At 46.0% G+C, this 66,605-nt stretch overlaps 1 protein-coding gene across 12 annotated transcripts; it reads right to left on the reverse strand.

The window, feature by feature from the left end:
• Positions 1 to 10,578: 10,578 nt before the first annotated feature.
• Tnk2 (tyrosine kinase non receptor 2) lies at positions 10,579 to 57,434 on the reverse strand. 12 transcript variants are annotated; one of them, XM_046458134.2, is made up of 18 exons: positions 56,852 to 57,430; positions 35,968 to 36,093; positions 32,148 to 32,328; positions 30,955 to 31,025; positions 28,810 to 29,031; positions 27,162 to 27,314; positions 26,017 to 26,294; positions 24,278 to 24,404; positions 23,710 to 23,856; positions 23,513 to 23,607; positions 18,245 to 18,439; positions 15,979 to 16,070; positions 15,279 to 15,323; positions 13,822 to 14,562; positions 13,214 to 13,584; positions 13,025 to 13,120; positions 12,767 to 12,894; positions 10,579 to 11,411 (listed from the first exon to the last, which is right to left on the reverse strand). In XM_046458134.2, the coding sequence occupies exons 2-18, from the start codon at positions 36,049 to 36,051 to the stop codon at positions 11,405 to 11,407; spliced, it is 3,033 nt and encodes a 1,010-aa protein (XP_046314090.1). In that variant the 5' UTR covers positions 36,052 to 36,093; positions 56,852 to 57,430; the 3' UTR covers positions 10,579 to 11,404. The 12 variants fall into 12 exon arrangements, with proteins under 12 accessions (XP_046314090.1, XP_046314080.1, XP_046314084.1 ...); XM_046458124.2 differs by having other exon boundaries at positions 13,214 to 14,562; positions 56,852 to 57,429; XM_046458128.2 differs by lacking the exon at positions 13,025 to 13,120 and having other exon boundaries at positions 13,214 to 14,562; positions 56,852 to 57,432.
• Between the last annotated feature and the right edge of the window lie 9,171 nt (positions 57,435 to 66,605).

Consider the following 66,605-nt stretch of genomic DNA (forward strand, 5'->3'; position numbering starts at 1 on the left):
GAAGCACAAAAAGAAGTAGCCAGCTGGGTGTAGTGGCACATGCCTGTAATCCCAACAACTTGGAAGACTGAAGCAAGGGGATCATAAATTCAAGGCCAGCCTCAGCAATTCAGCAAGACTCAGTAACAAAATAAAAAGGGTGGGGATGTAGCTCAGTAGTAAAGTGCCCCTGGGTTCTATCCCTAGTCTGGGGGTGGGGAGAGAAGAGCCTGGGTTCTCACAATCCCTTTCAAAATCATGCCCCCAATGATTTCAGACCTCCCCCTCAAGCCTTCCTTTTAAAGATCCATAGCACCTCATGATAATACCATCCTGGGACCATTCATTTCTTAGATTATGCTGTTAGGGGGCTCCTTGTCCCTGTCTGCCTAATCAGAGCTCTTGACTCAGTCCGATATAAGCATTTCTGTGTGTGAACATTTTCCACCACTTGCTATGAGCCCTCAAAAGCCAAGTAGGTGCTCCAGAGGGCAGCTCACAAGTCGACAGGACCACTGTGACGTGAGCCACAGGGTGTGTTGGCTCTGGGCATGTGGAAGAGGCTGCCTGGGCTGAGAAGCTAGAAAGGCAGTGGGAAAGGTGGTATTTCCCAAGGTTGGAGACCATTAGGAGGATTCCAAGTCATTTCCAGACAATCTTGGAGGTCAGGTGTAATGGGGGAGGGTAAGAAGCACTTGCAAGACACTACTCCTCCAGGAACATGTTAAGGATGCCTGCAGACGGGGGAAAGCCAGGACAGAATGTGCTGGTTTATGTGGAGGGAGAGCCTGTCTCATGCTAAAACAGAAACCAGCTGGTGAAGGATGAGACTTCTGCTCAGTAGATGTAGAAAAGGGGCAATTGGGACAACAAATTTTAACATGGGCAAAGGACTTAAGCAGATGTTCTCTAAAGATATACAAATGGTCAACAACAACATGAAAACATGGTCAACATTAGTAATTGTTAGGCAATGTAAATCAAAGCCACATCATCAGAAAATAAGTGTTGACATGGATGTAGAGAAATTGGAGGCCTTCTGCAGTTGGTGGGAATGTAAACAGCTACAGCTACTATGGAAAACAATACAGAGGTTCTCAAAAATTAAAAATATCATCTGATCTAGCAATTCACTTCTGGGTATAAACCTAGGAGAACTGAAAGAAGTGACTTGATATTTCATAGCATGTTCACAGCAACCAAAGTGTAGAGGCAATCCAAATGTCCATAGATAAACAGATAAATACATGAGATAAACATTCAATGGGCCATTCAGTCTTCCAAGGAGGGAAATTCTGACACCTGCTATAACTTGGATGAATCATGAAGAAAAACTAAGTGAAGTCCATCAGTCAATCACAGGATAAATACTGTACGAGTCCACCACATGAAGTACTTAGGGTAGTTGCAAACCATAGGGACAAAGTAAAACGGTGATCACAATGGACTGGGGGGAATGAGGAGTTGTTTAATGGGTACAGAGTTTCAGTTTTTTGTAGATGGACATAATACCTTTATTTTATTTATTTATGTGGTGCTGAGGATCAAACCCAGTGCCCCATGAATGCAAAGCAAGCACTCTACCACTGAGCCACAACCCCAGCACCCAGAGTTTCTGTTTTATAAGATGAAAAGATTCTGGAGATGGATAGTGAAGATCATTGCACAATGATGTGAATGTACTTAACACTACTTACCCGAACACTTAAAAATGGTCAGAATGACAAATTTTGTTGTATATTTTGTCTGAATGTAAAACAAACTGTTAAAATTGTATTGCTTATTCAGGGGCTGCAGTTGTGGCTGAGTGGTGGAGACCTTGCCTAATGTGTGAGGCATTGGGTTCAATTTCTCTGCACCGCATTAAAAATAAATAAATAGATAGAGAGATAAAATAAAGGTATTGTGTCCATCCACAAATAAAAAAATTTTTTTAAAATGTGCTTATTCAAAGGTGGTAAGTAGGATGGGTATGCAGCCATCTGCAAGGATGGCCGGGAACACAAAGCTTCCTTTTAGAGGACCAGAAGCCAGGCAGGGCCACCAAAGACCTGCCAGTTCTTTGGGATTAGAGTGAGAGCTGCCCAGGTTCAATGCTTTTCATACATCATGGTGTCTGGGAACCCTGGCAATCTCAGTAGAATGCAGATTCCAGTCCAGCAGCAGGTCCAGGGCCCAGATCTGCATTTCCTAGACTCCCAGGTGCTGCTGATGCCATTGGGCCCTTTATGTGCCAGGCCATTGGAGAAGGTGTGAACAAGCAGAAGAGGCAGGGTCTCATGACAAGGCTGGTGAGGAAAGCACTGGAGGGATTTCCACATTCCCCTCAGAATTTGGTGCAGTCTACCTCACAAGGTCTCCTCACAGAGGAGATTCTGTCTACCTTGTGCCAAGGGCTTCAAGGGGGAAGCCATGTGTCCCTGGACAGTGCATGTTTTAATTTTGTGTTGTGGAAAGGTTTGTATAAGCACATGAGCAGAGTAGTACGAGCCCCACAGCCACCACCAGCTTCAATAGTTCTCAGCTCATGGCTAATGGAGACACTATTTGACCATCTAGACTATTCTCTTTATGGGTCACTTCATAAATATTTTAAAATATATCTCAGGCTGGGGATATGGTTCAGTTGGTAGAGTGTTTGCCTTGCATGCACAAGGCCCTGGGTTCGATCTCCAGCAACACACACACACACACACACACACAAATTAAAATATATCTCTAGAATGCAAGTCCTCTCTTTAGAAACATGTTTTACTTTGATAAAAGAATCAAATTTTTTGGCAAGCTTCTTAGCAATATTTTTTTTTATATAAAGTGAGAGGGAGAGAGAGATAGAGAATTTTAATGTTTATTTATTTTTTAGTTTTCGGCGGACACAACATCTTTGTTTGTATGTGGTGCTGAGGATGGAACCTGGGCCGCATGCATGCCAGGCGAGTGCGCTACCGCTTGAGCCACATCCCCAGCCCATGCAATATTTGTTAAAATAATGTTATAAATAAAAATGTTAACAAAATAATGTGTATGGATAAACAAGAGTTTATCCATAGAATAAAAACCATACAGTATTTAAACATCCTTTGAGAATATGACTTTAAAGATATGGGAGCTATTTGTAATATAACATGAAATTTTAAAAACCAGGTTACAAATAATACATGCCAGAGGACTTTATTTTTAAATTTGGTACCTTGAATTGAACCCAGGGGTACTTAACCATTGAGCCACATCCCCAGCCCTTTCTTATTTTTTATTTTTATCCAGTTGCTTAGGGCCTCACTAAGTTGCTGAGGCTGGCCTTGGAACTTGTGATCCTCCTGCCTCAGCATTCCAAACTGCTAGGATTGCAGGTGTGTGCCACCGCAACCAGCAAAGGACCTTATTTTTATAAAACCATAATATACACAACATATATGTACACACACAAAAGAAAAAAAAAAAAAACCCTGCAAGTAAATACATAGAAATTTCAAGTGGTTGTGGTTATTTAAATTTTTTCATTGAGTTTTTCTGAATGTTTCAATTTGACAATAAACATTATAACAATTGTAGAAACATTAAAAATATATATAGTTGGAAGCCAAGGTACCCAAATGGAGCTGTGTCAGGCCAGGACTTCCCTGGAAAGTGATTGCATATTCTCCCTTAACCCTCAGCATCCTATCATGTAGCCCTGAGGCCGCTGTCTTCTTTCCCAGGTTTAAGTGTGGCCTCTTTCAGAGCATCTCGATCCAGTCCCTTTTCCTGGTATTAGATCATAGCTGGTCCATGGTTTGGCTCCATGTTGGGCAAACCTGCCCCTCTCCTCCAAGCTTCCTTGGGCTGCATCCACCCCACATTTTTTTTTTTTTTGTAATAGAGATTGAACCCAGGGGTGCTTTTTTACCACTGAGCCACATCCCAACCTTTATTTTAAGAAAAGATTACCAAGTTGCTGAGGCTGGCCTCAAATGTGATCCTCCAGCCTTAGCATTGCAAGTTGCTGGGATTATAGGCATGCGCCACCACACCTGGGCTGCATCCCTTTAAGCACCCATGCCCCTGGGCAAGCAGCACTTGAACTTAATTGATTTACTGCGCAATGATTTTGCATAATCTTATCCCTCCTTCCACTCTGATATTTAGAGTGGGAATTTCAATGTCAGGTTTTACCAATAGGTGGCACTGCCTGACACAAAAGTGCTCTTACCCAGGGCTGCTTCTCAAGATTGATTTCAGGGATCACTTGAGTAACATTAACTGCTGGAGGAGAATGCTGACACCACATCACTACATAAGAGCATGGAGGGCAAAGTTACCATCTAATATTATTACTACATCACCACATAAGAATAGCCATTTCAATACCAAAAATGGAAGAAGGCAAAAAAATCTTAGTAAAGATGGTCATTAAAATGAAATACACTTAGTTTAAAGAAAAACTCAGTAGCAGGGCTCTTAAAACCTGACCCTAGACCATCAGTGGCCCTGGACTGGCCTTTAAGAACTGCTGCTCTCACCAAGGCTTCCAGAACTTGGAGGTCTTGTTTATAGTTGTATAATAACTTGCTTGAAACTAACACCTTTTTGTTCCCGGAGTACTGTGAGACATGTGCCACATATTTCCTCCACTTGCAGCTGGAGCAGTGGGCCACTTATAAGTAGATCCATCTTGCTTAAAGACTCAGATGTGATCACATCTCCCTCTGCTTATTCTCCTCTGCTGTCTCCCTTCATCTAAAAAGTCAAAAGAACTCAGCACTTGGGAAAACCAGATATCCATATGTAGAATGAAACTAGATCCCTCTCTCTCATCCTGCACAAAAGTCAACTAAAAATGGATCAAAGACCCAGCAATACAACCAGAAACTTTGCAACTGATAGAAGAAAACAGGACCAACACTCTAACCTATAGGCAACGACTTCCTCAATAGGACTTCTAAAGCTCAGGAAAAAATATCAAGAAAAGTGGGATGCACAGCAAGGAAAACAATTTAGAATGTAAAGAGAGAATCTACAGAATGGGGGAAAATCTTTGCTAGCTAGCTTTCTGGCAGAGAATTAATATCTAGAATATATAAAGAATTCAAAAAACTTAATTCCAAAAAACAAATAACCCAGTCAAAAAATGGGCAAGTAAACTAAACAGACACTTCTCAAGAGAAAAAATACAAATGACCAACAACTTATGAAAAAATGTTCTACATCTGAGATTTTACCTCACTTATTATATGGCAGCTATTAATAAAAAAAAAAAAACAATAAATGCTGGACACAGGAAAAAAAGGAACACTTTTGTATCGCTGGTGAGAATGTAAATTAGTACAACCACTACGGAATCAGTATGGAAATTCCTCAAAAGACTAGGCACGGAACTATCATATGATCCAGCTATACCAATCCTTGGTATTTATCCTAAAGAAGTCAGTATACACACGTTTACAGCAGCACAACTCACAATAGCAAAGTATGGAACCAGCCTAGGTGTCCATCAATGAATGAATGGATAAAGAAAATGTGGTATATATAAGCAATGGAGTTCTATTCAGCCATAAAAAAAAGGAAATTTTGTCATTTTCTGGTAAATGGATGGAACTAGAGAACATCATGCTAAGTGAAATAAGCCAAACTCAGAAAATCAAGGGATGTGTTTTCTCTCCTATGTGGAAGCTATAGAGAAAAATCAGGGGGAAAATGGAAGGAGGGATCTCATAAAAATAGAAGACCAGTAGAATAGAGGAAAGGGACTGGGGAAGGAAGAGGGGAGAGAAAGGGGAGGTACTGGGAAATGATACTGACCAACTTATACTGTTACATTGTGTGCATGTATAGATATGTAACAAAAATTCCCACTGTTATGTATAATCATAATGCAAAAATTAAAAAAAAAATACCTCAGCCATTTCACACCAGCATCTTCCTGATTCAAGCCTGCCTCACTCACCAGGATCTCAAGAGCTGCCTCCAACCCACCCCAAAACAAGAGAACAGTAGGCTCTGGGACAAGCCAGTTCATGACTCCAACCTTTCCAGCAGCCCATTGCAATGTTGTCACCCCCTCAACTTCTTAGCATCTTACCCATCAAGTCAGCACAAGGTTACCTTCTGGGGAGTAACTCCTCAGGAACAGAGTGATTGTACAGCACTCATCATCTTGCTATAATGATATCACGGTTCCCAAAAGACTGTCAATTCCTCCCCAGGGGTACAGACTGTCTATTTGGCTTGTGCCCCATCATCAGGGTTCGACACAAAGTGCCCAATAAATCCTGAGATGATTCCCCATGTTGGCAAAGCAGAGTCAGCTTTTTCAACATGCTCCCTTAAGATCTCAGTAAATCCCGGGGATGCTTGCAAGAGCAGCAGGCAGATTATAAAACAACCAGCAGGAAACCCTAGGGTTTAGGAAACTATGTATGACATAATCTCCTGATCCTGAAAAACCTCCAGATGCTGTGGAATCCCTACCCTTGAAAAAACAAAACAAAAAAAAACTCCTTTTTTTGTTTGTTTGATTGTAGTACTAAGATCAAACCCAGGACCTCGTACATGCCAGGCAAGAGCTCTGCCTCTGAGATACAGCCCCAGCTCTTTTATTTTGAGATAGTTTTGCTAAGGTGCCAGGCTGGCCTCAAACTTGTAGTCTTCCTACCTTAGCCTCTAACAGATTCTTAAACCCTCTTACAGTGTACAAAGGCTGCCATCATTTACAAAAAAACTGATGTTTAAGTGCAGTTAACAATGTTCCTGAACTAAGACAACTGTGTAGCAAAAGAATAAACCATTCAAGAATTTTTAAGGGAAAATGGGAAAAGTAGAACACAATTCTATGCACATGTGGTAGGTGTATGATACAAATAAGTTGCTAATTGGCAAAAACAGGAATATGAAAAATAAAATTTATAATGGTTATAGTTTAGTGGGCACATTATTATGGCCCATGCACTGGGCAAAAAGTCTACCTTTGTGACCTCCTTTAGTCCCCACAACCATCCTTTGAAGCAGGAATTGCTCTCCCTCAGTTTACAGGCCCTGAAAGGGTAACTGTTTTTTGTTTGTTGGTTGGTTGGTTTTTTAATTTGAGACAGGGTCTTGCAAAGTTGCCCAGGCTAGCCTTGAATTCCCAGTCCAGCCTCAGTCTCCCAGATGGCTGGGACAGGTGTGTAATCCACCAGTGTGTCTGGCTGGTTGAATATCTTTTATGTGATGAAACACAGCTGAAAATAGATGCCAGGTCTAATAGCAATACTCAAAGCTTACTGGCCACAACCCATCCTGAATGGCTTCCACTTTGATTTTAATAAACTGAAGCTCCCATCTTACTTTCTATGATTACCTCTTTTCTTAAAGTCCATGTAATACATTAAGCTCAAAGAACTAATGTCCTCAATGTAGCAATTCCCCCAAACACAAGAACTGATTAATAATCTCATTTTCTAAAAATGGGTCATGGAGAGGATGGTGAGGGGGAAAAAATGGGTCACGGATATTAACAGACAACTCACAAGAGAGAAAATACAAATGGCTCAACTTAAAGTGTGTTCACTCATAAAAGAAATGCAAATCAAAACTCTAAACACACCATTTTCTGCCAGTCAATCTGACAAAGATCAGAAAGTTCCCTAACATGTGAACAGCTCTCACACACTGCTGGTATGGCAACTGGCACTACATTCTCTACTGAGGACAATTTAGCAACATCCATCGTCAATGCACATGCTCTTTGACCCAGGAATTTCACCGCCGATAACTCCTCCTTCTGATTGACTTGCCAATGAAAGATAGCCCACATATGTGACTTATGTAGCAATAGCTGTAACTACAAAGAAATGAGAACAACCAAAATATCTCTTCATTAAGAAGAGCATGATTGGAGCTGAGGTTGTGGCTCAGTGGAAGAGCGCTCGCCTAGCAAATGAGAGGCAATGGGTTCGATCCTCAGCACCACATAAAAATAAATAAATAAATAAATAAAAATAAAGGTTTAAAAAAGAAGAGCATGATTATGGAACATTGAAGAAGACACAAGAAGTTGGAAAAATCTCCCATGTACATGAATAGGCAGAAATAATATTGTTAAAACGGCCATGCTACCAAAATATACAATGCAATCCTCATCAAAATACTGATGATATTCTTCACAAAACTAGAAAAAACAGCCTAAAATTCATTTGGAAGGATGAGAGACACAGAAAGCCAAAGCAATTCTAAGCCAAAAAAGCAATGCTGGAGGTATCATAATACCTGACTTCAAATTATACTAAAAGAGCTACAGTAACTAAAACTGCATGATACTGGCATAAAAACAGAAACACAAAATAGAAGTCACAGAGACAAACCCACATAGTCAAACCCACACCATTTCTGCCAATCAGTAACTTACTTATGTCACACAAATCTACAATCGTCTGATCCTTGACAAAAGTGCCAAAAACATACATTGGAGAAAAGACTGCCTTTTTAACAAATGATGCTGGGAAAACTGGTTATCCATACTTAGAAGGATGAGACTATCTTATCTCTCACCCTGCACAAAAATCAACTCAAAATGGATCAACAATCTAAGAATTAGGCCAGAAATTGCAACTCCTAGAAGAAAATATAAGGTATACACTCCAGCATACAAGCATAGGCAATGACTTTCTCAATAGGACCCCTAAAGCTCAGGAAATAATGCCAGGAGCTAATAAATAATATAAAGTCAAATTAAAAAGTTTTTGTAAAGCAAAGGAAACCATTAGGAATGTGAAGAGAGAACCAACACAATGAAGAAAATCTTCATTAGCTACTCTTCTGACAGAGGATTAATATAAAGAACTCGAGAAACTTAACACTAAAAAAAAAAGAATAACCCAATTAACAAATGGAAATCAGAACTATCCTGAGATTTCATCACTTCAATCAGAATGGCAGTCATCAAGAATACAAAAACAGGGCTGGAGTTGTGGCTTAGTGGTAGAGCTCTTGCTTAACACGTGTGAGGCACTGGGTTCGATCCTCAGTACCACATAAAAATAAATAAAGGCATGTGTCCATCTACAACTAAAAAAAAAAAAAAAAAAAAAAAGAATGCAAAGGCCAGGCGCGGTGGTGCATGCCTGTACTCCTAGCAGCTGGAGAGGCTATGGCAGGAGGATCACGAGTTCAAAGCCAGCCTCAGCAACTTGGCAAGGCCCTAAGCAACTCAGCAACACCCCGTCTCTAAAATAAAATATAAAAAGGGCTGGAGATGTGGCTCAGTGGTTAAGCACCCCTGGGTTCAATCCCTGATGCAAAACAACAACAACAACAACAACAAAAAAACACAATAGTAAATGCAGGAGAGGATGTGGAGAAAAAGGAATACTTTGACACTACTAATGAGACCTTAAAGTAGTACAACCACTATAGAATCAGCATGGAGGTTCCTCAAAGACGAGGCATGGAACCACCATATGACCCCCTAGCTATATCTCTTCTCAGTATCATCCTGAAAAATTGAAGTCTTCATACTACAGCAATACATGCAGACCTATGTTTGTAGCAGCACAATTCACAATAGCCAAATTATGGAACCAGTCTAGGTGTTCACCAACACATGAATGGATAATGAAAATACGGTATATATACAAAAGGGAGTTTTATTCAGCCATAAAGAAATCTGAAATTATGTCATTTGCAGGAAATGGATGGACTTGAAAATATTAAATAAGTCAAACTCGGAAGGTCAAAGGTAGTTTGTTATCTCTCACATATAGAAGCTAGAGAGGGAAAAGAAAAGAAAGGTGGTGATGAGGATCTCATGAAACAAAAAGAGATCAGTAGAGAAAATGGACAGCAGGGGGAGGTCAAGGGGAAATACTGGGGAATGATATTGGACAAAGTATATTGTGTGCGTGTATGAATATGTAACAATAAATCCCACCACTGTGCAACAATTTTTAAAAATTGAAAAAAAAAGAGCATGGTTAAAAAGATATGGTAACCCAGATAACCATATGGGGAAGCTCTTTGAATATTGCTATGAAGCTCTTCAAACTACTGTAAGTTTAAAAGAAACAAAGAATACACAAGAAATGGTTGATAAAGGCAGGCTCTGGGGAGGGAAGTGGGCATCTGGAGTGGGACGCTTCACTGTACATTCTTTAATACCTTCTCAATTTTGAACCATGTGAATACTTTATTAAGCCTTCCTTGTTACTAAGTCTTTTGGCTTAGCTCCAGTTAACTTGGTGGCTGTCCCCTCACCTGCAGCATATCCTGCATTAAAGTAATCCAGGGAGTATAAACACAGGCTGGGGATGGGGCTGTAGCTCAGTGGCAGAACGCTTACCTAGCATGTGTGAGGCACTAGGTTCAATCCTTAGGACTGCATTAAAAAAAAATAAAGGCATGCTGTTCATCTACAATTACCAAAACAAAAAATTTAAAACGCAAAAACAAACCAAAAAAAGCACAGGCTGTCTTCTGGGACAGCCCTGCTAAGGGTTAGGCTTGGGGTTTCCCTGGCCTGCATTTCCTCCCTCTGCCTACAGGTGGTGCTACAAGGCCTGAGCCCTGAACAGATGATAATGACTTGGGGAGCCTTGGGGCTTTCAAGCTGCTGACAAAGAAGCATAAAAACAGGCAAGCACAAGTAAATAACATAAAATAGAAACTAACTTTATTTCTCTGGAAGAAGCAGTATCGATAGCTGGGGCAGCAACTTTGGCCACAGAGGCTGGTGGGAAAATATGGATGGCACGGGGCGGGGCGTGGAATAGGATCAAACAGGAAGCACTGGTATTCCCCCAGGGCAGATGCTCCATTGGTCTCCTTACAACCCTGGGGCCTACGGCCCTGGTCCCTGCCAGAAGATGGTCTGGCACCCCTTCTCTGCTTCCTAAACAACCATGAGCTATATCCAGGCACAAGATTCTAAGACCAAACAAGCCTCATAACATGTCCACGGTGAGGCCACAAGTCACATTCTGTCTGGCACCCCCAACTGACTGCCAGGGGCTCTCTGGAAAAGGGCCCAGCCCTTAGAGTTTTCCAGGTGCTGACCCACCTTTCTGTAGGGTCAATATATCCTCCCTGCCCAGGACATGCCTGGTTTCCTCTCAGTCTTGTTCCCCTGGGCAGGGCCTGAGGACACACCCCTGTCACAGGCCCTGTCAAAAACTGGAGCTAGAGGCAAGTCACACATAGGGCCTGCTGAGGCAGCCCCCAGCTTGTTACAGGGCTCCTTCCCACCTCTTAGCTGGGACACTGAGGTCTAAACCAAAGTGTGCAGGGTCAGTGCTTGGTTGGGGAGATGGGCAAGGCAGGATTCTCAGCCTCCTGCTGCCTTGGCTTTACTCTGTCCACTGGGAGCAGCAGATAGCAGCAGTTCCTCCAGGTCTGGGTGGGAGTGTCTCCCTACCCTAGTCACATGGATAGGCTCAAGTGATTCCTTGAGAGCAGAATCTCAATCTCCAGACACCTCTCAGCGCCTAAAGAATGGGAAAGAATCAAAAAATCCCTCCATCAACATGGGTTAGATAAACAGGTGACGGAAACTCCAGTGTGGTTGAGCACTAGAGAGCCACAGGAAGAAACTGCCTCTAGGCACCAGGCAAATGAGTTGAAAACTGATTGTTCTAGGCAATAATTTTGGAACTTATAATCCTGGAATGTTTTTTCTTTAATAAACTATGAATAAATTAAGAGAATAGCATTATTGTGTATTGGTGTATCCAAGGACAACAGAGACAATAAATCCCAAATTTATCTGAATGCAGATTAGGAAGAATAATCCTGAGATGATATCTAACACTTAGTGATTCTCCTGCATATTCAGTATGACAGATCTACTTCTTGTACCTTTCTAATTGCTTCTGATTAAAAACTACAGATGAGGAAATCAAGGACTCAGAAAGGTGCACAAGCTCACACCATCAGTGAGCAGCAAAGCCTGGTTCACCTGGACTGTCCACCTCCTAAGCCCAGCAAGTTGAACCCCATATCCCACCAGTGCTCGTTTCCTGAAATGATGCCTATGCTTCATTTATTTGCCTGTTCAAAAATATTTTGGACTTAATTTCATACACATATTTATATATCATTATATTATTTATATGCTATATATTTTGTTATATACAAATATAAGGTTTTGACAGGAAAGAAGGCGACTTTGTTGTTGTTGTTTTGGTTGGATATTCCTTTAAAAAGGCATTAGCATTTGACTGAAATTCAGCAAAGCACGATGGCTTACACTTGTAATCCCAGCAACTGTCTGGGGAAGCAGGAGGATCAGAAGTTCAAAGCCAGACTCAGCAACTTAGCAAGGGCTTAAGCAACTTAGTGAATCCCTGGTCTCAAAATTAAAAAAAAAAAAAAAAAAAAAAAAGAGCTAAGGATGTACCTTAGTGGTAAAAGCACCCCTGGGTTCAATCCCCAATACCTATCCCCCCCCAAAAGGCATTAACATTTGAAATGTTAAAACACAAACATGAAAAAAGAGGCGAGAAACATTTGTTCAAATCATTGGATAAAGTCCTGCTCCCTGGAGCACACAGCTCCCTGAGGAGCTAGGGAAGTTAGTCTTCATCCAGAGGCTGCAAATTCCTCTTGTACTCATCATCTCCAGTGGAAACCAAGTGGCTCAAGGTCCAAATTCATTTAGAAGGAATCACTTTCATCCCAAACTGCCTGTTTCCTGGGCTGTATGCCTACACTCCCAGCTGGGGAGCCCTATCTCCACCTGGCTGTGCGTGGCCTTTCAGGTGTTGCATTTTTTCTTCCTGTGGCATGCTCTAGGGACCCCTCCTGGGACAAGGAGATAGAGCAGAGTGTGGGGCTCACTCACTTGTGGTGGGCAGGGCCACAGGAGCCCAGAAGGTGACAGCCAGCTTGCTCTAGGTTCCAGTCGAACATCTCTAGCACTTTGTGGCACTCCACCCGTGGCCGCAGACCCAGCCCAAAGAGCTGCTCCACCTGAGGGGCAGAGGGTGATACCATGAGACCGGCTGGGGCAGGAGTCAAAGCCAGGAGGTGGGGGCTAGGAGCAGTAGAACCACTCTTCAGGGTCCCTGCATGCCAGAGAGCAGGCAGGAGGTGGTAGTACCTTCAGATACTGGGCAGCCCTCTGCACGCTCCAGCTGTGGCTCTGCAGGGCCGCCTGGCACTCCTCTGTGGTCACCCCATGCACCATGGCCTGCAGCTGGGCACACCCACCCATCAACACCACTCAGGCCCATTTCTCTGGATCCCTTGGGCCCCTACCCCCTCACCTCAAAGCCAGCCTGGCACTCACCATCTGGATCTTGTCTGCTGGCCGGCCAGCCTCTGGCCCATCCCCAGGGCAGCCCCTCTGTGGCAGCCGAGCAGTGGCCCTCAGGGATGGTGGCCGGGTACCTAGGTTGCTGTTGTTGGTGGAGAAGTTGGCCTTGGGGTCTGGGGCAGCCTGGGGCATTGGTCGAACAGTGGCAGTGGGGGCAGCAGGGGCTGGGGTGCTGGGTGGGGGCAGCAGCAGGGGCACAGGCAGAGGGGCCGGCTCTTCAGGGCTCTGGGCCTCACGCAGGTAACGCTGGTAGCGCTCCAAGTAGGGCGGGCGCTCAGGCAACAGGTAATAGTGGGTGTTGCTGACCTTCTTGCCATCCCGGACAATGGGCAAGATGCAGGGACCTGTGCGTGGGCCAGGAGCCTGGATCACCTGGGGTGTAGCATACTTGGGGTCTGAAGCGAAGCTCTGGGTAGTGGGCATGGTCTTCCCAGGTGAGCTTGAGAGCCGGGGTGGCAGGGGGGAACTGCCAGGTGGTACCAGGGGGCTGGGGGTCCTCGAGCCTTGAGGGGACAGAGGTTCCCGGGGAGGTATGCGGGGAGGAGAGGCAGGTCCAGGCCACCGACCTATCTCCTCCTCACCTGAGGGGGCTGGAGACAGCTCAACACGTGGGCGTGTGGGCCGAGGGGGGATGGGTACCCGGGGAGGCACCTGGGGTTTATCATCAGCCCCTGGGCTGGGTGAGGGGGCCAGTGAGCCAGTTGGAACTTGCAGCTGCCGCATACACTCCTGCTGCAGTGCCTGGAAGATCTCCGAGGTCTGGGCCAAGCTGGGAGGCTTGCCCCCACCTTGGGGTGGGAGGAACAGGTTGTCCTCCAGGGCAGCAGGGAGCCGCGCTTGCTCTGGCACAAAGCCGTAATTGGTCTCTCCCTGCCTGGGCCCAGTAGGAAGCCCTGCACCCACCAGGGTGCTGTTGATGGAGCAGACCTCAAAGTCATCTTCGTCTTGGGCCACATCATCGTAGGTAGGGGGAGGAGGAAGCGGGCGTGCATCCCAATCCACCACAGGCGTGGGATGCAGGGGTCGTGGTAGTGCCCGTGTAGGGCTCTGTGGAGGGGTCTTGTCCAGCAAGGAGCAGGCATCCATGGCCAGCTGTGCCAGAGAGGGTGCACAGGGCCGAGAGGCTGGAATCACAGGTTCCTCACCAAAGTCAATGAGCGTGACCTCGCCCCCACTGCTGCGGCCTGCCTTGGTGCCTGGCACCCGGGCTGAGGGCTTTGACAGCCACAGCCCTCGGGGCAGACCAGGCTTCCGCAGGCCCAGCCTCTTGAAGTCACCAGACAGTAGGTCTTGGTCCTCACTCACAGGATCATAGGTTGGTTCTGTGATGGAAAGGGAGACCCCAACAGGGAGGCAGTGTTAGACAGGGATGGGAGACAAGGGAAGGCAGGATGTAAGAAAGCCAAGTATCCCTCACCAACTTTCCACCACCAATTCTCAAAAGGATGCCTCTTAGCTGCAAAATTCTCAGTGCACACCTGACCCCACTCAACAGGAGACTGGAGCTTGCTATCTGTCAGCCCTCTACGAGGGCTGGTAAGCCCCCTGCCTCCACCTAAATTAGAGCAGGCCATATCCCATTTGTGTCTTGTCTCTGATGTTCCCCCATCAACACAAGGCCTCCACTACCCTTGCTTCTGGGCCCTGTTAGTAAACCCGTATCCCCATCTCCATTACAGCACACCATTAGTGCAGGCATGGGCAACAGGAGCTATCTTTTGGGAAGACAGAGCTTTTGAACCACCACCACAAACAACCTCTGCAGGCCTGAAAGGGAGTGAGGCAGGACTAAGCCATGGAAGAGCAAGGTAAATGTGGGTGCCAGACCACACATCTGCTGTGAAACCTAGATTTTGGGGGTGTGGAGCAGGGAGGCAGGCATGCTGGACCAGGTCAGCAAAAGCTCACAGCACACACCTGCTTTCCCCTCCCACCCAAGCCAGCCACCAGGGATCTGTACCTTCCAGGAAGAGAGGAGAAGTGAGAGAAGAAAGGGGGCGAGGGCAGGGACCAAGGCATCCTGAGCAGCCCCACTTACTCTGAGTGAAGATGGCAGGCTGAGGTGGGCGAGGTGGAGGCTCCCCTGCAAGACAGGCCATGCGGACAGGAGAGGAGAATGACCAAGCAAGACAGAAGACAAGAGAGTGAGACAAAGCCGGAAAGTTTGGAGAGAGAGAGAGAGAGAGAGAGAGAGAGAGAGAGAGAGAGAGAGAGAGAGGGAGAGAGGGAGGGAGGGAGGGAGGAAAGGGTGCAGTGAGGGGGGGGAGAGAGAAGTGAATAGAAGTGAGTGAATATACAAACCCAACTGCATGGGAGGAAATGGGCAGCAGGATGGGGACAACCGCGTTTCAGAATGACAGGACAGGAGCCAGGAGATGGATGAGGCTCCTGGCTGAGATGGAGCCTGTGGGGTGGTTTTGGCTCAGGAGAGAAGAGCAGGATTAGGGGAAAGAGAGGAAAGCCAGGATCTGAGCAGGCCGTTGAGGAAGGAGGGAGGAGGAAGCTGAGGTGGGCAGGGCTGATACAGGACCAACCCCAGGATGCCCACCTCAGCGGATACAGCTGCCTCCCTTCTTCCACCCCACGCCCAGTCGGAGCCAGGGTCACAGCTGTCCCGCCTGCTGCCCTGACCCAGCTGTCCCCAGAGAAGAACAGCAGGCTCAGGGTGTCCTGAGAAGACAGTGTCCCTTCCTGGGTAGCTAATGAACAAGGGAACCAGGATGTGGGAGGGCTCTTACTTTTCACCCTTCCTAGGTGCTGGGTAGGTCCGGAGGTGCTCAGTTCCACACTCAACAGGTCAGGAGGATCCATGGGGTTTCCCAGATACAGTCTGTGGGGAGAGAGCCAGTTCAGAGTGTAAAGTAGTGGCAGTGAGGAAACCTCTGGAAGAAATTCTGAGCCTATATCCTGGATTTAGGCAGAAAATAAAATCCTGAATGTGTCCAGGGTAAAACAACATTAAGGCCCCTTCATTTTAAGAGACAGCTGGGCTGGGCTCCCAACTCCCAATCCACAGATCCTGATCCCTTGTATAGATGTAAGCTGTAGCCAGACAAGAGTCATGGAAAAAGGACAGAGAAATGACATCTAAACCCAAGTTGAAAAGCCTTCTGCCATAAGGGCAGAGAGGGTCTTCAATTCCCCACCTACACCCAAACCACTGTAGGCAGCTACCTACGGTGCACACTCCTCTGTCCTGCAGGCCCTGCTGGAAGAGCCTGGGGCAGAAATATTCTGAGCTCCAGTCCCCCTGGTCATGGTGACAGAAGGCATCCTTCTGCTCAACTACAGGAGTTGGGGGAGAAGTTGGGCCACCTGCGCTACTTCAGATTCATCCTTAGCCCCTGTGCCAACTATTAGTATCTGGGACTTAGTCACTGGGGCTTATTAAAGCCCAGAGGAATGGGGCTGGGCTGGCCATGACATGCCAGGAGTGGGACAGAGGGCACTGGCCTCCTCCTGGAGGTTGCCCCAGCTTTCACAGGCCGTGGCCTGAGTTTTATAAGGAAAGAGACCCTGACTGAGCCCCCTCAGAGCCTAGTGTTCCAGTGTGCCGGACATGCAGGGTGGAGAACTGCTTTACCATGCCCTTTAGGAGAAGTCAGCAGGGGAGAGGGCTACCAACAGGTATGAAGGCTGGCAGGAGAAGCTGCCAGGGGGTTCCCTAGGGGGGAGGCACCCAGGAAGTGCCTGATTTTTCTGTGGTTTCCCAGATGCCTCCCAGTGACCTTACTCTTTACTTAAAGGAGACTACAACCCCCTACCAGACATAGTAAGTTATGGTGTGGGGGGAGCTAGCAGCCATTGCTGTTCCCTCTGAAGCTCCCCTGCAGGAAGCTCCCTCCAGGACAGTTCCCCTGATTCTGGGAAGAAGGGCATTTCTGCTTGACCTAGCAGGCTCACATTGCCAGGACTCTGGTACCAGCAGCAGGAAAACTGCTCAAATACAGGTCAGAGCTTTCAAACTAAATTGCTCCCAAAATCTATCTTCCCAAAGCCAATGTGCCAGAAGGCCATATGGCCATGGCCCTGGTAACCTTACCACCAAGTAAAATGTGGGTCTAACCTTGGTAATTCATGACCTGTGTTTTTTGGTTATTTTTGTGGGGGTTTTTTGGTACCAGGAATTGAACCCAAGGGTGCTTTACCACTTAGCCACATCACCAGCCTATTTAATATTTTTTGAAACAAGATCTTGCAAAAGTTGCTGAGACTGGCCTCAAACTTGATTTTCATCTGCCTCAGCCTCTCGAGGTACCGGGATTACATTGTGCGCCATTACACCCAGCAATGCTTTCTTTTCTTTTTCTTTTGCCATACGATTTATTTTAATTTTTTTTTAGTCATACATGACAGCAGAATGTATTTTAACATATAATACATTCATGGAATGTACATACATCAATCATATTGTCTATTCTATTCTGCTGCCCTTCCCCCAGCAATGCTTTCTAATTCAAATATACTTACAGCTGGGCATAGTGACACACACCTAATCCCAGGAGCTCGAGAGACTGAGGCAGGAGGATCTTGAGTTCAAAGTCAGCCTCAGCAACTTAGTGAGGCCCTAAGCAACTCAGCAAGATTCTGTCTTTAAATAAAATATTAAAAAGTGCTAGGGATATGACTCAGTGGGTGCTCCTGGGTTCAAAATCCCCAGTACCCCCCGCCAAAAAAACCTGAGTATACTTATACTTACAATCCTTACTTCATAGGTGAATATATAACCCCATCTGTTAAATGTGCCCATCTTACAGAGTAAATAACATAATAAACTCAAAAACAGAAGAGAGGGAATCCTGACTCTCAGGCGGAGCTTTTTAGGGTTCTACAGTTTCCCTAAAGCAAAATAAGAATCAGGAGGGAAAAGTAGCGAGGATCTGGGGCTGAAGACAAATACAAAGGGTAAGGAGCCCATGAGAGCTTATGTGTAGTGTGGTAAGGGGCTGCTGATCCTGGGATCCCTGGGCCAGGTAGGACCAGTGGCCCTGTCCAGGTACTTACTCGTCAATCCTGTCAGGGAAGCCCCAACAGTGGCGAGGGTCGCTGTCGCCATGCCCTGTGTGGATGAAGCTATTCTGTAGGGGCTGGCTAATGTCCTGGGCTGACAGACCAGCCACGGAGGTCACCACATTGCGAGGAAAAGGTCCTACACACAGCGTCCGTGTGTTCTGTCCACGCCACCAGTAGTTTTCAGCCCTGCCCAACAGAGATGACAAGGTAGATACCTGGCATGGGGGCAGGGGACTGCCCAGGTAGTGGGGCCCTTCTCAAACCAAGCTCTTTGCCAACAGAAACTGCCATCTTGGCAGAACAGCAGCATAAGAGATAGGCTTTAGAACTAGACAGTCTGCATTATCCCACCTCCCCAAGTAGCACCCCCATGACCTGCCACTCCCTGAACAGGGCCTGGCTGTTTGTTCACAGTCTTACCCTAAGATCCCAAGATGGGTCAGGCAGCTTTTCCTATAGTTTACAAATAAGGCAACAGGTTGCAACAAGTGACATAACTTGCCTATGGTTACCAGAACGATTGCAGCAGACCCAGGATTCAAATCCAGTCATTAAGTTTGCAAAGCCAGCAACTCCTCTCACAATACTATCTTGCCTCCCTACTCCTCTGGCAAGGCCTGGCTCTAGTCCTCTTCCGGCATCAGATTTCATTTTTCAGCCAGTTTCCAGAAGTTTTAACAGATGCAGAGGACCAAGGGGGCACTGTGGGCCTTAGCACTCAGCTTGGAGCCCTCCAACCACAATCCATCTTCTATGTGCAGGCCTTCAAGTATTTGGAAGCACCTGGGGCAAGCCAAGACTTCTTTCTGCCAATGCTCTCTACATCTAAGGGATAGGGTTATGGAACTAGGGTCCTTGCCACCTTGCCCATCTCCTTGGGAGTTCTATTCTTGTATTAAAATGAGAGTTCCAGAAAGGAACTCAGAACTCACAATGTAGGCAGACTACAGGACCCTCAGACCTTCACTCTCTCTGCCCATAGACACAAAGCCTATGTTGATGTAGCCTAAACCAGGCCTGGGCTAGGATGGCAGGCAGGCAGACAAGTGGAAAAGAACAGAGGTCTCGGGGCTAGGGCTGTAGCTTAGTGGTAAAATGCTTGCCTAGCATGCATGAAGCACTGGTTCAATCCTCAGCCCTACATAAAAGTAAACAAATAAAATAAAGGTATTCTGTAAAATAAAGGTATACTGTCCATCTACAACTACAAAAAATTTTTTAAAAAAAGGACAGAGGTATCCTCTGGACACTCCAATACCCCAAATGCTATGACAGATTGTGAGATATCTGTACCTACTGTTAGAATTTCTCACACCTGGTGACATGGGCAGAATCTGGTCTAAGGCTGCCATGACACATGTGGCACCATGCTGCCTGTCCTGTCACTCCCTCACCCTCATGTCACAGGTCCCACAGCCAGAAACACACAAAACGTATCCTCCAAAATGCAATACATCAGAGAGGTTGAGGAGAATGGGGGAAGGGATGATGCCAGAGCACCTGGACCCACTGCTCCCTGAGATAATACAGCCCAGCTGGGATGGTGTGACCCCCAAAACAGCCTGACCTAGAGACCAATGGTCACACCCCATGAGCACAGAAGTCCTTAGGGAGGTGAGAAGTGGGGCCAGGGGAGGAGGTGCCAAGCTCCCTCAGCTAGCCTCCTTGTAAACAAGGTTGCCTGGTTGGCCCACCACCAGACACAGCAACCCTGTGATTACACCCTGCCTTCAGGGTGGGAAGGGCAGGAAAGGAAGGAAGAAGAGAAGACAGTACCCTAAAAAGGGGACAAGACCCATCTGAAAATAGCAAGGCCATTCTAAGTAGGAGAAAAAGGCTTCCCACCACACACAGAGCCACCCATGAAAGCTGGCAGATTAGCACCAGCCTAGAAAGACAGGCCCCAGTGCTGCTCCCCCTAATACCACAGGCTCTCTGGTGGTGCCCTCTATAGGGTAGCCCCTTGCCACCCTGGGGGCGGCTGTGGGACTGTTCTCCACACCTCCTTAGAAGTGCTCACTTAGAGGTCATTCCCTCTATATCTTTCCTTTTACCAACACAACCCAGCTCCTCCCACAGATGCCTCCTTCTGAACCCACTTCTAAGAGTGAAAGAAGACACCAAAGCCACCTGCCCTTATTACAGGTTTAGCCCAGGCCAGAATCCCATGGCCACTGAGAGTCCCAACATCATTTTTCAAAATCATGCTTGCTACTAGAAGAAGAGAAGTCTTTTGGGATTGCACCCAGGCACACTCAAAGGCAGTATTCTCTCCTGACAAGGCTCAAATGAACATTCCAAGATGGTCAATGCTACATCCCACATATGCCTTTGGGGCTCACTTGGGTGCCAGCAGCCCACAGGTCCAAGGCTAGCCCTTCCCACCAGCCTGCTCCAGCCATACCCTCTCTTCCTGTCATACACAGATTAAAATCTCCACACTGATTGGACGGCCAAGCCAGCCATCCACAATGAATGAAGCAGACATATGAGAAAGCCCGGGGTGAGTGAAAAAAAGGTCCAGCACCTTCACTGAGAACTTTCTACTTCCTGCTGCCCTCCCTCAGGCTTCCTAGCAGATCCCCTAGGGCAGAGAAGACAGGAAACTATGGCCTGGGCTGAGAACTGCCTAAGGATGCCCCAGCTTTAGAAATCTCAGCACCTAATTCTTATCCAGGTTAAGGTAGCTCAGAAATGGCTTAACAAATCATCACCTAAGTGTAAGCGCGCGCACGCGCACACACACACACATACATACACACCCTATCCCTGCCCCTTGTCTCTGGGAGCCTCTGGTCTCCCAGGATAACCCAGATATTTAGTGCCTTCCCCAACACACACCTCCACTGAAAGTAGAGGCTCAAGGCCAGGCCAGGCCAAGGACCCGAAAATGGATTTCAAACTCTGAGCCCTTTATCACTTCTGTAAAAATAGAATGTAAAATGACTACTACCAGACATCATTTGCCCTCCAACTCTAGACAAAGCCTAAGTTCAGCTCACAAACCCCAGGATGTATTCTCTGCCCACTGCCTGGCATTCTGAGAAGCACTGAGCCTACAGAATCAGTCAGAGCTGGAGACAGACAAGTGGCTTCCCAGGCTCTGAACTAGGAAACACAATGAAAATGGCTTTAGCAAGGAGGAATTAAAAAACCAAGAAGAGATAAGGAGAGGGGTAAGAGCCAGAGAAACAGAGACACAAATGGCCCATGCACCCTAGGACATGGAGACAGACTAAGCCAAACAAACAAAGAGATATTCAGGGACTGAGAAAACAAGGGGGCAGAGTTCTGGTAAAGCTCTGGTACCACCAACACAAAGGCCCACTCCCAAAGCCTCACCGGCTGTTGTGGCCTCCTGCCCCTCACCTCCCACCTCCTGAGCAGCTCCAGGGACCCAGGGCAGGCACTGTTGTCCTAGTTAAGGCTGGTGGCCCAGGAGGAGGAGCCCTGTGTGGTGAACCATTGGTGACAGCAGCAACCTGTGGCAGAACCTGCTGCTGGATACAACCAAAGCCTGTGACGGAAGGGTGGGACAGGGTGCACCTAAGACAGCCTTCCAAGAGAAGCCGCTCCCCCAACCCCTCCCGCAGCCTGCTTTGCTCACAGTAACCCAGGGCGCCAGCTCCAGAGATACACACCCAGGAAACACAGGAAGCTCCTGAGTCACCCCCAGGCTCCCTGAGAGGAGATGGGGGTGGTAAAAATCTGGAGTTACAGGAGCATAGGAGGGGTGGTCAGGCCGAAGGCTCTCTGGAGTGGGGTTACCCTTCCCACCGGCCTGCTGGTTTGAGGCCCAGACTTATGGTTTAAGCTCCTGCTAGGTACCTCCAGAGAGGGCTCACCCTCAATCTTCCTATTTCCACATTGCTCTCCAAAGTGCCAAGCCTATAAACCCTTTCCTTGCCAACTCAGCTATAAACCCGCAGATTGTTTCTTCCTATACTCCAGGTCTCTCCTAGCAATTTTCTGCTTTATTCTACCACAACTAACTCCCCAACCATATGTACCCCTGCAACCTGCTAGAATGTCATTCTATCCCAGATACTAGGCCCAAAGGTGAGGGAGCCCTGACCTGGGGCAGAGGAACAGGGAATATAGGGCCTGTTCCACCACTCAGACTCAGACCCAGAGACTTACTCCACTGGCCAGTCCCCATGGGACACAAGATTTAACCACTGCCCCAACAGGCCCACCAACCCAAAGTCCAGGCAGAAAGGGTTCTGTGGAACACATATCCTTGCCTGATTTTGTGTCAGAAGAGGACAAAACAGGGAATTCCCTCTGCCTCAGTCTTCCCAGTCCTCAACACTCAGCCCCTGCCCCAAAGGCATCTCTAGCCTGCCCTAACCAGTTCCTCAGACACCCTGGGGATCAGATAACAAAAGGTGGAGCCAGAAGAGGGCGAGGCCTCCAAGGCAGGCCCTAGAATTACTAACAGGGGGTTCAGGTGTGAGTCTAAGATTTGAGTTTTAGCCAGTGGGGGGCAGGAAAAACAGTCCTGAAAAGCGTGACTTGGAAGAATAGGAAGAAGAAAGTCCCAAGCTGAGGATAGAGGGAAACCCAAGACTCTGAAGTCCTGGGAGAGGGCCATGTGGAAATGATATGAAGCAGACAAAAAAGAAAGGAGTAGGACGGGCAACCATATGGATGGACAGCTGACAAAGGTGGACCTAGGCAAGGACAGGCTGCTTTTGGGTCTTGAGATATACCTGGGTGGATTGTCAAGAGTCTTATGCTGTGAATTTAGTGAGGCCCTAAGCAACTTAGCCAGATCCTGTCTCAAGATAAACAAACAAACCAAAAACTAGGGATGTAGCTCTGTGGTACAATGCCCCTGGGTTCAATCCCCAGACCAAAAAAAAAAGAAAGGAGTCTATGCTGAAGAAGAAGGAAGAAAGGCAGAGAGGGATGATGAGAGGAGGAATACCCAGGAGTCAAGTGCTCTGCTTGCGTGGCCTTAACACTAGACTAGGAAACATTCTACTCCTCAACATAATGGCAGCTTGGCCCTGATCCACACAGCCAGGTCTGGGGCCCAGTGGGACAAGGGTAACAGAGGCAGAGTTAAGAAAAATCCCATCTGAACTATAGCATCCACATCCTGACCCTTTTTCTCAGGAAGCTGATTCAGGCCGGTTGCCATGGCACACTGACACTCAGGCCTGCCACCAGTCCAAGAGCTGCCATGGGAACCTTAGAGGAACGCCCGTCCAACCTGTGCTCTTCAAGGAATCCCAGTGCAGGACTCAGCCCTACCTTCCCTCAATGACAGTGATGACATCATTCATCTGGATGTGTAGCTTGTCAGGTTCCTCAAAGTCCTGAAGGGCCCGCATATCAGTGGGCTGGGCCTAGGGACAAAGATAGGTCACTGACCACCCTGAGACTAACTCTCAGGTGGTTCCTTGCTTAGATACCCCAGATCCTGTGAGCAGACAAGACCTCTTCCTCACCTCCAGCAGGAAGTCCCGCAGGGCCACAAAGGTGGGTCTGTCTTCCGGCTTATGAGCCCAGCACTGGACCATAACATTATAGATGTCCTGGGGGCAGTCCTCAGGCCGGGGCAGGCGCTCCCCCTCCTTGTCAATCTTATGCAGAATCTGATGGTGGGTCAGTACATAGTTGGAGGACAGACAAAACTCTCAGCTCTTTACTTCCCACCTTCCCTCCAGACCATCCTAGAACTGGAACTGCTAGCTACCCTATCTATCCTCCAAAGAAGAAATCTGTTGGGGAAAGGCCCATCCCCAGAGTCTCAGACCATTATGCCCAGGCCTGTGGCCTCAGAACAGCAGGATGTAGCAAAGACTAATGAAAGAGAGCCAACCCCACTTCTCCTCTCCCCTGATCTACTAGGGTGATCCCTCTCTTTGCTCAGCTCTCTATAGATGGAACAAACATGGGGTGTGAAAGAGGAGGGAGTACATCAGATATCAGACAATTCCAAAAAGACTAGGCTAGGAACCAGGGACAGAATTACCCCCCACCCATCCAACAGGGAACACATCCACAGCCCCTCACCTGACTGCCATTGAGGCCAATCCAGGGCTCCTGGCCATAGGTGAACATCTCCCACAACGTAACCCCAAACATCCAGGTGTCACTGGCATGGGAAAAAGTACGTGTCTTCAGGCTTTCAGGGGCACACCTGGCAGAGGAGGGGTCAAAGAGAAGGGCTCTTGAGCGCCTCTACCTGCATCAACCCAAATGGACATAAAATACTGATTTGATAAGCATTTACTGTTGCCTTATGTGCCAGGCTCAATATGGTATGAAGCACACAGAGAAGAGCAGGACTTCTTGATCATATGGTGCACAACCTTGGGAAAAATCATCTATACTCAGGTCTGTTATTCACATAAAGCCTGGGATGAGAGAAGGAGGAAGGGGTTTCCCTGTCAGGGAAGCAGGGAGAAGGAAGGGATCAGAAAGCCCTAGAACAGAAAGGGATGATGAGGTCTCATGCTATTTTCTCTGGTAGAAGGATGACAATTTCTAGCTTTGTGGAAGAGCACAGGCTTTGAAACCATTTCAGCATAAAGGTATGGATGGAAAATTCAGACAGAGCCTGGGGAAGAAATAAAATGGGTGCAAACAGTTAACATTGGCTTTACCCAAATACACCCACACTCACCCTGTGCTCGCTCCTGAGTGTGGGAGAAACAGCACTATGGTGAAGTTAGAAAAGGGGTCTCCTAGGGTGCACTGAGGTATAGAATGAGGAACATGCACCTTGGATGGAATAGAAAGATCTCTCATGGGATTCTCTCAAAATGGAATTCTGAGAGTCACCCAAGATCCCTAAGCCTCATTTTCCTCTTCTGTGAAATGGGAATAATAACCTATGCACTCTACAAGGTTGTTTCAAGGGGCAGAAAAAAAAAAAAGATGACCTCATGCCAGGTGTGGTGGCCCATGCCTGTAAGCCCAGCAGCTCAGGAGGCTGAGGCAGGAGGATTGCGAGTTCAAATCCAGCCTCAGCAACTGTGAGGCGCTAAGCGACCAGTGAGACCCTGTCTATAAATAAAATACAATGGCTCAATAGTAGAATGCCCCCAAGTTCAATCCCTGGTACACCACACCCCCACCCCCACCCCCCAAAAAGGTGACCTCATAATTTATCACTCAAATCAGGATGTTTGAATACAAGAGAGGATGCTATTAATCACTCCAGACATAATCCAGGATATATGGTCACCCATGGTACAGAGTCAGTTATTAACCAGGGTGAGCATACATCCTGAATTATCAAAGTTGCCCACACCCAAAGCTCTAGCAAGTACAACTGTACAAATTCCCCCTATCATAAAGACCATTCTTCTTTAGGGGACCACATGATCTCATCACAGGAGAAGCCCACATAGAGGTCAGGGACTTCTTGATCATATGGTATACAACCTTGGGAGCCACCACAGCACACAGGTGAGCAGCCTATGAGGCCCAGTTCAGTCTGGCCTTGCCAGCCAGTAGCTCTACCTAAAACATACTTACCAACCTGTATTGCCTGGTTAACCTTCTAATATTTTAGGACCTTAACATTGAATCCTCTAGGAAGTCTTTTAATACTTTACTAAGTAGCACAGCCTTGAGCCCATAGCATTTATGCCTGTGCCTTCCAGTACCCTACGTAAGGACACTCCAGGCCCAGAACAGGCAAGGGCAGGCCCAGGCAGAGCCAAGGGCTGCAAAAGCTTTAGGCTTGGGTCGGTTGGGACCAGGGTGGGTCCACACCCTCTGAGCCAGCAGCACCTGCCCCTCACCAGGCAAAGGGCACCTTGCGATGTTCCTGCATGACGTAGTGGTCATCATTTTGGGGTAGTGCTCGCATCAGTCCAAAGTCCCCAATCTTGACCAAGTCACGGGTAGCCAATAGCAGATTTCGGGCAGCCAGATCACGGTGAATAAAGCGCTTGGACTCCAGGTAGCCCATGCCTTCAGCCACCTGCACAGCATAGCGGCTCAGAGTCCCCAGGAGGAAGTGACCCTGATGCTTACGTAGTCTGTCCAACAAAGATCCCAGAGGTGCCAGCTCTGTCACCTGATGCCACAGAGAAAACAGGAGGAATAAATCTGAATGAGTCCAACCCCTCTCTGAACAGCCCACTCAATGTTTCTTCCTAACATTTTGTTCTGGTTTAGATATGTGTCCTCAAAGAGCTCAAATGTAAGACAATGCAGGAAGGTTCAGAGGTGAAATGATGGGTTATGAGAGCCTTAACCCAATCAGTGAATTAATCCCACAATGGGATCAACTAGAAGCAGGTAGGGTGTGGCTGGATAAGGTGGGTCATTGGAGGTGTGCCTTTGAGGAACACATTTTGTCCTTGTTAAGCAGAGGTCTCTCTTTCTCTCTCGGCTTCCTGGTGTGATGTCTTGAGCCACTTCTCTCTGCCACACCCTTCTACCCTGATGTTCAGACTCACCTCGAGCCCAGAGGAATGGAGCTAGCTATCTACAGAATGAGACCTCTGAAACTTTGAGTACCTAAATAATCTTTTCCTCCTCTAATCATTCTTGTCAGGTCTTTTGGTCACAGCAGCAAAAAAGCTGATTAAACACCTCTCCTTTAGGAACCTCCCAAGTCCTACAGCTTTTCAGGTCTCTCCTTCCAGGCAATGGGGTAAAAGGCTCAGAGAGAAAGAAGCAGGCCAAAGAGGTTCAGGCTAGAAATTCCAAAAATTAATATATGGTCAGCCCCTCCCATGGGTATAACTCTTTGCCAATGAGCAATAGCAAAATCCAGAAATGATATAACAAGTACTGAGATGGGCCCCTATGAGCTCCTTTGTCACATCAGGTAGATCTGGGGAGCCCTGTCAGCATGGGCAGTAGGAGAGGCACACCTGGGGGACCACAACCTACAGGCAGCTTCTTGTCCTCAGCCCCTCCTGCCCACAACACTCACCATCTTCATAGGTGGTGTAAGCACCACACCATAGAGGCGAATGAGATTTCGGTGGTCAAGTGAATGCATGGCATTGACTTCCCGGATGAAGTCGTCCATGGCCTCTGGCTGGCTCAGCACATCCGGCTTCAGGCACTTTACAGCCACACTCACCTGGCCAAAGCAGGATTTGTAGGGAGTCAGGACTTGCCTGGCCCCCAACACTCTTAAGATAACCTATTCTTCCCCCTAACTCTGCTTGAAAATCTCTGCCTCAGATCTACCCGCCTGGGTGGATGGGCATGTCACCAGTGCTGGGCTTACACATTCTGTCAGTGGTCTGGAGAGGGAAAGACTACTGGCTGACCCTTGGGAGCCATTGGATAGACTCCCCTTCTGGGAAATTCCAACGTTAAGTTAAATAGAAACCTTAAGGTAAGAGATGACCCATATGATGACACAACACTAATGTGTTATAATAAGAGATTATTAAAAATGTCTTTGGTATGGGGGCTGGGATTGTGGCTCAGCGGTAGAGAGCTCGCCTAGCACAGGTGGAATCCGGGTTCGATCCTCAGCACCACATAAAAATACAGGCATTGTGTTGTGTCCACCTACACCTAAAAAATAAATAAATAATTTTTTTTTTTTAAAAGTCTTTGGTATGGAAGGAAACTACTTTCAATACAATGCCAAAAACTAATCTACGGTGCTCGAAGTAGGACTACCCTCCTTTGGAGGATGGGGATACTAAGTGGCAGGGGCCTCAGAACCTTCTGGGGTGTGGGTAATTGCTCACACACAATTGGTCAGTGCTCATAAGATTCTATTCATAAGCAAAAACTCACTTAATTGTATGCTTTAGTGCACATGTTATCCCCTAGGGGAAAAACATTTAAAATATAACACCAAGGAAAAAGGATAAAATCTAAAGAGCTATATCCAAAGTTTGTATCTAAAATTTAACTAGAGGCCAGGCATGGTGGTGCATGCCTGTAATCCCAGTGGCTTAGGAGTCTGAGGCAGGAGGACTGTGAGTTCAACAGTCCTCCTGCCTGCCTCAACATCTTAGTAAGGCCCTAAACAACTCAGTGAGAACCTGTCTCAAAATAAAATATAAAAAAGGGCTAGGGATATGACTCAGTGGTTAAGTATTTAACTAGAGCATGGTGGCACCAGGATTGCCTGCAATCCTAGTGACTCTGGACTCTGAGGCAGGAGGATCCCAAGTTTGAGGCCAGCCTGGGAAACTTAGAAAGAACCTATCTCAAAATATAAAGAATTGGTGATGTAGCTCAATGGTAGAACACCCCTGGGTTCAATACCCAGTACTGGAAAAAGAAGTACAAGTCAACTAAATCCAATAAATTAATGGAGAGAGGATAATAGGCAGAAACACTAACTCTGCTTCCTCTGAGTAGTGGGATTACAGGCAATTTTTTTAAGACTTTTAATTTGTTGCCTAACTTTTATAATAAATAAATTATTTTTATAATTAAGAAAAATGAAACAATGTACTTACTTAACCCTGAGCACAGACTCCATGATAAGCCACTTTATATGACCTGTCCCCAAGTGCATTCACAACCCAGCAGAGGGGGAAAGAGCCTCTACTAGTAGTCTCAGGGGCCCCACCCCTCCGACACCACCCATGGGACATGGAGCTCACCGTCTTCCCTGCAGGGGCATCCCACTCGCCCCTGCGTACTACGCCAAAGGAGCCATCTCCCAGCTTCTCAAGGAGGCGCAGGTCCTTCTCCCCAATGAGGCAGGTGAGGCTTTGTAGGGGCCCCTCGCCCACTGGACCCCCCGGGGTGGGCGAGGGTTTCCGGAAGGTGCTCTGAGAGTGGTGAGGGGGAAACTCAGCCTCCAGCCGCTTTCCACTGAATACCTGTTTGAAGGCAGCCAGGAGCAAGATGGAACCCAGGGCACCAGAGCCAGTCACTTGGTTCCACCCTTCTAAGTCTACCTGCACCTCAGCTCAGCCTCAGAGAAGTTGAACTATATTGCCAGAGGACAGACTGGCTGGAAGTCCATACTCCCCCCATATCACACCCCCTACAGGGAACCTACAGCAGAGTGGCTTCATGGTAAATATATGAAACAGACTGACTGGCATGAAGCCAGTGACTGTGGTGGCCTCACACCCATACGTGGGTACTGAGACAGCACAAAGCCACAGGCACTTTGCTTCCTAAGTCTGAGTCTCCTCCCTGGCTTCCTCATGCTCCACCCCTCCCTTCCTACACTCCCTACCAATCACAGATTCCAGCCCTTAACCCACAAAGTTGGGGCAGGAGCCTGAGGGGCCCTCCACAAACACCTCTCTGTCCATTTTTAGCCCTGGCCCCTACTCTGGGTTGACCATTTGGCGCTGTCTGTCTCCACCCTCCCTAGGGAGTCGGCTGCCCTTCATACTGCCCAGGGGAGAGGATAATTTTAGTATGAGGTTGAAGAGAGAAAGAGAGAGAGAGAGAGAGTGTGTGTGTGTATGTGTGTGCGCGCGCGCGCGTGTGTTTTTACTGGGAAGACAGCTGGGTTTCTGGAAGAGTGCCTAGAATTAAGATCTGAAAAAGAATGAGGACTAGAGGAGACATTGAGGTCTAGTTTGGAGAGGAAGGGGCCAAAGGTCAGAGGACAGGAGGAAAAAAGCTGTAACAGCAGCAGTGGCATGTCAGTCTGACTTAGCCACATTCACTGGGGTACGAGAGTATGGCTTCAGGCTGAAGATTCTTTCTATCCCACTTAAAAGTTAATGGAACCTTATCTAAATGTGCTAGGAGGTGTCTCAATTCTGAGGGTCTCTTTTGGCCTCATTCCATCCTTCCTGCCAGTAAACTGGACTTCCTTATGTTTACAAGCAATGTCATCTTATAAGGCCCTTCACAATCGTTAATTCCAGGATGAACCTAGGCTCTCCAAAGCCCTGCAAGGTGAGCTGGGTAATGGGACTAGCACTGTTGCTGAAGACACAACTAAAGTCTGGAGAGGGTCACAGACCTCCCAGAGACCTACTGTGAGCTGATGGGAGACCCCAAATCCCAGTACATACAAAGCTCCACCTTCCTGCCTTTACCAGCCCCAAGACATTCATCCTTCCCTAAAACCTGGGCCAGGCCCAGAACTGTGTCCCCAGCAAAGGCCACAGGATCCCAAGAGACAGTCCTTTTGCCAGACTGCAGTCAGGAAATCTCTACTGCCCAATCCCAGTCCAGCTGTTCTGTCTTGCCCATCCCCCATTCTACGCCAGCCCTGAGGCCAGAAGTAGGGAGGGAGGCCCCAGCTGGCTCATTTCCTCTCTCATTGTCTTCTAGACAATGGGCAAAGCTCTACTGAGTCAGACCTGGGACTGACTACACCACAGACCAAAATTAGGACAAGGTAGTGGGGGAGGCCACAAGGAAGTTATGATAGGGCCAGATGACCACAGATACCTAGAGATCATAAAGGGTGGGTAAGAGGAAACAACGCAAGATGTCCAGACAGTCCCTACCACCCCGCACACCAAGAAAGGCCACTGGCCCCAACATTCAGCCAGAACGAGGTTCAAATAGAGATGCACCGTCAACACGCTCCTGTTCCCACACACCAAGAGGGGCTAAGAAGACCTTGCTGCACACAGGCTGCTCACATGTCTGTTTTGGCCAGCTCTACAAGTGCCCTGCTTGATAAGACCCTGGAGGAGGGAGGTCAGTACAAAGTATAGGGAAACAGAGCGAGATTATACCTGCCTGGGGAATGGGGGAAGGTTTCTAGGACTGGCAGCAGAGTGAGGCTCTTGAGGCTGCCCAGACCCCACTCTTCACTCACCCACCTTGCTCATCCAGGACTTGCGTTTGCACATGGCTTTCCTTCTCTTCACAGCTTCCCACAGCCGCCGTTGGCCTGCAAGGAAGGAAGGAGATCAGATGTTATTAGGTAGCTCTCACTCCCTGGAGAGGCCGCTGTCCTCCTCACAGGCTTCCTCGGTCCTCATGGAGTAGGCCCATCACTAGACACTGCCCACCACAATGATACTAACTAAATCAATCTCAACCTGCCAGGAGTTTCCATTAACCAGATGATCACTGCATACCACTTCTAGGCAATGGTTCTCAAACTAGATGGAAGTGTTTAACCACAAAAATTGAATAGTAGCAGTCTTTTCAACTCAAGAAAAATCAAGGTAATGGATTAAATTTTCTCAATTTTTAGTTTTCTTCTCATAAAATTTTCTTATGTTACTGGTATCAGAAACCAACTATCCAAGCTAAAAGCAGAATAAATTGATATCTATTTTAGCACATTACTACCCTAGCTACTTTAAGTTGAATGTACTGATAGGTTTCTAATGTTCTTTGAAGAATGCCATGAGTTCTAGATGCTACAACCATTTCTTTAAGGAGAGAAACAGAGAAATGAGTTCAAATTAGAGGGAAGTTTTTATCCTATCTTCTCTTTTAGATCTCTGGGCACTGACCCCACTAGTGTTCAGAATAGTAAACAGAACAGTCCAAATCTGTGCTTATTAAAGGGTAAGGGAATACATCCTACAAATATCTGATCAAACAAAAAGGGGTATGTATTTACTCTTGAGTAGCAGAGCCTCAAGTTAAGACTACATTCTCCTCAAACTGATTGACCTTTACAACTGCAAATTGTTCCCAGTGAATCCTGTGTGCAGCATCTATTGATGCCCCTCCCACTCCACCTCAGGGTCTCTGGAACAGGCAAACAGAGGTCTCAGCTGCCACCCCATGGAACCATGAGAAAGGGATTCTAACATGTGCTCAGCCGTCCTAAGGACAGAGAAGGTACTATTAGGGAGGATGAGAAAGGAGTCTTTTCAACTTTTCAAGTTCAAGGTCAGCCGCTGCACCTTAGCAAAACCCTGTCTCAAAAGAAAAAGGGCTGGGGAGGTAACTTAGTGGGAGAATGGCCCTGGGTTCAATCCCTAGTACCACCAAAAAAGACAGAAGAAGTTAATGGTCAGAGGGGAAAAGCAAGGAAGGCAAATGTCCCACCTACCAGGCCGGCCCATGCCAATCTTCTCCAGGTCCTCATTCTTAACATATTCAAAGTGGGACAAACGGGTAACATTGAGGTCATCCCGAAGACGAAGGAAGTACTGCTGTAGCTGCACCTCAGACAGCAACTCCAGCAACCAGCCTGTGCCCTCCTCTGGCTGCATGCTGCTGCTCCCCAGCCTCTGTGGAGAAAGGAACAATGGCTCAAGGACCAAGGGATGCAGGGAAGTGGCAAAGTGACATCTTACTATATAGATGCCTAGAACTGAGACCACCTGCTTGCTTCCCAAAACTCTATACCTACATGTCCCTATTCTTGCCATCAACAAGGGTAGAACTGCAGCAGCTAAGATATAGCCCTGGCCCTGGAACAGTCAGGAGTCAGAGTCTTAATCACAACATATATGATCTATGGCTGTTGTGACCAGAAATCATCTCTTTGTGCTCAATTTCCTCACCTGCTTCTAAGTTTCTAGAGGTCTTTAAAAGCCCTTTGAAAATCTGATTAAAAACTATATATAATTTCTTCAGAAAACAAAACCTACTTTTTTTTTGAGAGAGAGAGAGAGAGAGAGAGAGAGAGAGAATTTTTCAATATTTATTTTTTAGTTTTTTTTGGGCAGACACAACATCTTTGTATGTGGTGCTGAGGATCGAACCTGGGCCGCACGCATGCCAGGCAAGCGCACTACCGCTTGAGCCACATCCCCAGCCCAAAAACCTACTTTTGCTCCTAAAATTTTTATTAAAGGCTGAGGGTGTTTCTCAGCAGTAGAGTGCTCACCTAGCACATGTAAGGCCCTGGGTTCGATCCTCAACACCGCATATAAATAAATAAAATAAAGGCATTGTGTCCAACTACACCTAAAAAATAAAGATAAAAATAAAACCTTGATATAAAAAGAAACCCATCACAAATTAAAAGGAAATTTTTTTTAATTAAAAAATTTGGGGGATGGTAATGTCCTGTTACCCATCCATGGGCTCCTTAGATCAGGTTTATCTTACAGAAAGATCTAACCAAAGTTCCTCCCAATGCCTAACATCACCAGACCTTTTCCACCAATTCTAAGGCCAATTCACAGGCAACCACTCAGATGCCTGCAGGGCCACAAAGTAAGTGGGATGGGTGGGGATCTGAGTGGGCTTTCAGACAACCCCAGCTCAGCTCCTATCAATGGTTGTCACAAGAGACTGTGGCCCAGTATTATCAAAGCTTTCCATTTATTTAATATCAGACACCTAAATTTACGTAAAATCTTGCAGTTTTTTTTTTTTTTTTGCAATTTCTTTTTTTAAAAGTAGTATGTACACATAATAAAATAATCAAAAGGCACAAAGGAGTCTTATTATTTCCTCCCCTACTGCACAGCTACCTATCTCCCTATTCTCAAGGCCAGATGCTAATAATGCCTTTTATGTACCCCTTGAAACTGTTTTCCCCTCTCACAAATAAATATTCACACATTACCCACACTGTTCTGTTTCTTGATTTCATATCACACTTTTATCTTTCTCCTGACTTTTAAATGATGTCAACTAGTTCAAGTCTGAAAAACACACAGACACACACACACACTGTGCTGGCAAAACAAAACATCTGCAGGCCACAATCAGCCAATGAGTACCAGTAAGTGACCTCTGACCTACACTCTCAGACCCAGAGAAAAAGGCCAGTGGCACCTTCAAAACTAAACAGGCTGACCTACCAGACAGCAGGCCCAACCCTGTCCAAGTAAAACAGGTCCGTCAGGCCAGCCCCTGACCATTACTGCATTTCTAGTGAGGAATACAGGCAGGAGGGAAAAGGCCAGCTGTCCGGCTGAGGGCCAAGCAATTCTCCCTTCACAACCTAGCGGTGGCCTCATCCCCAGCTCTCAGCACAATAAGATGCACCAAGAGAAACAGGCACTCACAACCCAGGCCCAGCATGAGCCTCCTGCCCCCACAGTTCCCAGTGGTCCTGCCAACTCAGTGCCAAGAGCTCAGACTTTCCCAGGCAGCTTAGAGCAACACAAAGAGTGACAAATGGGAATGAGAAGCCCTCAGTTCAAACCCTGGCTCTTCCACCAAGGCAACTGAGCCAGGCAGCTGGGCCAGCCGGGTGGTTTCCAAACTTAAAGCTGTAACCCTTTATTTGGATGGTTGTCATAGGGAAGCACATCCCTCTAGGGGACATTTTTGGTTGTTACAATGTTGGGTGGGGGATACTGCGACATTTAGTGGGTGTCTGGAGGATACAAACATGAGTTATCCTGCAGTGCACAGGACCGTCATAAACACTGTCCCAAACCCACATAACTTAATTCCTGCAGGTAGAAAACATTCATAATCCTCCACACCTAGACTAATTCCATTTTACACAGGTATAAGAAAGTATTTTCATAGTTTCAATATGCACTGAGTTTTTCTTGAATGAAACTACTATGTAAACTGAAAGAAGATTAGATTTTGCTTTATTCAATAACATAGTAAAAGCCTACTACTTAGAAAAATGTCAGTGAAGGCAATCCACCCTTATTTCAAAACTTTCCTGTCAGCACTTGTAGACATTGTCTTCCTGAGGTCCTAGAATCTGACAACTTCTTATGCTGTTCAATATTTTATGTGTTCAGTATACAGGTGTATACTGAATACATAAAATATTGTCAACTACTTCCATTTTATTTCTCCTAAATAGTAAAGTTGGCATTATGATTATCTGATACTACATACAGTAAACTGGTTACATTTCTATTGTATTTAAGAAGAGTAAGATTTTTTTTAAATACAACACTTCAAAACTATGCTTACTAAACTTTTAACTGTATTAACTTGTTATCCTCAGCAAAAATATCTGCTTGCAAAAATGGGGGCTTGACATTTAAGTGGATGAGCATCAATGCTTCCCAGAATAAAGCCCAAAGGTACAGTGTGAAAACCACTGGCCCGGGCAGGTCTCCCTGTAGCCAGGCCAAGCAGAGCCCACCACCATTTCCACCATCACTGCCTTATCCCTGGAGCAAAGTGGTCCCACTGGTGATACAGATAAGCCTCAAGAAGTTTGCCACACCAGGGCAAGCAGTCTATAGGTCCCCTCCTCTCCTTTCCTTCAACCAAGTTCCAGGGCCCCAGGCTCTCCTATTCCTACCCTCCTCTGGGCTCTGGAAAGCAGCTCAAAGTCATGCCATGGGTGATCAAGGCTGAGGAAAACCCAGAGGGCCTATCCTGAAGCTACTTAGAAAGCACAGCCTGGTCTGTACCCTTTTCCTGAAACACCAGCTAAAAAATTGCTCAGCTGGACACCCCCCACCCTGCTCCCCAGCCTAAAGAACAGGATGGCTGCGTAGGGGGTGTGTGGGAAGACTGGGAAGAACACTGGGATCCCAGTGAGAAGAAAGGAGTCAGGGTCCCAGTCCTGTCTTTGCTGCTAAGCCCAGGGTGACCCTGGACAGTTTACCTCCCCTCTCCTATCTCCACCTCCAGCCCATTTCTTTGTCTGTGGAAGCAGAGTATTGCCACAACTTCCTCCAGCTCAGACAGTCCAATTCTGCGTGTGCCTGGCCCCCAGCATGGGGTAGATTTTGCATACGTGTGTCTGACACGTGCAGCTGACATACAAGCACACACTTGAGCGGGATCCTGCTTCTACTTTTCTAACACATACAAATCAGAATGAATGTAGCAGATGGAAAGGAAAGACCACTTAGCCCAGAACCCCCACTGAAGCCCTCACAGGAGGTGTTCTACAACATCCCCAGTTTTCCTATGCCCCTCAGTAAAGTGCTGCTAATGAGGAGCTGCCCCTGTCCCAGCCAGTCCAACCCTAGCCCCCCACTCACTGTGTACAGCCGTCGCCGCAGTCTGGCCAGGAGAGGGAAGGAGAGCTCTAGGCCAGGGAACCGACGAGCTGGAGCTGCCGGCATCTCCACAGAACTCAACTCTGATCAGGTCAATGGGGCTGTGGCCTGGGAATGGGCGAACAAGGGCCTCAGCTCCTGAGTTTTATGCTCTGCCCAGAGGGAAGTTGACCAGAGGTCTCTTCCAAGTCCCCCAAATCTCACACGGGGGATGAGTATGAGAAATGGGGCAGAAGAACAGAGTAGTCCCCTCTGATTTACTGCAAGCCCCGCTGTACTTCTACAACTGGCTGCAGCCTGGGTCCTGTCTGTTTCTGTCTTCTCTCCAGTGCAGTGGCCACAGCTCCAGCCCTACTCCCTGGCTCCCCCACCCGACTGCTGCCTGCCTGTCTGCCCGCCTTCCCTCCTCCCTCCCTTCCCAGCTGAGCAGCTCTGACACTGGCTGAAAAAGGACCTTTCTGAATCACTGCCAAGAGGACGGCAGGAATGGGAGGGGGGACTCTTCCTCTCAGCCACCCGCACTGGCCCCCCTGCCACCCCATACACAAGGCCCCCTGTCTCTGGCTTCCACTGCTGCCCTCACAGTTGCAGACAACTCCTGGGATTTCATGGTGCGGGTGATGTGACTCAAATAGCATGTGTGGACAAGGGGTTGCAGGCCCCCATAGAGCTTATCTAGGACTGGTGAATAGAATATAACCTGAATAGGGATCATGAACCCCAGAATCTTTGCTGGACCCTGCAGATTGATCCTTCAGGAACCCTCCCCCATCCCCAAGTCCCAGTCTTGGCTGGGCGTCTCCTGGCTCAGTCCCTAATGTCGCCCTGTTACCCTGGTGCCCGACGGAAATAGGAGGCCCACAGCTTGCCAGAGTGGGGCAGTCCAGCCAAGAGCAAGGGCGGGGGGAGTGTGAAGATCTCCACCCCCTACCCTAGGACTGCCTTGTCTGCCTGCAAAATGCAGGGTGCCTCCTTCCCAGCTGGCAAAGGTCTCAAACAAATATGTCCCCAGACCTCTGCTGGGATGCATGTACCAAAGCTATAGGATCCCAGGCTACAAGATACCTCTTGTATAGCACCCCACAGAGAAAACAGACAGTTTAAGAGGACTGGACATACTATATCAAGTCCCCATAGGCCCCCCATGTTCCTAGAGCTGACAAATGGTCCCTCTGCCCCTTCTCAAAGGGAGCCAGCTGCTCTTACAAACCCCTCATTACGGCCCCCAAACACACCTGACAGCTGCAAGAAGTCCTTTCCTGCTCCCCATCCCCCCTGGCCATGCCTGAGGAGCCCCTTTTTCTTGCACACTGATCTCTTGTCCCTATTCAGCTGGTCATCAGTTCAGGGAACCCCAGCTGGCTGGCAGGGTAAGCAGCTGGGGTTAAGAGTTTTAGGGATTCAGCATCCCAGGCTCTTTTTCAAAGGCCTCTTATACTGCTTAACATTCCTGGGGGTTTCTGCAGGAACAGTCATTTCCTATTCTGATGGGGGTAGGCAACCGTCAGTACTTCTTTCCCTCTCCCTGTCATTTACCACATAAAGCTATGGACAGCAAGGTACAGCCTCCCCTCAGTCCAAGTGAATAACTAGTCAGAGAGGTAGGTCAGAGCTAATGGACAAGAAAAGTCAGAATGAAGTTACCTGGATAATTACTTTTTCCCATAAGCTAGCAGACCACATCCTCAGACTGGAGTAGCCTACTACCATCTATCACGTACCACCTTGAAGGGGACCCAGTGACCTGTGGTTAGGAGATAACCTAAACAGGATTCCCTCTACTGCAAGATGGGGGTATTGGATCAGAACAGCCAGATTAAAAATTCTAGTCATCCCAAAAAGATGTGCACCAAAAATCCACCAGAATTCTATGCCTGACCCCTTCCCTGTTTTTATTACTAGGGATTAATTAAACCCAGGGAAGCATCCATAGTCCTTTTAAAATATAACTTATTTGGGCTGGGGTTGTGGCTCAGTGGTGCAGCGTGTGCCTAGCACAAGTGAGGCCCTGGGTCGATCCTCAGCACCAAATTAATATAAATAAAAATAAAAATTTAAATAAATAAGTAAACACACACACACATACCTTATTTACTTATTTATTTTAGGGCACAGTCTTGCTAAGTTGCTGAGGCTAGCTTCTAATTTGCGACCCTCCTGCCTCAGCTTCCAGAGTAGCTGGAATTACAGGTGTGGGCCACCACACCTGGTCTGACACTTTTCTTAGGTGTACAGTAAGAACAAGTTCTAGCAGCTTTTCCAAAAACACAGCTGTAGAGGGCTGTAAAGAGAAGCAATGTATATTGGGGGTAAGAGCCAGGTCCATTCCTGAACACCTTACTCCTAGCCATAGGCAACAGCCCCACACTTTCTGCCTCAAAACTCTCCAGCATATTCCCTTTCTCCTATCAGCTACTGCCCCCTGCTGGCTAAGAGAAAAAATGCTTGATCTCAAATGGAAGGGAAGAAGCCCCATAAACAGTGACCACATTTTCCAAAGCTACAGGGTCGTTAACTTGATATATATACTCAATAAGCTGTAAATAGGTATGCCCAGGATACACAGACAAGGTTCCCATAGAAGACTGAACTTGAACCCCAGCAGTGCTTGCTTCCTAGGATCCTAGGGGGCATTACAGAAAGCCCAAAAGGCAGCTTGAGTCCCAGGGGACCTATGCACACCATGGCAAAGGCTAGCATCAGCAATTCACCACTAACATCACCCGTTCAACCACTGCTCCCTCCTCCACACATGCATGCACACCCGCATGCACACACACGCGCACATTCATACATCATCATTCTTTACCCAGTCTCCTAGCCCCCAGGATGGGTCCCAGGCCCAGAAACACAGACACTGTACTCCTAGGAGGTTGCTGCACAGTGCAGGGTTGGGCCTCTGCTCACCGCTTATGATGGGGCTTGGGCCTCAGGTACCTAACTATTACCTAGGTGTTCCCATTACCTGCTGTCCCTCCTCACTCCCAGCCAGGCGCTGGTAAGCAGATCTCTCCCCCATGAAGCCCAAATTTCAGCGTTAGGCCAGGGAGGGAAGCAGCAGCCGCCTGCAGCTCCCGCCCATCCAACGGCAGCGCCAGCGTCACTGCTTGCGTCCAGGGGGGATGGGCCTCGAGCATCCTCCAAGAGGGCAGGGATTGCTAAAGAGCCTCAGCTGGGAAATGGCTCCAGTCCACCACACCCGGCCCCATACCTTATAGCTTCAGGTCCAAGAAGGGTGGCTGGAGACTCTCCTGCAGGGTCTGCCTCTGTCCCCTTCCCCAATCCTGTCCACAGCCTCCATTCGACTGTGCAGCACTGCTCCCCTCTGCCCTGCCCCAGCCAATAAAACAGCAAGCTAGCTTTGCCAGGTATGATCCTCAAGAAAGACAGCGCGGAGGCCCAACCCTCACTGATCACAGAACCACAGCTCTTCTCAGTCCTTGACCCACCTCCAGGAATTCAGAGCAACTAATTAGGTCCTCTGGAATACAAGCACCCCCATATCCCATGATAAGGGGGGTCCAAATCTAAGACACCACAGAAGAAAAGTGTCCATTGCAACTAGACCAGAGTTCCTTCTTTCTAGACATCCTGGGGCCTGAAACCTATTCCTCCACCTGCCTCAGCTTCTACTCTGCTCCAAGAATGCCAGGAGCCCAACTGCTCAACTTGTGTAGTTCCAATCAGGAACCCCACCAAGCCACTCCTCACTCAATCATGCAAGCCACAACTCCCACACTGGAGGGAGACAGCGGCCCACCCACCCTGACCTGCCTCAGCCTGTGCCTCATCTTTGGAGGCCTTGACCTCACCCTCTCCTCTGCACCTAGGAGTACAGGGCAGGCCTTCATACTGAAGTTCCTCTCCGACTTCAGAGTAACTCCAGAAGCGTTGGAAGAAATGCTCCAACACATGCCCACGCAGGGGTGCCTCACCCAGCCCTGGGGTGAGGCCATGGCCAGCCAACACAGGAAGTTCCACTGTAGAGGCTCCTCCTCTCCCTCTAGCCCCCAGGGTCCCAAGGTGCTAACACACACCCTCTCATTCTAATAGCATCTGAAGCATCCACTGACTCTTTCCTACTAGGTACTTAGGGCTGAGATCAGGATACCTTCACTCCTCCCTGGGTTGGGGCAGAGGAAAAAAAAATAAGACATCCCCTTCTCCACTCAGCTTCCAGGTTGAGGAAAGAGACCCCAGGAGGGCACTGGGTGAGTTTACAATAGGCTCACTCCTCATCTTAAAGCTTGATGGGGTATGGGCAGTACTCTTGCCAGGCAGGGGGTCCAGAACACATGGTTTTATTCTGTACAGAAGCTCCTTGGTATCTTATCACAGCCATGGAGAGAAACTAGTCTTGGGAACACCTATGGCTGCAGAACCCAAAGCCACCAAGCTGTGAAATAAGGAAAGCTGAAAATGCCACATCTACCCCTTCTTGCCCTAGTTGGATAAAAGTTCTGATCCAATCCATTCTCCCTTCTTGTTTTCTCCCTGCCTCATCCCCATAGAAATCCTACCTCCCAACACCACCTTGTGACACCTACAAGAGTTAAACCACCTCTGGGAATCAGGGAACACCCCACATGTACACCCCTCTGGTTTTTATTTACCCCTTTATCACTCCATGCCATGTAACTAAAGGGAGTCAGGAGTAACTAGGGACAGCCTAAGTCTGCTGTCCACTCCCCTCTCCAGAGGCTCTCCAACACCACCAATGAAGTGGCATATCCACACTGAGGAGCAGACATGACATGCAATTTCCGGCCAAGAGATTTTTCCAAAACAAGCTATCATATTCTTGGGAATATATGCCAACCTTACTCCAAACTGGCCCTCTCCTACCTCTGCCTCCCTCTTCTCCAAGCCCAGAGGAATAAAAACACATGGAGAAGACAGGAGGACTTTCAGTTCCCCCTCACCACCCCATTGCCAGAGAGTTATCTTGCCTCCCCATGTGAGCCCCACAAAGTTCAGTTAGCCTTAACTCACCTCTATGCAGGGCCCAAGCTTCTGGACCACAGCCAGGAAGGAGTCTCTCCGAACCTCATCCCAAAGGGAAATGTACCAGGCAACCCTGCACCTTCAGGTCAGCCTGGTCTTACATCATACTGGTCAGGGGCCAAGGATGAGAAGGGAGTGATTCAGACACACAACATAGCTGTCCACACCCTCTTCATCTCCATTACATGGGGTCCACTCCTTTCCATGGGGAGCCTGGCCACTGACGTCCTGAGGGCAGGCAAGGCTAAAATGTGTTTGCAGGCAGTGCTAGGCCTTAAAGTCTCTTCACCTTGCTTAGCTGTTGCTATTTCCTAAGACTTTTGACCTCACCCTTTATTCTCTTGTTAAAGGATGATCTACTTCTGGGGAGCAATTCCTCTACTCCCAAGGATCCTATTTCCACCCTATGCTGACTACCTCCAATCCTGAGCTTCTAAAGCTCTCGCCTCACATTTCCAGACATTTACAGGATGGTTCCATCGGGAGGCTGCACAAGTGTCACAATCTGTAGCATAAACTGAGCTCATCATCACCCCCTTGAGCTCTGCTAATCCTGCTCCTGTATCCTGACTGAAAGCATCACAAGCCAACTCAGGTCAGAAGCCATACTACCCATATCCAGCCAGGACTCCTCCTTCCTTTACCTCCTATTCCACCAGGCCACTACAAAATCATGTTGTTTCAACCTCAGTATTCCCCCTAATCAATTCCCCTGGGATTAGAAATCACACAGACCTGAGCCAAAATCTTAATTTCACACTTTATAGATGAACAACTTTTGGGCAAATCACTTAACCCCTAAATTTCAATTTCTTTCTGTAAAGTGTGGATAAACAAAATCTCCCTCACAGAGTTGTTGAAGAGTCAATGACTTGCCCGGTGCAGTGGTGCATTTGTGTAATCACAGTGGCTCAGGAGGCTGAGGCAGGAGGATTTTGAGTTCAAAGCCAGCCTCAGCAACAGCAAGGCACTAAGCAATTCAGTGAGACTCTGTCTCTAAATAAAATTCCAAATAGGGCTGGGGGTGTGTCTCAGTGGTTAAGTTCAATCCCTGGCACCTCCCCCCCCCAAAAAAAAGAGTCAATGACAGGCTTAGTGGAGCCCACTTATAATCCCAGTGGCTCTGGAGGCTAAGGCAGGAGAATTATGAGTTCACAGCCAGCTTCAGCAACTCAGTGAGACCCTGTCTTAAAATAAAATGCAAAAGGGACTGGGGATATGGCTCGGTGACTAAGCTCTCCTGAATTCAATCCCTGGTACCAAAAAAAAAAAAAAAGAGAGAGGGTGGGGGAATGACTACAATAGCACTTGGCACATGGTTGCCTGTTTTGTCATTGCCATCTTGAGGTAGAAGAAATAATAGGTAGAAAGGAGACCCAAAGGAAGGACAAGAAAATAAAATATTTTATTTAGAGACAGAGTCTCATTAAGTTGCTAAGTGCCTCACTAAGTTGCCGAGGCTGGCTGTGAACTCATGATCCTCCTGCCTCAGCCTCCATCACCACTGGGATTACAAACCTACGCCACCACACCTGGCAAGAAAATAATTTTAATCTAGAAGTTCCACGTACTCTTCCAGGTCTGTACTCTCTAACCCTATCTCCCTTCTAGGCCTATTATTCCCAGATTCCTTGGAAATCTGTAAGTCTACCTGAGCATATTAATTAAACCCTCCGGTACAGATGAAGCAAAGAGGCAGGATATCTTGAGGAAATCTATAATTCAGGAGACTTTCCAGTGCTATCAATCAACTAATGAAGACCACATTATCCTAATGATCCAGACCAGTATTGAGATTACCAGAATGATGATACCATTCCCACATACCTTCCCATACCCACCCCTCAACAAGTTTCCTTTAAAGAAGACCTGAGAACCCAAAGACCACATTTCTCACTCTGGAGATGGCCTACTCTCTCCCTCAAATGAATATTCCTTGCTTTACCTCCAAAGGCATCTCTTTCAAGATGACCCTCACTTTCCCTTGAATGTATACCTACTTCCTAAATAAACCATCTGTGCCTGGTGGTAATGTGCTGAAATTCTATTCTGTCATGTATGCAAAGAACCCCACTGGTTCCGAATCAGGTTCCACCTTCTCTCTGGGAGCTCCCTGGAACCTTTGGAGACACCTCTTGTCCTGTGAGAGTATAAAAAGACCTGAGATCACCCCTCTTGCATCCTTCCATACTTCTGAGTCAAACTCTCTGTTGGCACATAAGGTCCTTCAGGATCTACTCTATTTCTTCACCTCCACACTACCATTTATTTCAAATGTCTTGTGTCTCAATAAAGTCAAATGCTTGCTTTTCCCCAGCCATACCTTATTCCTTAATTTTAATGCCTCTGAGCTATTATTTGTGACACTTTTTATCTATAAAATGAACTCCTCTATACCATTCAAGACCCCTATCAAATGCCATCTCTTGTGTAAAATCCCATTTCCTATCTCCAAACCGTTATTTGCATATCCCCATGTTTGTTTTTGTTAAAGAACATTTATAAATAAGGGTTAGTAGAGGGCTGGGGATGTAGCTCAGTGGTAGAGTGTTTGACTAGCATGGGGGAGACCCTAAGTTCAATTCCTAGCACCACAAAAATGTTTTTTAAAAAATTTTAAACCAGAGTAGTATAAGCACACCAAAAGTATTTCAAAGGTTAAATTATCCACCATGCTCCAATTCTTAAAGAGTCACTCTCTGTAACTCTCTGTATTAGTATACAATTCTACTGAACGCCTGTACTGTGGTTTACACATTGTAAAGTGCAATGGACCTGGTTGAGAGTTTGATAAAAAGACTTCAGCCTTAGTGACAAACAATGGAGAAAGTTTGCCTCTTTTCTTTTGTGCTCTTTCCACTTGACTTCCCCAGTGGATACATACCCACTGGTTACCCTCCCCCTGCTTCAGCTTTGCCCCTGCCCATTATTTCTAATCCAGAAAAGCTAGCAACTTCATGGGAAGAGAACTGTCAATCTCATAATAGCCACTCCTGTCCCAGACCCACTAAGCTACTTAGCTCCCACCAAGCTGTTTCAGACCCATGGACAATTCAGCCAAGCCTTCACCAGCCTTCACTAAGGGGCCTTCTCACCAGACTACAGAGAAGAGTTGGGCCACAGGATGCAAGAATGAAAGTCTGGGCTTGTCAGGCATCCCAGCTTTACTGAGAGAATAAAGGGGATCCAGGGAGGGCCAGGGTGGTGTGGCAGAGTACAAAAAACCAGACATAGGGCCCCTCCTATGACTTATCTACTCCTACTCCAATGGAGAAGGTGTAACTTTTAGAGAGGAAGGTAAAGGCCTACTGAACAACACAACAAATCGTGCTGAACTCATCATCTGTCCCAAGTTGGTCCTGAAAATGTGATGAAGCTATTTCATGCTGCAGCAGCTAAACAGTAGTATGCCAACCCTGCCATCCAGATGTGATACTGAAAACCCTAAAGTACTCCTGGATATCCCTCACTTCCCACACTCACACACAAGCACTAGTAATATGTGACAGAAGACAAATTCCTGTGGCTCTCTGGGTCTCATGGCCATGCACATCATGCATGTTCAGTTCCTTGACTAAGATGCCAAGAGCTTCCTCTTGCCAATCATCTTGCTCAGGCACCAACACAATACCAAGGCCCAGCAGTGAACCCAAGGAAGAGAGGAAAGTAGGTGGGAAGAAGGATACAGTCCAACTCTCAGCAGTTTGCCACTCTCGGAGCTCTTCCAGGGTTTGCACAGAGGCTATCCAGCTGGTTACCCTGCCCACTGCTGGCTCAAGCCTCACCCCATCCCACCCCACCCCCACAGCGAGAGTCCAAAGCTGAAGGGAGCTATTGTTGGGCCCTGGAGGTTGGGTGGGGAAAGGAATAGTGGTGAGGAGATTCAGAACAGTTACTCTGCAAGAAACACTGCTCATCCCCTTCAGACTTTGTCTACATGAAAACCCCAGGACTAGAAACATGCAACCCATGCAGGCTGCAGAGCTTAGAAGGGCATGGGAGTGAGAGAAATGTCAGGGACTTTAAGATATACACATTAAAACCCATCACATCCTTCTCATCCATTTGACCAATGAAGAAACTCAGATCCTGAAAGGGGAAAGAGTTTACCCAGTCCAAGGCATTAAGAAGTTGTCATAAGGGATGGATCCCTGCAGTTAGAGCAGAGCAAATGTTCAGAGTGCTAGTTTTTTGTCCATGGAGGGGAAGCCCTACCAAGGTCAGGAACTGGTGAAGTTCAGGGGCCCAGAGAGGGAACCCCATCTCATTTAGTTGTACAACATAAGAAGACAGACAGGAAAAAGCCAGTGTTGCCCCACCTAGTTTGGGGGCGGTGGGGTGGGGGTAGCTGCTAAAGGGAGGGACCAGGCCAAACCCCCGTACCCCATCCCTCTCTTCAGTCACTCATCATGTACCTAATATGTGTTCACTCTGAGCTAGGGATTCTGGGGAAATCTGAAGAAACACAAGTCAACAGACTGGGTCTTCAAGAAGATGGTATGGTGGTGCACCTCTGTAATACTAGTGGCTCGGGAGACAGAAGCAGAAGGATTGAAAGTTCAAAGCCAGCCTCAGCAACTTAAGGAAGCCCAAAGCAAATTAGTGAGACTGTCTCAAAATTTAAAGTCCAAAAAGGACTAGGGATATGGCTCAGTGGTTAAGCACCCCTGGGTTCAATCCCTGGTACAAAAACAAACAAACAAACAAAATAACAATGACAGTATGTACAAACTCTTTATTACATGCTTCCTATGCACTGATTGATTTAAAACCCTCCTAGGTACTCTACTCTATCCATAAATTTTACAGATGAGGGTAAAAGATAAAGCCAGAATTTAGTCCACATACAACCATAAGCAAAACTGCTTGGCTTGTGGATTCAAGTCTCTGGAGGAAAGAGTGGAAGTCTAATATCCATTCCACTGTATCAGATATGTCAAATATATACTGTACTGTCCTCTGGTGCTAAATGAATTTATGGATTTTATAAGATAGTTTAAAGAGGCCAAGATCCCAGGAAAAGACTAGATTGACCCATGCAGATCATTTCACTCTTTCCTAAAACTCTACCAAAATAATAATAAATTTTTTTTGTTGTTGTTTTGTTTTGAATGGCATAGTTCCTAAGGCTGGGGAAACTGGTAGATCGGACAAACATATATCTTTGGAAGCTGAAAAGCAGATAGGCCAGTGACAACAGAGAGCACCTGAGATAATCACAGATTACAAAATGAGAGGAACTCAATGACCTCAAAATCCTCTGAAGGCCTAGAACTGGCAGCCCCAGGCACCTATGAAAGAAGAGGTGATGTGTCTGAAGGAAAATGCAGGAGTACTTATACTTAGAAGCTATTTAAGAAATAGTAAGTTAAGCTCAGTGGTACACACCTGTAATTCCAGAAACTCAAAAGGATGAGGCAGGAAAATCACAAGTTCAAGGCTGACCTTGGCAACTTAGCAAGACCCTTTATCAAACTATAAAAGAGCTGGGGATGTGGCTCAGTGGTCAAGCACTTGCCTAGCATGTGTGAGGTCCTGGGTTTGATCCTCATTACTGAAGGGAAAAAAAATTTAAAAAACAGTAAGACTTTACTTCCCAATACAATCAAAGGTGATTGCCCCTCCACACCCTATCAAAGCCAAAAATTTCCCCAGAGAGATAAGCTGAAGGTCTTTCCAAGGAGCTTTGTGGACAATAGGAGGTGCACATCCCAAACAAGGGAAGCACAGGCAGTATGCCAAGATCCCAGTTCCTTTTCTACCTAAGAACTAAAGCCTCCACTCTCTTAAGAGACAAAAGATGTGTTCTCTAGGGCCTCTGACCAAGCCAAGAAAGATGTAAAGATACCAACACTGGGAGCCATCCATACCAACAAATGGGCCATCCGGGTCACCAAAGTTCAAAGGCCTTAGAGCACTGTAGTCCTTAAGAGCAGACAATAAAAAAATTACCAGATGCCCAAAAGAAGAAAATTTCAGACAAGAATCATAAAATATTATAACCACAAAAAATAACAGAATTATTTTTTTTTAAACTGGAGAAACAAAAAATTACAAATGAGCTTGGCGCGATGGCACACACTTGTAATCCCAAAGGCTTGGGAGGCTGAGACAGGAGGATTGTGGGTTCAAAGCCAGCCTCAGCAACAGCGAGGCACTAAGCAACTCAATGAGACCCTGTCTCTAAATAAAATACAAAATAGGGCTGTGGATGTGGCTCAGGGGTTGAGTGTCCCTGGATTTAATCTCCAGTAACCGCCCCCCCAAAAAACTACAAATGAGAGCAGCAAAAAACTCAACAGACCCATCCCCATTCTAGCAGACTCTGGCATACAATGGGTGCTTGTAAATATCTGTCATATGGATAAATGAGGTTAATTCACTTGTCTTTCAAATTTTAGTGAATATAGAAATAACAAATACAGATCCTGATCCCACAGAATTGGAGTGGTGCCCAAGAGTCTCTATTCTAACAATTTCCCAAGTGATGCTGTTGTGCTGGTCCATAAAGCACAAACTGAAAAGTAAAGGCCTTCTAAGCTCTAGTTTTTTTGCCTTCATATGTATTAAAGCCAACTGCAAGCTTGAAAACTGTCAATGTTTGGGCATCCCCTGAGATTCTGATCGACTCGGTCTAAGTGAGTCTCAGGCATCATATCTTGAAGCTTCTTCAATAGATCCAAACTGGAGCTGAGAACCATAGCTCTGATGAAAGCCCATAATTATGCCAATCATTTGTCCTCGCCAGAACAGTCTGTTCTCAGATATTATCTTCATTGTTAACCTGAACCATTTTTTAAAATGCCCTTCACACCAAGATCATAAACATAAGTTAATGGGTCTAAATAACCCAAAAATTGTTCTGATAATTTTTTCCTGATTAGATTTTCACATTCATTTTTTTTTTTTTTTTTAATGGAGTCTTCTAAACTTTAACAAGGCAAGCCTTCTTGGAAAGATTTTTTTTTTTTAAATGAGATGTAGACTACCTCATGGTATAAAATAGTATTAACAGCTCATCCTCACAAAGAATGTGGAATTATATTAGACTGCAATATGAACTCTGGAACCTAAAAGGTCCATTGAGTAATGTCCTGAAGATGCTGAAAGAAAAAAATTTCCAACCCAGATTTCTATATTCATTTATCAACCGAATTATCCAGGGTCAGGGTGGCACAGTCTCAAACCTACCACCCGAACATGGTCCTCTCTCCCGAAACTACAGAGAATATGCTGTACTGAAACTAGAGAGTAAAGCACCCAAGGGGAAGACTAGGGATACAGGAAGTAGAAGGGCAGTAAAGGAAATGCCCAGGATTTTGAAGGTTGCCTAGTCTGTGCTGTCATAGGGCAGAAGGATGTTAAAGAGTCTTCTTCAGAAAAATGAATTTGACAGAATACCTAATGGAACTGACATCTTGGGAAATTTAGACAGTTAGTGAAGAATGTGACTAATCAAAAGGTACACAGAACACTTGGCAGGACTAGAGTATATAGCTCAGTAGTAAAGAGCTTGCCTAGTATAAAAAAGGTCCTAGATTCAATCTCTAACACAGAAAAAAAAAAAATTAAATAAAAAGAAAACAAGGGTTGGGGATATAGCTCAGTTGGTAGAGTGCTTGCCTCTCATATATAAGGCCCTGGGTTCAATCCCCAGTGCCACCCCCCCCAAAAAAAAAAAAAAAAAGAAAAGAAAAAAACCTAAGGAAACAAAAACAACTACAGAGAGAACAAAAAGTTGTTCAGAAAGGGAAAAGCCATCACATTTTATGATATAATAATGTAAGCACAATCAGTTAAAGCAAAAAAAAAAAAAAAAAAATCTAGAGTGGATATATTAAAGATGGGAAGAGTGGAAGGGTGAGAATGGGTGAATGAAAGTCAGATCCTCATCTTACTGACCAATGCAGGATAAGAAGGATCAGATTTAACAGGGATCAGCTGAAACACAAACAAACACAACAATAAGGGCCTTGGAAAAGGAAAGGAGGGGATGGGAGGGGGACATCATGCCAGCCTGAAAAGAGACATCAAGTCTGGAGAACATCCTGTGACCTGCTGCTACTCCCTGCTTGTTCTCACCTGCCAGATTGGAAAAGGTAGGCCCTGGATAGAATTCACCAGAGGGTCTTGCCTCAGCAGTGGGGTTATTATTAGCCCTAGACTGAGTATGGCTCTGGTCCCACCTAGCAAAACAAGACCCAAAAAGAACAAATCATCTCCAAGCCATGTAACTGCATTCCAGAACAAAACTCAAGAATTTTTATAAGAATTCAAAAATATTCAGCAAACAATTAGGTGAAATTCACATTGTCTGGCATCCAAACAAAAATTACCAGGTGTGAAAAAAAGCAGGAAACTATGACTTATAACAAGGAGATGAAGTAACCAATCCCAAACAACCCAGAATTGACAAGATGTAAGAATTAGTAAATATGGGATGTGGGTATAAATTAGTAATAGAGTACTTGCCTAGTACATACCAGCTCATGGGCTTATGAAATAGTTTTTATAACTACTTTCCACATGTTCAAAAATCTGAGACATTGTTTTTTAAAAAGAGATCCAAATCAAATTTCTAAAATAGCCAGATATGGTGGTGTATACTTATAATCCTGGTAACTCTGGAGGCTGAAGCAGGAGGATCTCAAGGTCAAGGCCAGCCTCAGCAACTTAGCAAGACCCTGTATCAAAATAAAAATTTTTTTAAAAGGGCTGGGGATGTAGCTCAGTGGTAAAGCACCCCTGTGTTCAATTCCCAGTACCCCTCCCCTGCTAAAACTTTCTAAAATAAAAATGACAATTCATGACAGTAATATACTGAATGGAAAATGGACTCAACAGCAGATTAGACACTACTGAAGAAAAACATGGTAAACTTGAAGATGCTGGAAAAAAAAAAAAAAAACAACTATCCAAAACACACACACAATAGAAAAAGAAATTTAAAAATAAATAAAGCAGCAGATGAATAGGGTGGCACATACCTACCATTCCAGCTACAGGGAAGCTGAGGCAGGAAGATCCAAGTTTGAGGCCAGCATGGGCAACTGAGCAAGAACTTGTTTCAAAATAAAAGGATTGGGGATGTAGCTCAGTGGCAGAGCGTGTCTAGTATTTTCTGGGTTCAATCCCCAGTACAGAGGGGGGAAAAATATATGTATAACTGGAGTTCCTGAGAAGATGACAGATAGTTGAGGATAAAAGGAATATTTGAAGAGATAATGGCTGAAATTTCTCCAAATTTGGTTAAAACCATAAGCCCACAGATCCAAGAAGTTCAATGGACATCAGTATAATATATGAAAACTACCTCAAGGCACATCATAATCAAATTGCTCAAAATCAGTGATAAAGAGAAAAAAATTTTAAGTAACAATACCAGACACAGGAACAGTGAACATGATCAAAGCAAAATATCTGCAAGTATGGAAATGTCACAATGAAAGCCACTTATCTGTATAATTAACATGTTAATTATAATAATTTAAGTAGTAGGAGAGGGAGAAGACATGTAATGTATGGAGGAACAAAGATGACAGCCAATTTCTTGCAAAAACAACAGGAAGTGTGAAAATAATGGCATAACACAACTATAGTACTGAAAGAGTGAGCTGGGATTTAGTTCAGTGGCAGAGTGCTTGCCTCGAATACCCAGGGCCCAAGGCCCTGGGTTTGTTCCCCAGCAGCGCACATGCATACACACACACACATACATACACACAAGAAGAACTAAAAGAAATTTGACAACCTAGAGTTTTATTCCAACAGAAAAACAGTAATATCTTTGAAATATAATGCAAAATACCCTTTTAGATATACAAAAGCTGAAAGAATTCATCACCAGTAGACTCACACTACAATAAATGTTAAAGGAACTCCCTCTAATAAAAAAAATAATAATACCATTAGAAATACAGATCTATGCAAAGAAATGAACAGCACTAGAAACTGTACAATTGTAACTACATGGGTAAAATAGAGTTTTTTCCTTCTTATTCAAATCACTTTAATAGGTGAATGTAGTATGAGTTTATAACACAGTTTTCTGGGTTTTTTTTTAAATTTTGTACTGGGGATTATATTCAGGGGTGCTTTACCACAAAGTCACATCCCCAGCCCTTCTTATTTTGAGATAGGGTCTTGCTAAGTTGCTGAGGTTGGCCTCAAAACTTATGATTCTTCTGCCTTAGCCTCCTGAGTCAGAGATTACAGGTGCGTGCCACCAGTCTTATATAACATACTTTTGACAATAATAGCATAACAAGAGGGAGAAATAAAACACCATTTTAAGTTTTTATACTAATATCACTTGAAGGTGTTATAAGTTAAAGATGTATACTATAAATCCTATAGACATTACAAGAAAATGATCCATAAACAAAGATACAAAAACACTCAACAAATTCCTTAGCAAGGGCATGGTGGTACACACCTGTAATCCCAATGGCTTGAGAGGCTAAGGCAAGAGGATGGAAAGTTCAAAACCAGCCTTAGCAACTTAGTTAGGCACTAAGCAACTTAAGGAGACAGTGTCTCAAAGCAAAAATAAAAAGGGCTTGGGATGTGGCTCAGTGGTTAAGTATCCTTAGATTCAATCCCCGGTACCAAAAAAAAAAAAAAAAATTCCTTAGCAAACATAATCCACTTACATACACAGATAGTTATAATATAAATTATAGCATAACCAAGTGGAGTTTGTCCCAGAAATATGAGGTTAACATTTGAAAAACTATTCGGTGTAATTCACCATGCTAAAAAACTAGAAGACAGAATCCAATATCATTTTGAAAGGCACACACACACACACACACAAAAATAACATTCTTTCCTGATTAAAACTCTCAGTGGTACACACCTGCATCGCAACAGCTGGGGAGTATGAGGCAGAAAGATCCCGAGTTCAAAAACCAGCCTCAGCAACTTAGCAAGGCCTTAAGCAACTTAGTGTAAAATTTAAAAAGGGATGGGGATGTGGCTCAGTGGTAAAATGATCCTGGGTTACACCCTCTATACAAAAAAAAAAAACACAAAACAACCACAACAACAAAAAACACTGCACCAGAGGATCTAGCCAGTGCAATCAAGTAAGAAAAAGAAGTAACATAATGCATTCTGCTGTCATGTAGTTAAAAAATAAAATCAATTAAAAAAAAAAAAGAAGTAGTAACAGGCATAAAGATCAGAAAGAAGTAAAACTGTTTTTATTAGCAGATGGCATGATGATTTATGTAGATTCTGGAAGCTACCAAAAAATCTACGAGAATAAGTCAGTTTAGCAAGGTTGCAGGATTCAAGTTCCATATCAAAAAATCAATAGTATTTATGTTAGGTGCAGCAGCACAGACCTGTAATCCCAGCAACTTGGGAGGTTAAGGCAGGAAGATATCAAGTTCAAGACTAGCCTCTGCAACCCAGTGAGAACATGTCTCAAAATTAAAAAGGGGACAAAGCTCTAAAAGGCTGGGGGACATAGCTCAGATGCAGAGTGCCCTGGGCTCAATCCCTAATACCAAGAAAAGGAGGGGGAAGGAAGGAGAGAAGGGAGGAGAGACAGAAGAAAAAGTATTTATCTATCAGGAACAATATACTGAAATGTAAAACAATATCATCTTATGGAAGTATTACTGACAAGAGCTAAAAGGTATATGTAACCCAAATATCTATAAATGCATTAATAGATAATCAAAATGTGGAATACTGATAGAATTGTTCAGCCTTAAAAAAAAAAATTCTGACATGCTACAACATAAATGAATTTATGCTAAGTAAAACAAGCCAGTCACAAAATAGAAATACTATTTGATGATACTATATGATTCTACTCCCATGAATCACCTAGAGTAGGCAAACTTATAAAGACAGAAAGAAAGTAGAATGAGTGGTTGCCTGGAATTGGGTACAGAATTTCAATTATTCAAGATAAAATATTATAAACGTTTCAATACCACTGAACAGCACATTAAAAAAAAAAAAAACATTAAAATGGTAAATTTATATTATATATATTCACCACAATTAAAATAGCTTTTAAGCTGGGCATGGTGGCACACATACAATCCTAGCTACATGGGAGGCTGAGGCAAAAGAATCACAAATTCAAAACCAGTCTGTAATCCCAGCAGCTCAGGAGGCTGAGACAGGAAGATCACAAGTTCAAAGCCAGCCTCATCAACAGCGAGGCACTAAAAAACTCAGTGAGATCCTGCCTCTAAATAAAAACACAAAATAGGGCTGGGAATAGGCTCAGTGGTTGAGTGCCCCTGAGTTCAACCCCCCAGTAACCCCCCACCCCCCCAAAAAAAGAAAAAAAAAAAAAAAACAGCCTGGGCAATTTAGTGAGACCTATCTCAGAATAAAAAATTAAAAGATCTGGGGATGTAGAGTACACCAAGTTCAATCCCTATTACCACAAAACAAATAACAATAAAGCAGATTTTAAAGATTAAAAGGCCATTTAAAAAAAATTAAGCCAGGCATGATAGCACACACCTGTCATTCCAGTGACTCAGAAGACTGAGGCAGGAGGATTGCAAGTTTGAGGCCAGCCTTGGCAACTTAGCGAGGCCCTAAGTAACTTAGCAAGATCCTGTTTCAAAATAAAAAATAAAAAGGACTGAGGATGTAGCTCAGTGAAAGATAAGTATCCCTGGATTCAATCCCCAGTACCACCAAAAACAAAAACATAAAATCTTCTCTTCAAAAACACAATGTTAAGAGAATTAAGTTGCAAACTACAAACTGAAAGATTTGCAAAACAGATACCTAACAAAGGGCTTATATCCAGAATACAAAAATCTTTTCAAGGAACTGGGGGGTTGTGGCTCAGAGGTAGAGCACTCGCCTACCATGCATGAGGCACTGGGTTCGATCCTCAGCATCACATAAAAATAAAATAAAGATATTGTGTCCTCCTATAACTAAAAAATAAATATTTAAAAAAAAACTTTTCAAAACTTAACATTATAAAAAACACACAATTAGAAATGGGTAAACAATCTGAAGAGACACATCACCAAAACTGTAGTTTGAAAATAAGGACATGAAAAGATGTTCAGCATTAGTCATTAAGGAAATACAAACTGAAACTATAATCAGATACCATTACAGACACATTAGAATGTCTAAAATTAAAGAGACTAACCATATGAAGTGCTGGTTGTATACCAAATTGTTCAACCACTTTGGAAAACAGTCCTGCAGTTTTTTGTTTTGAGCTGGGGTTTTACCGGGCTGTCCAGGCAGGCTCTGAGCTACCGGGCTCAAGCCATCTTCCTGCCTCAGCCTAGACTACAAGCATGTGCCACCATGCCCAGTTTTGGTTTTTTTTTAATATTCTTTTAGTTGTTGATGGGCCTTTATTTTATTCATTTATTTATATGCTGTGCTGAGAATCTAAACCAGTGCCTCACACATGCGAGTGCTCAACCACTGAGCAACAATCCCAACCCTCTCATACCTCTTTTAATTCTAGGTATTTTTTCATTTATTTTAAAATTTGTAAAAATTAAATTTATGATTTAATAAAGAAATAAACACATACAGAACAAAAAATAAATAAATTTATTTAACTACTTCATAAAAACAAAAATTGTACAAATTAATGGGGAAATGTGATCAATATGCCAGTTTCTTGAGAGCTAAATGTTTACCTACTATCCTACTATATGATCCAATCATTACAGTCCTGGAGATTTACCCAAGAGGAAACAAACACCATATATCTAAACAAAGACTAAGATAAATGTTCATAGAAGCTTTATTTGTAATACCCAAAACTGAAAACAATCCAACAGGTAAATGAATAGATACTGTGGCATATGCGTGCAACAGCATACTCAGCAATAAGAGGATAAACCTCTGATATATGCAACAATGAGGATGAATTTCAAAAGTTAATACGCAAAAGCCTGACCCTAAAAAGGGCACATGCCATTTGATTTCCATGTACACAAAATGCTAGATACTACAAACTCAGATTGACAGAAAGCAGATCAGTGTATTACCTGAGGAGGGAACAACAGAAGAGAGGTGAAATGAATTCCTAAGGACAAAAAAAAAAAAAAAAAACCCTGGGCATATTCACTACCTTGTTAATGGTGATGGCTTCAAAGGATACACACAACGTTGAACTAATTAAATTGTATATTGTATGTTTTAAGTATGTTCAGTTTACCATGTCATTATACCTTAATAAAGCTTATTAAGAACAAAAAAAAAAAAAAAAAAAAAACATCTTCCAGAATAAGCACAGAGCAGGGTGGTAATCTCAGACTTAAGAGATATGATCCTGTCTCCCCAACATCTGTTGCTGATCAGAGATTCTGAGAGGTGGAAACCAGGCAGGTACCACTGCACTCAGAACTCTGAAGGAGTCATGGCCCACTGAATAGACAAGGAAACAAACCCAGAGATGTTATCTTACCCAAGGTTACAGAACTAGGAATCAATGGTATCACCAAATCAAAACAGATAAGCCTAATACTAAAACCTTTCTCCTTCTCTTCATCTATCACAAATTCAAAAAAGTACACCTAAACAAGTAGGTGGAGGTGTATATATGCTTGTGTATATGTGCTTAGAACAGACAATTCTCTCCTCTGAAGCCAGAGAGCCAGAACCCCTCTGGCCATTCCAGAAGAGCCAGGCACCATGGACACTGCAGCTGAATTTCCGGTAAGTGAGTGTTTGGGAGGCAGTGTGACAGGCACGGGATGAAGCTGACAGACAAGTTTGGGTTTGCATGAGTAGCAGGCTAACCGGCTTCTCCAGCAGTCCCAGCCACCACCACCACCACTCCCTCTGCCTCCACAGGAAAGCTGTATCTCCACCCAGTATAGTTCAGGAGCACTGGGGTCTGGGAGTTATCTGACTCAGCCACTCAAGGTTGAGGCAAACATGGGTCCCGGTTAAGGTCCTGAAGCAGGCAGCAACTCTGCATGCATCCCTACCTGAGAACTACAGAAGCCACCAACAACCCTGATAGTGCCAGGAAAGGAGTGAACAGCCCTAGAAAGATAAAGCCCATAAGCTGCTAACCAAGCCCCCAAACCACCCCAGGAATGAGCAGGGCTGGCATTCAGGCCACATGGGTCAATAAGAAGTCAAATCTAGCCTCTGGCCCTGGCCTCTGTAAGCCCCACCTCTAGGCTGGGCCAGGAGTGGGCCCTACAGGATGCAGGGCCCACAACACCACAGCTACCCATCTGTCAATCTCCACTGGGTGAGGTTAAGGCCCGCACCACAGACACAGTCCAGAGTGCAGCAGTGCAGGTACACCTTCCTCTCCCACCTTTTTCACATTGGGATCCCAAGGTCCCACTCAGACAAAAGACCTCACAAGTTGCTCTCTGCTCTTCTGCCCACTTTTCAACCTTGGCTCTGGGCCATTAGTATAAATCAACCATGACAAGACCTCATGGCAGGAGCAGATCAGGCTCGTGCCCAAGCTACTGGCTGCCACACTTACATCTCAGCTCATGTGGCCAACAGGGTTACAAGGGTCTGATGCCTTCTTCCTTTCTTAGTGGCTGGAGGCAACTTGTGCTGATCACAACCTGAACACTATTGTGTGGAGGCACCCCCAAATTCCATCAGTAGACAGGTGGAGGGGGTAATTACTTCCCCTGCAACTTAAAACCTGGGACTATCCCTGTTTTCCCTCTGCCCAGACCTGGCAACCACCCAGAGGATCTCCTATCCAGTCTAGGCTAGGAGATGGCTGCTCCATCACTCCATTCGCTATATACATTACTGGAGAGAAACGTCAACCTAAAAGAACACAAAAGCAGTTTGGAAAGCACCCTCTTTTGGGCTTCCAAACACATCAACTCCTGCTAAGAACAGAACTGGGCTTCCTTACCTGCCTCTTTCAGCTGCCTCCCTGCAGAAAAATCTTCGATGATGCCCAGGAGGAAGAAGCAGAAGAGGATCCCGCAGGCCACTTCCTGCCCTTGGGCAATGGCTTCAGAAGCTCTCAGGTTCACAGTGCTGTTCTGTGCCCCAATCCCCAACCTCCTACATCTTGTACTCCCTTCGGCCCTGGAGGGATCCCAGTGCCAAGCTGGTGGCCTGCGGGTTACCACCTCCTCCTACGCCTGCGCCTGCGGGTCCTGTGCCCCTCGGGGGGTCCCTCTCCCTCCTGGGACCCCTTCCCGTTCAGATACGTTTCCTGGACAGCCCAAACCACCTGTCCCTCCTGCACACCTGGCAGCCAATTTGCTTCCTGCACTCCCAGGCGCCCTTCCCCGTCAGGCCCCTGGGGGCCCACAGGCCGGGCCCTCCCCAGCAGCTCAAGAGTGTCTTGGCGCGCTGGGGCCGCTCCCAGGACCCCCGCCTCGAGTCTGAGGTGCCCGCAGCTCTCCCAATTCTGCTCACCCTGCTCGCCCGAACTTTCGAGCCCCTCCCCGCGCTCACAGAAGCCGTCCCCGAACCCCGGCAGTTGCTCAGGCTGCTGCAGCAGCCTGCGTGGGCTCCCCTCCCCCCGTTCCTGCACCCCGGCGCGGGCCTCGCCCCGCTCCTGCACTGCGGGGCTGCCTCCCCCCTTCTCCTGGTGTTGCTTGCGGGGCCCCAGACCCTCCTCCTGCGCCACAGGCCAGCCGGCCGAGCCCTTCCACCCAGGCGAATGCCTCCAATCCACGCCGTTTGTCGGCCCCCACACCACTCCCAGGTTGGGCTCGTGCCCGCGACCGCCCCGCTCCTGTACCCCCAGACCCACCCCGCCCTCCTCCTGCACGGCCGGACCCACCCCGCCCTGCTCCTCCACGCCGAGCTTCAGCCCGCGGAGCTGCTGCGGGCCCCAGCTGAGAACCCCGACTCGTTGCGGCTGCTGCTCCGGCAGCGCTGGGCTAAGCCCGCCACGCTCCTCCTGGGCTCCCCGCCGGGGACCCCCCGCCCCCACAGCCCAGCGCACTCGCCTGCCCCCGAGAGGCCGCGCGCTCCCGCCCCTCCAGATGGTGCTGCCCTAGGCGCCCGCTCACACCGCCCCCCGCCCGGCTCCTTCCGCCTCAGCCCCCAGGGGAGGGGGCTGCGGGGTCCCCACCCCAACCGCTTCACGGCCGCCTCCGCGTCGCGAGCCCTCCTCCCCACCCTCGCCTCCGGGCGTTGACGTCGGCCGCCGGGCGCCGCGCCCCGCGCCGGCCCCCGCAGGTGCTGCGGCCCCGCGCGCCGGCCGTCAACGCGCGAGCGCCCACCCGGTTTCCCGGAGCCCGCGCGCGCCTGCGCCGCCCCGGGGGGCGGGACCCGGCTGGTTCGGTCCGCCCTCTTAAAGGGCCCAGGCCCATTACTTCTCCACCGCCTCCTCCTCTGGGCCCCCCGGATCCACCCCAAATTCTCCCACCCGCCACTGGCTGGCTCTGGCCTTCCTACAGTACCAAAGGCAGGAAAGGTGAAGCGAAAGTTGGGAGGTCTCACTGAATTAAGGGAGATGGGGAGCACTGGAATGCGAGTCTGCCATCTAAATAGCGGTTCAGCAGCTGCTTATTTACCCTGTGAGTTAAAATGTCACCACCAACCTCAATTGCTTGGCTCTAAGTGAGGAGGGTGGTTTGTAAGGTTTCCAAGGTCACAACCAGTGAGGGTGGGACTCTAATCCTAATCTCTGTAGCAGCCTGGGAGTCTAGGAACCTGGGCCTTCTGCACTCTTTCCCTGGGCTAAGGAAGGGATTCTGAACAAGGGAGAATTTGTCTCATGCTTGTGACATTTCTCTCTGGGGCCTTGAGCAGAAATAGTCCAAGCAAAGGGGGGGCCTTCTTCCTGCATTGCTCCCTCACAAGTCCTCTTCTCCCTGCTCACATACACATATAAGGAGAAAACTCAAATTTCTGATTCTTAGTAACATTGCATCCTGGAAACCCAGATCCAACCCTCAATGAGGCAGCCCTAGGCAGCAGGACTTAGAACCCACAGACTTAGGGCCACTCAGCCCTGTTACTGTCTCTTTCTCATCTATAAAATGGGTATAACAAAGCAACTCAAGAATGAATGAAGCCAGGTGTGGTGGCCCATGCCTGTAATCCCTTCGGCTCAGGAGGCTGAAACAGGAGGATCATGAACTCAAGCCAGCCTCAGCAAAAATCAAGGTGCTAAGCAACTCAGTGTGAACCCCTGACTGTAAATAAAATACAAAATAGGTCTGGGGATGTGGCTCAGTGGTAGAGAGCCTCTGAGTTCAATTCCCAGAACCAAAAAAAAAAAAAAAGAATGAAGGATTCAACATCAGGGAATAGGCAGGAGTAACACTATTTACCCCTTTGATAAATTGGACTTCCTCTCCCTTTACCCCAATTCTAAAATCTGAAGAAAAGCCGCACTTAATGATTGCTAACTGCTAAATTTTTCTTTAGATATGTAAAACCCAAATATCTGGTGATCTTCAGATAACATTAGAATGTGCAATGTTATTCTAGTCCTGTGTATAAACAAACCCAAAGTAAGTTGCTATGAGGTTTAACTAGCAGAAAAGTAATGTTTGTCTAAAGAATTACCAGAACTAGCCCCAGGAGATCAAGGCAATGGAAGTATTCTAGCCAGAGGGAAAAAACGGACGACTCAATAGATGGCAGAAGACTTAACTGCTCAGCACTTAACCTTTCTGCATTTTATACCTCTGATCCTCCTTTCCCTCTCTATAAAAGTCTTTTCATGTACCTGAGTTCCCCAATATATTCTTTTGGTGGGGGGATAATAACTTTTCTCACCCCATCTCAGGATACCAGTCCTTGAATAAATCTGATCTCTTTCCATCAGCTCTTGACTTTAGAGTATTGACTTTTGAGTGGTGATCAGATGGACTTAGGTCCAGTAAAAAACACATTGTCCAGCATTAGGCCCAAAGACCATAGCCAAAGGACAGTAAGACAACCAGAAAGGGAGTGAGTTCCAGATACCTACACAGGGCCTAGTCTGGGTGGGTGAATGTGGGTTGGTGCCTTGCCCTGTGAGGCAAGCAAGACAACTTTCTACTTACTTACTTGATAATACTATGTGTGACAGGATCCCTTCCCCATGGAGCCATGGAAGTGAATACACCCTACCATAGACAGAGTCTTTCCCTTGTTGCCTCCTCTTAGGAAAAAAAAGTCAGAAGTTCAATAGATTTGGGGGAAAAAACAGGGATTCTTCCAACCTCTCTCAGCTACATACCTCAGTAATGATAATCATTAAGGTTTAAGGAACCTAATTGTGGAAAGGGCATTGCACTTTGCATTTATTCTCATGCAACCACCACAGAAACCCAGCAAGATGCATATTATCCCCCCTCCCCCATTTCACAGATGATAGGCTCCACCTTTAAGTGACGCTCGGGTCACAAAGCTAGCAGTAGAAAAGCCAGAAATCAAATCCAGTTTTTTGACTCTAGTCTATGCACTGAATCACTAAGGCACAATAAAGCAACATTAACCTGGAAAGCTTGCTGTAAGAAGTATTAGGACTAACTAGATTTCAGTGGTCAATAGATGCAAACAACTGATTTGGAGCATATTATCCTGCAAGCTTATGGAGCATCGAATCAAACAAAGCAAGAGGTCAAAACAGCTCCTAGGTGATTCTCTTCAGGGAGTCCAGACTCCCATTCTTCCATTTCTCCTCCAGTTTCTCTCTCTTTTTTTAAGAGAGAGAGAGAGAATTTTTTTAATATTTATTTGTTTTTTTAGTTTTTTTCGGCAGACACAACATCTTTGTATGTAGTGCTGAGGATCAAACCCGGGCCACACTCATGCCAGGTGAGCGCGCTACCTACCACTTGAGCCACATCCCCAGCCCCTCCTCCAGTTTCTCTCAAGAGCCAGATCCATACTTCTTCTTCTTTTTTTTAATGCTTATTTTAATTATAGGTGAACACAATACCTTTATTTTATTTTTATGTGGTGCTGAGAATCGAACCCAGTGCCTCATGCATGCTAGGCAAGTGCTCTACTTCTGAGCCACAACTCCAGCCTCCATATTTCTTACAAATACCTAGTGCAGGATTACCTGTAGCTTTAGACTTGCGAAAGAGGAAAGTCTCCTGCTTCATCTTCTCCAGTTCTTCATCAACTCCTGGACTGTGCTCATCATACCATTGAACTCTGGGGCCATGCTGGGAGATGTCTTTGAGGTTGTCTCCATCTCCACATCATTCTGTAACTCAAGTACAAGTAGCCAGAAAAACACCTAGGAAGTCCGCTTTGCCAGCATGAAGCTGACAGTGTAATGGAGAAAAGAGCCTCTGAGTAAAAAAAGCAGAAGGCTCAAGAAATTTAGGAGGTGGCTGCAGGGGAAACCACAAGCCTCTAAGGTACCTGAGCCAGTCTCTTCCCAGATTTGGAACTTTAGGAGAGCTGCCCACAGCAGAATGACTGTACAAGAAGAAGGGCTTAGGTCTAGTTCTAAACAGAGGGGGCCCAAGCTGCCAGAAGGAAGCTTTTGGTGATTCCCTGAAAAACCTCCACCATGAGGTGGTTGCCCTTCAGAGTAAGCGAGAAGGCAAGGCAGGCACTGCAAGGGTGATGGGCAGCCCAGCTCACACCTGCAGCAGATGCTTAGCCGAGACTGCATCCTGCTACTGAGTGAAAGTTTTTTCTTTCTGGTTTGCTTCCCTACCACTACCACCCAATTTTTGTTTAAATTTATTTAAGATCACGACCTTACATTTTCCAGAGAGTAAATACAAAACAAGAAAGACTTGGTTTCAAATATATAAACAATGTGCTGGAGTTTAAAGCATTACTTATAACATTGTTCCAGAAGAATGTCAGCTTACTCCAAGACACTTCAGTATTCCTCAGGAATAAACATGATTTCTCTTGCCCTCCCACTGGGATGTTCTCAGTATACATCACTGCTCCTGCTCTTTGACATATTTTCCATGTAGAAGATATGGAGCCTGGAAATCATGCTGGTAGTTGGAGTAGGCCATCCCCAATCCCGTGTGTAAGGATGGCCTTAGACCTTAGCCTAAGCAACTCCATTTTAAAACTCCAGTTTAAAACCTGCAGTCTCACAAGGCACACCTACAGAGCTCTCCAGTATGGCCCTCAGGCACAAACAAATCACTTCTCCCCACCCTGACAAACTCAGAGTGAAGTCTTTGGCATGTTATCATTGCCCTGATAAGGAGCAAGAAAATCAGGGAGGGGCCACCAGACCAGCTGATTTAATGTCAGGACCAAAGGCATCACTGTGAAATCCGGTGATAGCAGCTGATAGGGATTGAAAGGTCGGTCAGAAGCCCCAAAATTTAGTATAAGTGATGGAGCAAATGAACAGACATTCAGCCAGCCGACACTGATGCACACAAGCCTGAGAGCCTGATGAGGACCTGGACTGACATCCCAACTCTTCTCATCTACCTGATCCTCTGCGTTGTTCTTGCCATTCTCAAACTCTACAGCAGCCTCTTGATTCTAGTGAGAAAAGGACTTCTCCCTATGACCCTCTCCTCAGATGGCCATCAGCTCCACCCCAGGAGAAGCCTGCTTTGATTCCTGATTTGATCACCATGGTCTGAGTGAGTGTGCATCTGCTGGACTTAGAGCCTAAGGCTCGAGACTTTTGATCTGACACTTGAATTTAGCATGCAGAGGGAATGTCTGTCACTAGCCTGTCATGATTAAGTGTGTTTGCAGTGCTTAGAATTAATCTAGAATTTTTTGCTGTGAATTGATTATGTCTATTGTAGTGCCTAGCATTAAGGATCGTCATTTTCTTGATTAAGAACCTATAGAATGAAATTATATGGAGTGATTTGAGTGAATAAAGCATTGAAAAGGGTAGAAGTGGGTGGACATTCTTTATTTCTCCCCGACTGCATAAGTTGTAACTTTGCCCATTATGACACCATGCCAGAACCAAAGGCTAACAGCTACATTTTTCTTTTAAAAGAAAGTAAGTGAGAAAACAATTCCTAATCCCAAACCAGTACCTATCTTCACCACCGCATCAGCCATGCACTGGTTCCACTCCAACATGACTGCAACATGTTCCCCTCCCGCGGCTCCAGCTTTCCTCTCTGGTTTGCTTTTTTAAGTAGAGCAATTTTTTTTTTTTTTAAAGAGAGAGAGAATCTTTTTTGTAGATGGGCACAACACAATGCCTTTATTTGTTTTATGTGGTGCTGAGAATTGAACCCAGGTCCTGCCCGTGCTAGGCGAGCACTCTACTGCTAAGCCACAATCCCAGCCCGAGCAAAATTTTTTAAACTACCATTGCAACCTAATAGTGGGAAGTGAATTGAATCTAGTGGACTTTGACTGGCTTTTTAAAAACTTTTTAATGAAAGAGCAATAGAAGAAAATACCAGAATATATTTCTTTTTACTTTTTATTGACATGCAACACACATCTGAAAATTACAAAAATTTGGATTTTTACCAAGTGAATATACCGAGCACTCAAATTAAGATCCAGAACATATCCAGCACTCCAGAATTCCCTCCCTCAAAATGCAGCTTTTACAGCCAGGTACAGGGGCGCACGCCTGTAATCCCAGCAGCTCAGGAGGCTGAGGCAGGAGGATTGAGAGTTCAAAGCCAGCCTCAGCAAAAGCAAGGTGCTAAGCAACTCAGTGAGACCTTGTCTCTAAATAAAATACAAAATAGGGCTGGGGATGTGGCTCAGTGGTTGAGTGTCCCCGAGTTCAATCCCCAGTACAAAAAAAAAAAGCAACTTTTACAAGAAATTTTAGAGCTGGGAATGTGGTTTGTTGGTACAGCACTCACCTAGCATGCCTGAGGCCCTGGGTTTAATCCCCAGCATTGCAAAAAAGAAAAAGTAAAGAATTCTATCATATTAATCTTCTAGTATAACCTTCATATTCATGGTTTATTTTTAACTTTCTAATTCTCCCCCACCATACACACACACAGATTTTGTTGTTGTTGTCCTAGGTACAGGTAACTGGAACAATGCCCAGCACAAAGTAGATACCAAGAATATATGTGGAATGAGTGAGACTCATTTGGAATGAGTGAGAAACATTTTTGTTTCATTACATATATGTATATATGCTCTACATTTTGATGTAAAATTCATTTATTTCTGTAGGTCTTAGTGAAAAAATTCAGAAAGGCACTCCTACAGCTTAAAAAAGTTGTACAAGCTGATTAGATTGGGGAGGTGAACATGAGTGAACAATATACTAATGAGGTCAGTGCTTCTAAATCCACTGCAGATCTTGTCAAAATGCAGATCCTGATTCATCAGTTTGGGAGGGGGATGCAGAAGTCTGGCATTTTTATCAAGCTTTCAGCTCAGGCGCTGGTCCATGGTCGCATTTGAGTAGCAAGGTCTTAGACTCAAAGATTCTCAATAGTGTTGCACATAATTACACACAAAAAAAACTTTAAAAAAAAAAACACTCTACTGAAGCTTGCTTTTTTATTTTTTTTTGTACTGGAGATTGAACCCAGGGGCGCTTAACCACTGAGCCACATCCCCAGCCCCTTTTTTTGTATTTTATTTAAGGACAGGGTCTCCCCAGATACTGAGGCTGGCTTTGAATTTGTGATCCTCTTGCCTCAGCTTCTGGAGCTTCTGGGATAATAAGTGTTCAACACTGTGCTAAGCAGTACCTATGGCTTTTAAAACCTTCCCAAGTGATTCCAAGGTGCAACCAGAAAAAGACAGTGCTTGGCTGAAAGGTAAACTTGGGCAGGGAGGAGGAAAGGCCAGATGTATTTGTCTGTTTCCTTTTTGTTTTTTTAAACTTATTTTTTAGGTGTAGATTGACACAACACAATGCCTTTATTTTTGTGGTGCTGAGGATCGAACCTGGGTCCCCGCCCGTGCTAGGCGAGCGCTCTACCGCTAAGCCACAATCCCAGCCCATTTTTTTTTATAAGCATTACTTAGTAATAGCCATCCAGTAAGATAACTCCTTCTAGTTACTATTTCCATTTAACTTTTTTTTTTTAAAGAGAGAGTGAGAGAGAGGGAGAGCGAGAGAGAGAATTTTAATATTTATTTATTTTTTTAGTTCTCGGCGGACACAACATCTTTGTTTATATGTGGTGCTGAGGATCGATCCTGGGCCGCACGCACGCCAGGCGAGCGCGCTGCCGCTTGAGCCACGTCCCCAGCCCCTCTGTTTCCTAATACACCTTTGGTACCTAGAAAGTGCCTGAGCTCAGGCCAAGGGAAGTAAATTGTGGGATCAGAAGTGATTTAACAAAGGCAAAGGATTTCAGAGTCAAGAAGGGGACATTAACCTCTTAGTATAGGTGAAAGGAGGGATTTCTCAAAGAATCCTTAGGTGAGGGGTATCTGCCAACCGTGGCCATGTTCTCCTAGGACCAAGAACAAACTGTGCCTTCACCCTATTGCCCAGGTCACAGCTCCCTGGAGCTGCTGAAGGGACCAGCTCACATGCCCCCAGGCAATTCAGTTTCTAAAACCTTACTAGGGCATCAGGAGGAGCTGCTTGCTGCCAGCCACTCCCACAAAAGCCTAGCTAGAGTAAGAGATTACAAAACCCTGAGGTCACTGTGGGCTATTCTCAAATGAAGCACCACTGAGTCCTGGGTTCTGATGCCCTCTGGTGGACACCTAGAGTTAAGATTGGTAACCAAAACAAACTGGTGGGTAGATACTCAAGATTTGATACATGCCCTCCTGCATGCTAACATTCAGTTAACTACCAGATAGTTCCATGTGGTCACACGAGTCCAAGGACATAGCAACAGAAGTCAAACTCGAATCCAGCCATCTCTCCCCTATTTCCCTGGCTCTCTCGTTTGCCCTGAAATCACACTCAGGTTCTTGGCAGCCTGTTTCATCCATCTCCTCTTTCAGCACTGAACACAAGTTCCAAATACTCAGGCTTCCATTCTTCTGCCTCACCTCCTCTCAGCTACCACACTTGAATCCAAGTCCTAGCTTTGCATTCAAGTTCTCACTCAAATGGTAATCAAGCACCTTTGAAATGCCAGACACCTAACCATGAATTGACATATATATAAGCTGGAATAGATCCTTCCATCAGCAGCCTATTTCTCAGATGTGATCCCTTCGCTGGGAGATTGTAAGGATTAGACAAAATAATGCTATAATATTTACCCTCCAATGGTGTTATTACTATAAGTGTTCTTTAGATGGCCTTGCTGATTTCAGTCTCCATTAATCTTCCTAAAACATCAACTTCATCATGTCACTCCCTTACTCAAGAATTATAATTGCTCCCTAATTGCCCCCTGGTGTTCTGAAAATAACAGCAGTCCCACAGGGATTGATTCATCATGGGGAAAAAAAGGGGGAAACTGGTCCTGAAGGCTAAGCCAAAAATAGAGATCAAGATAGGACTGTGGGTTAGAAGGAAATCTTTTTCCAGAAGACAAGGCAATCAGTATGTCAGAAATCAGGGAAGCAGGTGTAAGAGCAGATATAAGTCCTTATCAGTGAGGATGTGACCATCTAACTTCTTTTTTCCCCCCACCCAGGGCTGAGGCCCGAACTCAGGGCCCTGTGCATGCTAGGCAAGCACTCTGCCTCTGAGCTAAATCCCCAACCCCATGACCATTTGACTTCTGCAATGGGCTTATTCCTAATAAAAAGGCAAGTTCCTAGAACATAATTTTAGCTGTCCAAATGTCTCAGTATCAACAGCCTCAAAGAGGGTAATTAGGTGATTAGACCAAGAG

The sequence above is a fragment of the Marmota monax genome, unplaced genomic scaffold (assembly GCF_021218885.2).
Source record: "Marmota monax isolate L192 unplaced genomic scaffold, Marmota_monax_Labrador192_F-V1.1 WCK01_AAM20220418_F8-fsc00052, whole genome shotgun sequence".
Taxonomy (NCBI): domain Eukaryota; kingdom Metazoa; phylum Chordata; class Mammalia; order Rodentia; family Sciuridae; genus Marmota; species Marmota monax.

Bases quoted from the DNA above. Each gene is read 5' to 3' on its own strand.
- Tnk2 (XM_046458124.2), bottom strand. From the start codon at position 36,051: ATGCCGGCAGCTCCAGCTCGTCGGTTCCCTGGCCTAGAGCTCTCCTTC. The intron at 29,032-30,954 runs GTGGGTGAGTGA...GCCTTCAAACAG, and splicing joins GCAAGTCCTGGATGAGCAAG to GTATTCAGTGGAAAGCGGCT. The intron at 15,324-15,978 runs GTAAGAGCCCTC...CCTGTCTTGCAG, and splicing joins GCACCTAGGAAGGGTGAAAA to GGGAGCCTCCACCTCGCCCA.